Genomic DNA, 72,089 nt, shown 5'->3' on the forward strand with positions numbered 1-72,089 from the left:
AGACAAAAATATAAGATATATAAGCTATATCATTACAAACATATGGGTCATTGAACATACCCTTAACAATATCATGTGCAGAACTGTTAATTAGATTTATTTTAATATATTTATGGTCTTTTTTAGGCCAAACAAAGTAACTAACTTTTGTTTCTTGTGTGTGTAAGGTCGCTGCCCGACACAACAGAGGAACAACGACATCCACGCAAGAGTTATAGATCTTATTCACCCTTTCAGTGAACCTTGAGATGCACTTAGGGGTTGTTTCCAGCAGCCGTATATCAAAGCTAACAACATGGAGATCCTCTTCACAGCCTGGCATGACTTTCACTCCCAGTACTGCCTCCCAGTGGAAGAAAGGGGGTTGGTTTAACTGCCTGAAAGGCCATATAAGTCCACCTAAATGCTGCATTAGATGAGCGATGTGTACATTTCATTACATTGACATTTAGGGCTGTAACTAATGGGTTTTTTTATTCACGCTTTATTTGACAATGTTTTCTATATTATTTAATTAATAGTTTAATCTAAAATGTTCATTACAAGCTTTCAGAGCCCGATATAATCTCTTCAAAGGTCTTGTTTTGTCCAAAAACAACAGTCCAAAACCCAAAGATATTCTATTTCTAATGATATAAAACAGAGAAAAGCAGCAAATCCTCAAATTGGTGCTGAGTGTCTGTTTGGAAATGTCTGTTGTTAATAGTATTGGGATTGCTGTCTGCTCCTTAGTGGGAATTTAGTATTGTTTTTATGTTGTTTGTTTTGGGGTGGTTGTTAATTTTTGTTTTGTTTCTTAGTTTTTCATTTGATGTTTTATTGTGTCTGCTTTTAACAAAGTGTTACTGATCTTTTATTGTAATCTGGACACATAAAATGTTTTGGCTTTAAAATGTTTGCTATATAACTATCAACATTGTCTGTGGTTAATTCTTAATCAACTCATTATTTTACCATTTTATATTAACCTCTAATGAGACTGACAAACAACAAGCGATTTAACATGCTTTAAAACAAAACAATGAGACCACAAACCGGCCAGTGGAAATGCATGTAGTGTTCTGGACAGAGAGTCCTCAGACTTATATGTCACTGCTGTCCGGTGAGTTCGCCAAGTGTTCAAGCCCTCCGCTATCTGAATGACAAGGTTCAGTAATCAAAGAATTTGTTGACCCTGCCTCCCCCTTCGCTCACCTCTCTGCTGCTGCTACACCTCCCGTCCCTTTGCTTCTCATTTGTCTGAATGTGTCAGAGACAAATGCGTGCACGTACAACTACGCCCACAGAAATGCAAAATAAATGTGAAACATTTTCTCTGTTGTTTTTTTTTGACAAACCAGATCTTTAAACCACCAGAAAATTCTTTCCACTACTTGATTGTCATGCAAACCCATTTTTTGACAATGCTGTCTTGCAGGGCAGCAGTATCACTTATACAAATGACATTCATTTGCAAGTATTTGCATAAAGTAATATAGTTAAGGAGAAATTTAAAGTAGCCTTCGTTATGTTTTCTGTGGTGTATCAGACCGTAGTTATTCCCTAAAATGTCTCTAATATTATCACCAGCTGTATAGTGGTTTGACTCTCTGATCTGTTACTCAACCATTTTTCCATATTTCATCATCTCAACGGTATCTGAAATGGCACACCCCCATCAGTGCTGTTTTCGGTCTGAGCAGTTAGGGAGGAGGTCTGGGTGGATTGTTGGGCGTACAAAGTGACCAAAACACTGACGTTTGCATCTCATCTCCAACCAAGAGTCAAGGCTGGTTTCTTTTTCCCGTAAAGGCAATCTTAAAGTAGGTTTAGTTGCCTAAACTTAACTCCAAATTGTGCTACAGTTTGCACTGTCGCCTCACAGCTAGAAAGTCTTTTTGTTTGCATGTTCTCCCTGTGTTCGCATGGGTTTCGTCTGAGTTCTCCATTTTTTCCTCCCACCACCAGGCTGTGAATGTGGGGCTGTGTCAGGAAGGGCATCCGGCGTAAAATCTATGCCAAATCAAATATGCAGATTTGCAGATCATAAAAATCAGAACTCAGATAATAAAATCAGATCTCAGATGACCCCAGGTGACCCCTAATGAGAGCAGCCATGTAGAGAGACTTTAAAGGACATAAAGGAGTTGTTTGGGAACGTATTGACGAGCTATTTTGTTGTTCTAAATTGGTTTCAATATTCAACACAATCATCATGTTCACCATTCATTTTGAATGACTTTAATCTATACGTTACATCATGTGTTTGATGTTTGCAAAAACTATTTGCAGATGTGTTTCAGATGCATCAACATCTGTACCTGGCGAATAGTTAGGCAACTAAAACAAGTTGTTTATGGTCAGAGAGCGATGGTGGTCATGGTTTAAAGGTCCCATATTGTAAAAAGTGAGATTTGTCATGTCTTTTATATTATAAAGCAGGTTTAAGTGTTTTATAAATAATGTTAAAATATAAAAATTGCTCAATATACGGAGAAATACACACAGTCCGTATTCAGAAATTGTGCGTTTGAAACAAGCCATTAGGATTTCTGTCCATTTGTGATGTCACAAATATACAATTTTTAGACCATTACACAGTTTTAAACATAAACATTCTTAATGTGTCCCAGTTTATTTCCTGTTGCAGTGTATATAAATAACATCAGCTGACAGGAAGTAAACATGTGCCCAAGCTGTTGCCTAGCAACGCAATTCCGTTGAAATGCACTAAAACGGAGCGTTTCAGACAGAGGGTGAATACAGGTATATTCAGGCAGACAGTATGAGGAAAATAAAGGTGTTTTTTTAACATTACAGCATGTAAACATGTTCTAGTAGAAACACAAAATGCAAGTATGAACCTGAAAATGAGCACGATATGGGACCTTTAATGATCAAAATGCAAATAGCTGATATTAACTGTAAAACTAGTACAAACTGCTCAGACTACAAACATTTAAGTCACTGCTGAAGACACAACTCTTCTCGTTGGCGTTTGATTGAGTTTGACATCTTGACTTCATCTTCTTTTGTGCTGCAATTCTTTCACTATTCACTATTATGTGCACATTATGTTTATTGTTTTATTGTTTTTTTTTGCTTTGTATTTATTTGTATTTTATGCCTGTTCCGCACTTTGGTCAGCCACGGTTGTTTTTAAATATCAGGATATCAGGATATTCTTCCTAGAATAAGATGTTTTGTAGTTTTTCAAATGGCCATTTTTCAGTGCTTTACATTCCTGAGGTTAGACAATGTGTTTGTTTGTTTTTTAAGTAATTGGAGTAAACGGACCGTTTAAGCGCTTTACTACCGTTTCAACCTTTTTAATGCAGATGACAAACTTTTAGAACAGGGTGTGACAAGGCGAGTTTGGGCGCCGAATTGAGAAGATGTAAAAGATGTGGCTGCTTATGTGGATGTCAGCTCCCTCCACAGGAATTTTTATCATGGGACACAGAAAGTCTCCACTGGATATAGAGACTCTAAAACTACCACTCTGACACACACACACATCACGGAGGGGGATCAGATAGTTGTTGCCCTGCGTGCCCTTTTGCCCCTGCCCTCTGCCTCCCCTACGCTGCAGCATCACCACCCTCCACCTATCCGTCTCTCACTATCAGCTGCTCCCTGCTGCCGTTGTTTTGAGAGGTCAGAGTTGTTTGTTTGCTCGGAGGCCCGTCATCTGATAGCGTGTGTGTCGGACTACGCCTGCCCCTCCCGCCTCATCTTAACCTGAGCCGTTATCAGCCGACTCCCCGGCAACTCCAACCTTGTCTTTTAAAAGGAACACTTCCCCTGGAAATTATAGACAGATAGACGTCGTCTTCTATCTGTCATGGTGGAAACCTCCGGACAGACAGGATGACGCACTCAGAGCAGATTCCACCAGGTTCAAATCCATCCCATGACCTCTGATTTACATCTTTCACTCATTAAGATAATTCATTTTCCGTTTTTTACCAATTTCCATTGACAAATACATCGATTATCTTTTAAAGAAGCAGATTTAAGATGATTTTCATGAGCATTTTACGTCCCCACACATCTAAAAGTTGTTGTGTTTCCTGCTGCAAGAGGACACACTGACACAGTTTATAGTGAGGACAGGTCTGAAAATCTTTCCTTCATAGAAAGCTAAGAGAAAAATGGAGAGAAAACACAAATGAGCTGCAGACTTTTAACGCCGAATTCACACCAGGCAGTGGCGAAGTGTGGCTCACCGCAATAATTACATTTTTCTGCGGCCCAGGAGGCTGCATGATTGGCTGAGGGTCCTCTTTGGCCCCAGTTTGCTGCAGAATCAAACGGCCGCTGCTCTCTGAGCTCGCAGAGCGCTGCAGATTTTCATAGACATTGCATGGCAGCTCGCCGCAGGCCGGATCTATTAGCAGAAATGGAATAAAATATTTATAACTATGTTTTCATTAGTGTATAATCCCCTGAAACTAAGAATCGTTGTGTTTTCATTAGCTTAGAATGAGCCCCTTCATATCTACATAGGGAGTCCTCTTCACAGAGTCCGCCATGTTGCTCTTCCATGTTTCTACAGTAGCCCAGAACGGACAAACCAAACACTGGCTCTAGAGAGAGCCTTTCGCATTTTTACGTTACCTGAAGGCCACCGTAGTTAACGTGAGCCGCAGAGTGCAAAACCGTGGTACCGCCAGCTGCTGTCTGACTTCTGTTGTATTGTTATGGTCAGGATGGCCTCTGAGCAAGGCAAACAGCGTTACCACGGTTTTGCACCCTGCAGCTCACGTTACCTCAGTCTTGGAAAGGGAGGAGTGAGCGGAGGGGTACTCAGTTGGTTGCAATCTGCAACCACACCACTAGATGCCGCCAAATCCTAACCACTGCACCTTTAACTTTTATAACTGATGATGGTGCTTTACATGAAAAGTCAGGGGACCACTGAAGGTGTTACAGTTCATCCTGAGGAGCATTTCTGTAGCAAATTTCATAGCAATCCATCCAGTAGTAGTAGTCCAAGACAGACTGACGGATTGAAAAACAATACCAGGTTAAACCACAAACCTCAAACTGTTCGTTCTGAGCGTAACAGAATCATAAAAAATCGAATTTCTAAAAACAGGTCTCATTTTGTAAAACAATTTTTGGAATAGAATAAGAAGAATATTATACTACAGCCTGTTAACAGCAGTAATCCACTTGTTCCAAGAATTGTAAAATATTAAAGACAAGGCTACACAAACTAAAATCATAAGCAGAGAGATTTAACAATAAAACCAGAAATGATGCTGGATGAAAAACAAAGTAAGAATAATTGATAATCAGACTTATTAGGCACTCAAAATGTTTTCTCAAAGTTTGACGGTGAATACTAAAAAACAATAAAAAATAACTTTCTTCAGTCGTGCTCATTTATTCAATACTTCCAAACAATAAAAAATTACGCTAATCCCATTTGGGCTTCCAGAAATCTCCCTAGTGCAGAGTCATCTGGCTGGAAGTTCAGCCGTCCATGTGACCACAAGAGAAAGATTTTTAAAAGAAAATAACCTGTGATAAAATTACTCCCCCAACACTGGATCAAACCCAGCGGGGAGGGGAGTGCCAACCACCTGATTAAGCAACATGGAGGAAATGAGAGAAGCAAAAGGGGTCCATTTTCTTCAGGAGTGGGAAGGAAAACCCCAGAAGAAAGAATGGGAGGGGATGAACGAGGAGGGGGTTGTAGGTGGGATAAGCTGTGTACATATGTGTGCGTTGGGGTGGGGGGGTGTTGGAGGGTGTGCGGGGTTAAAGTCACAGATTTTAAATCAGTTCTTTGGCCTTTAACGGGCGCAACAGAAGCCCAGTATGAGAGAGCAGAACAAAGAGGGCGGCAGTGGCCTCGACCAATTAACATTCCTGCAGCCTTTATGAGCCGCCTGGACCCGCCCCTTCACTCACACCTCGTAAAAGTCACAAACATCAATTCTTGCAAACCATAACTGTCATTATAATCCCATTAAAAACAACCCACTGAGCAATTTACAGTGAACACCAGGGCCAAGTGTGCCAGCTGAAGGGGGGAGGGATCGCCGCCGCTTGCGAACGCAAACTGGACTCAACTAATGGGAACGTTTATTGGGAGTAATTTGACAAAATATGACACGATAGTGACTCCTATATGTTCAGAAACTTCTTCTCCATCCTCTTTTAAATTGAATGGATCTTGGCAAACATCTAGCTGACCACTCAGTGCAGACATTTAAAGCTGTGTTGGACGTTTTTATGGCCACTAGAGGGCAGAATAATACCAAAACAAGCTGACAAATTCTTTACCACCACTTTTAAAGTTGTAAATCTGATTAATGCAAGTCTAATATTTACTCTCCTTTAGCTGTGGTCTGGTCTCCTCCACCAACTCCTGCTAAATGCTCCACTTTTTTCACCAGCTAGTCGCTAACTTTGCCTGTCAGGTGCTGGACAAATAGCGTGCAGAGAGTTTTCAGACATTTGGAGCTGGAAGCGGTTACTTATGGAAGTCGGGTTTTTTTATGACATGCAATTTTTTATTTTACAATCAGTCTCTAAAACAGATCAAACTGACTCAAACTCCCCATCCCAAGCCCTGAGGTATTTTTTTAAACCAAAACAATCTGCTAAAAAGCTCAGTGGGGCTTCGGAGTTGTAAGATAATTCTCTGTGATTTCAGCATACTCCTAATATTAGCATTCAGCTCAAAGCACAGGTGAGTCTATTGGCTGGATCACACTACACAACTTTAGCGCTGATATTCCACTCAGCTCCTCAAAAAAAGCCCCAGATCAGAGTCGGTGTTGGAGCGGCGCTTGCAATCCTGTGCTCGAGTCTCTCTGATGCGTCGCAGGCACATCCCCGATATCTAGCATGTTGAATATCTGTTAGGGTTACCTGTTACCTGTTAGGGAGCTGCAGCCAATGAGAGAGCGAGGCACGGGTTGAGGGGAAACCTGGCGAAGGGGAACTTTACTCTATGGGTTGTATTTGCAACACGGGTGCAAAGTTGTTGTTGCACTTAGAGGAAACTGGCTTAACACGTGTGGAAGGTGGAAACAGGCTATTTAGTAAACACGTGTGCCAACGACAACATCAACAAGAATGACTACAGGGAAAGTTCCGCGGATTGCTTGACCAAAAATCCTGTCTCATGCATGGTATTACGTCATTTACCGTGTCACTTCTTGCATGTGTTTTCGTGACAAGACGTAGTTTGGAGGACAGACACCTCCCGGTGAAAGATCTTATAATGTGTGACCCCCGTGTGCACCGGTAGGTTGTGTAGTGTGAAAACCACAACGACTTTAAGACTACTGATTACAACACAGCAAGTTATGTGTATAGTGTAAACAGTACTGACGACTTTGGAAGTCTTGTAGTGTGAAATTGGCTTAAATAGCAAAAAGGCATGCCAACAGTGGCTGTGTAAATGGAGGCCCCTTTCTGCCAGAAGAAGAAAAACAATACAGGACATGTCATGATAAATAAAAAAATCATTTTTTTTGATGAAATCAATTTTTTTTTTTACTTTTTATTGTAAATTCTCTAAATAAATTATGATTTTCTCATAACTTTGACTTGGCATTACTATTTTTTATTTTCATCAAGCATAAAATGTAATCTACTTTCTATTTTCTTTTTGTTTTCCTGGAGGAAATGAGTGGACAAAATAACAGAAACACCTATAGTGTCAATTATATTTAACAACCCTGCAGCGGTGAATATATCTTTGCAAAGTTAAAATCATATCCTGTTTATTTTTGGTTGAGAATTGATTGAGACATGATTCAACTCGTTCCTCAGCGCTTCTTGTGATTTACAGGAGGTGGACAAAATAACAGAAGCATCAAAAGGATATAAATGTTGAAGTAATTAACTAGCTAACAGCTTGGTGCATAATTTCCAAATAATTTCCTAGGATATATGTAATTAAGACAAATATTTATTCATTTTTCTTTTTTGTTTTGGGAAATTTTACTCCCTATATATGTTTAATTGCTTGCCTGTAGACAATTCTTTTATTTTCTGCATTGACTAAACAACTCTAGGTTACACTAGCAATTAACCGGAATAAATTGATTGGGCTTGTACCAATTAAACGTCTCTATTGTCCCTATAACTAGTGACAATATGCATAATTTTTTTCCAGGAAACTGTGTCACGACTAAATCATAATACAAAGGAAGTTGTTGAGTGCCACTTAGCGCTATGTGTCAGCTTTAAAAGAGGTAATAGAGTGTCCTCATTTTCATAAGTGAGGTTTCAAAGCAGCATTAGGCAACACTTTACAGAGGCAGAAAGACGACAGACTGAGCTACTGGAGCATCAGCCTCAAACACAGACATGTTCTGTGAAGTGCAGGAAAGCTTCATTAACTGTAAGGTGTTTTTGTTATTTTGTCCTCCTCCTGGTTGACAGGGCCAATAAGGTGAGACATGACTTAGGATGCTGCACATCAATGGTCTGATGCACCGTGACCCCGCATGACCTCCATAAAACGAATCGGCTCATTGTGAAGTGTGTGGCTCCCTCTAGCAGATTTATGAGGTTTTACATTAGTATTTAAAGTGAACTAAAGTTACTTAAAGTGAAAAGTGGCTTTCTGTATGTTTTCTCTTCAGTATGCCCTTAGTGTGTTATACATTTGTTAATTATTTATATATATATTATACTTTATTTTTGTATACCTTCTCCTAACAATGTGCTGTATGAATTTAGAAAAAGAAATAACAGCATACTATATTCATTTAATTTATTTCATTAACAATAAATCAATAATTAATAACAGTCAACTTTATGACATTAGAAGACATGAAGTAAAAACAAAAATAAAATATTGAAAAAGTAAATATGCATATATATATATACTATATATATATATAGTATATATATATATACTGTAAATAAAGCAAAAATAAAACTATCAATTGCTGTATCTTGTTTTTCTATGTAACAAATTAATTAATTTTAAATTGCTAAATGTCCGTTCGATAATTGCAATATGTCAGATATTAATAATAATTATTATTATTACAAATTGCTGAACTAAATATAGTTAAAAATGTACAAGAAGTATTACATTTTAAACTATTAAACAGACTTTTATAATGAACCCCAGAGAAGAACAGTTTCCTATATGTCAATGGACAGTTAATAATTTATTAAGATCAGATATAAGAGTTTTAGTCTCGGGTGGAAAAATAATAATACAAGGGAAAAGACAACAAAAACAACTACTAATTTCCTGTAGAAAGATGCTGGGGCGTTGTGAGGTTAACCATCTGAGCTAACCTCAATAGGGCTTCAGTCTACAGTGTGGTTCTAGCATGTTGTGGTTTACTTGAAATATGTGACAGCCCTAGTTGTTGTTGTGATGACGAGTGAGGAGAGAGGTCATGTGTTCTTGGCACTGACTAGAACGATTGGGATGTTTCTTCTTTTCATCTCTCTGGACATCTGACACCAGGTGCAGGACCTACAGAAGGTCGCGCATAAGCAGTCATGGCAGATGGTGTCCTGGAAGGCAAAACACAGCGATGTCAGGTCAAACAGGTGAATAAAACTTCCCTAAATAAATTTTAGCGAGGAAAAACTGTCATCATTTTGGTAACATAACTCATACAGACGTGGACAAAATTGTTGGTACCCTTCCGTTAAAGAAACAAAAACCCACAATGGTCACTGAAATAACCTGAAACTGACAAAAGTAATAATAAATAAAAATTTACTGAAAATTAACTAATGAAAATCAGACATTGCTTTTGAATTGTGGTTCAACAGAATCATTTGAAAAAATAATCAAACCCTTCTGCCAGCTGACAACAGCAACAACAACAACAACAACAACAACAACAACAACAACAGAGCATTGTGGCCTTACTTTGATGCCATAGCGCTGCCGCATGGCGACCCTCATGGACAAGGTGATGGGAGGGATGAGGCCGAAGATGTCCAACAGGGGGAGACAGAGACACTGGCCGTATTCCTTGGTGGTTACACAGGCGAAGCAGGGACAGCACCAGAAACCGAGACAACCTTAACCAGGAAAAACATACACAGGAAAAACAACAAATAAACACACTGATTCCGATAAAAGACACACCTACAAACACACAATGTTTTAAGATACAAATGAAGATATGAGGAAGTGAATTAATCACCTGTTCTTTCTCGGCATCATGTACTTTCCATACATAATGAGCCAAGATTTCAGGTTCAATCTCTCTTACATCAGATTAGTTGGTATAATTATGATGTATTTTCATGTCACATGGATTTGAGTCTGTATCATTTAAAGGTCCCATATTATAAAAAGTGAGATTTTCATGTCTGTTATATTATAAAGCAGGTTTAAGTTATATATAAATACTGTTAAACTATCAAAACGCACAATATACGGAGAAATACACACAGCCCGTATTCAGAAATTGTGCGTTTGAAACAAGCCGTTTTGATTTCTGTCCATTTGTGATGTCACAAATATACAATATTTACACCATTACACGGTTTTAAACGTAAACATTCTTAATGTGTCCCAGTTTATTTCCTGTTGCAGTGTATGTAAATAACATCAGCTGACAGGAAGTAAACATGGACCCAAACTGTTGCCTAGCAACGCAATTCCATTGCAATTCCGTTTAAATAAGCTAAAACGGAGCATTTCAGACAGACGGTAAATACAGGTATATTCAGGTAGACAGCATGAGGAAATTAATGTTTTTTTTTAACATTACAGCATGTAAGCATGTTCTAGTAGAAACACAAAATACAAGTATGAACCTGAAAATGAGCACGATATGGGACCTTTAAGAGTTATTTTGGTGTTCAAATCAACAAATAAGATGGTTTTGTTGTGAGTTACAGATTGATTCAGTAAAGAAATCCACTAAATGACTTAGTACTGTAATCCCCTGTGTTTTTATGTAGCTGGTAATAAGTTTATTTATTAGAAATCTTCAGAGAAACAATGAACAAAGACTTGCCCTGACAGTGAGCAAACAATGTCCTTTTGTCACGGAGGCAGAGCACAAGACTGTGCACGAGAGATAAAAATCAACTCTGAGCTGATCACAGTAGAGTACACGACAGATAAGTGATATCAGATTCAAAAGGGCATCATTACATAAACATATTTATCAGTTTATCATCCAGCATCTGCACTGGTGTGAATATGAATCAGTCGCTGAAGCACAGACACTCACACTCATGTACGTCCTCATGCCAGTCACATATCCCAGATCCCCACTGGTCTGATTCTCGGGTATCCATCACAGGCTGAGGCTGCTGGACAACCATCTTGGAAGACATGATGACGTCTATAAGGGAGGAACCAGGATGTAGAGGTTCACGTTACAAATTGGAGTTGGCGTCAACACTGAAAAACAAAAATAAATCACAAAATATTTACGTTACGTTACACAATTTTACGGTTTTATAGAGTTTGTTCTGTGAGATGTTGTGGTTTTTGAAGAAGAGGGGTTTGATGATTACTCATTCATTATAAAAATGAGGAGGACACCGATCATGTGGTGCTCTGATGGACTTGTTTGAAACACGTCAACATAAGAAATTAAATTAAATGTTTCAATATCCATACAATCATGCAGACGTTTAACACTCAACAGGTGATGGACGCAATTTATGACCTATTTTCTTTTATAAACAAACTCTATTTTGGTGTTTTTTTAATGCACTCAGGCCTTATTTACATGCAAAGTACATATCCTATCTGATTGAAAAAGTGTCCATATTAATTATGAATTGTGATGTGAAAATATAGATCACACTCTGCATTTTCTCCTCTACTGTAACTTGTGTCACTTTTCTTTTAACCATGAGCACATTGTTTCCCTAACTTCAACCAAGTGGTTAGTAATGTCACCATGGCGACGAAGGTTCCCTAACCATGACAAAGTAGTATTTTTAACCCAACCCATGATTGTTCCATAACTCTAACCGAGTCATTCCTGTGCCTAAACCGAGCCAAAACCTCAACCATGACGTTGTCAGATCAGATAAGAGTTGTACTTTTGGTTTCGGGAGGCCTTACGAGTGACGTGTTGTTCTGGAGGGGAATTACAAACAATGTACTTTGTCATAATTTGACTTGCTGGAAATCACAATTAACTAATGAGAGTTGTCCAAAACAAAATGTATATGTCAACCATGTTTTGTAGAGATAATCAGAAGCCAAAGACGAAACAAGTACGACAATCTGGATCGATTATCTTCCCTATACTGATTCACAGATTTTGGCATGCATTCACTGAGAACTCAGAAAGTGCTCGAGGGCTTCCTCCTGACTATTTGACCTTTTCTGCACACATTCCCCAAGTCTTCTTCAGCTATGCTGAAGGGATTTCTTTGTGATTTCTCAACATTTATGAAGCGCCACTCCAATTTTAGATCCTAAAACCCTCAGTCATTTGAGTTGTCAGGTTAATCAGTCATCAAATTAATGGAATATACATACTTTTGTATTCTACTTTCAAAATTAAAAATATATATTTTCAGCCAAGAATGCATAAATGGCAAAATAACTATTGAAATGTTCCCTTCAACATGAGGTCGAGACACGTCTTAGGTACTTAAACAGCACATATTATACTGACCTATGGGGATACATATAATAATAAAAAAAAATTCTATTAATAGTTCATGACAAATTGCTGTAAAGCAAAAATTACAAAGTGCTTTACAAAAAAAAGCATAAAATCACTACAAGAGAGAAAAACATAAATGACACAAATACAAAATATAGATAATAAAAGCAAACATGTGACAAGTATTTATGTATTTTAATGGAGGTGTACTCCTAAAGAGCCCAGTTAATGTCTCACCTGTGTGTTTGTGTAGTAAGAGAGCTCCGAGTCCGAGACGTCTTGTCACAGCGGATGTCTGCACTGAGAAGCTGTCAGTTCAGAAATACCTGCAGACAACAGAACACCTGAGAGAGAACAAACTGGACAGACCGGTCCGCCCAGCGCTCCTTGAACATCACATTACTATTATTCATTCTAACAGGCAGAGGATCAGAACGAGGGCAAGGTCAGGACATGAGCACATCAAAACACACGTCATGTTATTGTTTTTCCTGAAACACAAAGTTCTGGATGTGAACTTCCTGTTGCTTTATTTAAATGAATGTCTCATATGGGCGTTTTCTAATTTGCCAACACCTCTCTGGTTCAGGTTTGGTTAACTTTAGACAACTATAATTACTTCTGGAGTCAAAATCACACACGCCTGAGTACGCCCAACCACCCAACCTGACCTCACTGACGTCCTTAAGAGATTATAGTTTAAAAACATCATAAGGAAGGAATAGTCAGCTTCTTGGTGACCTTCGGTTGATAAAAACATCGGGTTGGGGAGCGGCTACATTTCTCTTTCTCTTTGGATAATTGTACAGGTGAAAGGGAAGCACCAGGTGGTTTTTGGAACCAAAAGGTTACCTGTTTGTCCTCCTTCTTTAGAACATCAGGGCAGGATCCGAGACTAATTAAACCTCTCCCATCCTTTAACAATTACCGTTAAGAAACCTTTTAATGAGGCACAATAGCAACTGCAAGCCACTAACCACAGTAAAGGCCTTGGATGTACAAAACCCTCGATGATGATGATACCGGCTAGTCAACTAAACAAAGCTACATATAAGAGGACAAAAATAACAACGTAGGGTTGTTGCCTCAGTACTTCAGGGATTAAAAAAAGCAAAGAGGGGAGATTTGAAATGACATCAACGCTCATAAACAATAATTTATCACCATAGAGACACCGAGCTGTCCAACCCTGCATTCCTGTTCAGCTAACAAAGAGAGCTGAATGCCACAGTGATTACCTGCTCTCTGCGTCGTCATCATCTCAAACACATGTGACACATTTAGTCACAGTTAATCATTTAAGTAAAACATGGGAACACTGAATATAATGTCATTCAATGGAGCAGTGTGAAGTTCAGGTACAACACTGAAGCTATAGCAGACACAGGATCAGTGTCTCAGTCGTTCTTCAGCCTCGTTGATACGTCAGGAAGAAGCATCTATTCATATTCATCATATTCATACAGGTGAGGTGCAGGTGTACCTCCTCCACCACAAACACCTCCTCCTTGTGTGTTGTAGCTTTATTATTGTTCACTTTACAAAAATCTAATGTTACAGCTTTTTTGTGAATTATATATATGCTATAGTAAAGGCAAATTATTTGTTTTTATTTTTAAACTAAAACATCTACTTTTATTTATTTTTATTTAAAAATAGAATTATTTTTTTTTACCTTAAGAGAGTCAGGTGTATAATTGATTTTCATATTGATTTTAGAATTTTATCGATCACTACTAAAGCATTAAATGGCCTTGCTCTAAAGTATATCAATGATTTATTGAACCCTTATGTGCATGGGCGTTATCATCATTAGCATCTTTTAAATCCCTTCTTATAACTTTCTTTTATGGGGAAGCGTTTATGAATATTTAATTTGTGTTGTTTCTATTTTTTATTATTATTATTATTATTAACATTATTATTATTATTATTATTATTATTATTATTAACATTATTATTATTATTATTATTATTATTATTATTATTATTATTATCATTTGTATTAATGTTATTGTTGTTATTATTATTAATAACATATTATCATTATCATTTTCATTACTGTTATTGTTGTTATTATTGTTATTATTATTATTATTATTATTGTTATTATTATCATCATTTGTATTAATATTATTGTTATTATTATTATTAATAACGTATTATTATTATAATTTGTATTACTGTTATTGTTGTTCTTATTGTTATTCTTCTTATTATTATTAACATTATTATTATTATTAACATTATTATTATTATTTTCATCATTTGTATTAATATTATTGTTATTATTATTATTAATAACATATTATTATTATCATTTTTATTACTGTTATTGTTGTTCTTATTGTTATTATTATTATTATTATTATAATTATTATTATTATCAGGAGCTCATTTGTGTTTTGTCTCCATTTCACTTTTCACTTTCTGTTATCGGAAGATTTTCAGAGCTACAGTCACCACTAGATGACCTTGTTCACTGTAAACTGCAACCCGATATCATGCCAAAGCGTTTGTCATCAGCTTCTTGCAGCAGGATATATAACTTTTGATTGTGTGGGTAAATAAAATCGTGGTGCAAACTGGTTTATCCTCAAAGACTCTGCGTATTCATCTGTTAAAATCCAAACATGATGTGACCTATAGATACAGTTATTTCTGTAGTACAGAAATACTTAAAAGCATTTTTTTTTTTTTTTTTTAGATTGAAATTTTAATTGGTTTGAATATTGTAAATATTGTGTCTGTTCTTTCTTTTTTAACAGATATCGCAGCATGTTCAAAAATAAGTCTCAATTATAATTTTTCTACCATTCATGTAAGTAAAAGCTCATCTTCAACAGTTGCTCTAATTTATTTGTGTCCTTAAAAGCATGAATGAAGAAAGAGTTATCAGAAACATTAGAAACTCTTTGCTTTTCACTGAGCATTTCACAACCTTTTGACAGACTCAGAGTTCAGCAGAGGCTACTGGAGCAGTTATCTATGAACTTCAGGTTGCCCGTATCAGCACAAAATAAGTAGCTGTCAAAAGTTAACATCACAGGAAATGTTAGAGCAGCCGAAATGTGATCTGGATATGCTCCAGTCATTTCCTAATACCACCGTCATTGTAGATTTTATCAAATGTTACTTAAACTGGAGTAAATATTGTATTTGTTGAGCACTATTTTCTGCGGTGGATTAGTTCTAACTCGAGTGATTTGTTGTATTCAGCAGCTTTCCCATTACCTTTGACCCAGATTGATGGGTCCCATGAGCCAGCACAAACTGAGTGAACTGTCCGCCTGTACGATGACACAGCTCTCACATGCTCCCTCTGTACACCGTTATCCAGAGAGTTCTATGATTGGACGGGAAGCATGGTCAACATGTGAACAGCAGCTTTTAGTGGACGTAAACTGACGGTGCCAGGGTGCCCCAAATGATTACATTACAGCCCGTTTAGCCGCTGGAAGCTACAGCGTTCTCTCTCATTACTGGACCAGTTTCAAAAATTGTTGTCACCATTAGTCATAAGATGTAACAGACTATCATAATGTTCTAACAGAGGACAGTTTTTATATTAATTTATAATATATCAGAGAGAATGAGATAAGTAGTGAGACAGAGAGAAGAAAAAAATGTACTCCCTTCTCTGAATGTAATCAGATAACCCTCAGTCACACTAAAAGGCCTCAGCATTAGGATGAGTGTGTTTCTCTGAGTGTTTGTCTGAGTGTGTATTAATAAACTCGGTGTATGCACAGGTGTGACTGCATGCGAGGTTATCATAGTAAAAGTGTTCCACCAGCCAGTAGCAGCTTGTATTTTCTCACCTGCACAGAGATCATACTGAATCATCTGAGGCCTTGAATCAAACTATCAAACACTTGTTGTTTTTCCCATTCGTTCAGCCGGCTGGAGTTTGGAGACTATATAAGACGGGCCAACTCTACCACTGTTTACCACTCATTCACCGTTTGTGAAGACGTGTAACTGGACAATGAGGGTTGTTGTTGGTTTGCTGCTGTTGCTGCTCGGTCTGTGTGGGTCAGGGGCTCAGGGGGATGGTGGAGGCCTCGGCCAGGTGGGTGAGATCAGAGAGTTTCAGGAGACGGCTCCAAGAGATGCAGTTGAGGAATCGACCGAGCAGAACACAAAGCAAACCGCATCTGACATCTGGGCGGAGGTGAGGGCGCTGAGAGACATGGTGGTGGAGCTCAAGGTGGAGCTGAGGAACATGGAGGGCATAGTGAAGGATAGCGAGAGCCTGGTGAATGAACTGAAAACTGAGCTGATCGTCACCAAGGTGTACGTGGAGATGCTGCAGAGAGAGAATTCAGGTACAGACTGGCTTACTTTTCCTGTTGAGTGTTGATAATGTTGTCCTTTAACAGTCTGAAGTGTGTCAGTGCACTGACGCACTAAATGTGAGCTCCAGAATGAATGTTTAAAAACCTATGCGCTATGGATAAGATTATCTACCTATATTTAATGAAAAATACAAGAGTTAATTGTGTTATTTAAACAGTTTTAAAAATGAATTTAACCATTCACAAACAAAAATCTAACTTCTTCTGTTTTCCAGTCCAAGAAACTAGACTGACGGCCGTCGAGGGCAAAACAAGTGACCTAGAAAAAGAGAATGCAGGTATTTCACTGACAGACCTGATGGTTTAATAAGTATCATGGTTTGTTATTTTTATGCTATTATTTTAATGTGTTAAAGAGGACCTATTATGCTTTTGTGCTTTTTCCCTTTCCTTCAGTGTGTTATATATAGTTTTCTTGTGCGTGTAAAAGGTCTGCAAAGTTACAAAGCCCAAAGTCCACACCAAAGGGAGCTACTCTCCCCCACAGAAACACTGCTCCTGAACTGCCTGAAATGCCTTGATTGAAGTCCCGCCTTTTCTACCGTAACGTGGTGATGTCACCAAGTAACACATTTTGCATAGCTGCTAATTTTGCCCCCCCTCAAACAAAGCTCGTTAGAGCGGAGCTGGAGCAGAGTCCGAAGAGTATGGTTCGGTTGACGGATCACAACAGTGGGCCAGCTGACCTGCTGCATCGTTATGTAGTAATTTCAGCATCATTTTGATCTGTTTATTTTGTGTCTATACCGCTGTAGCGGTGTGTGGCTTGCTAGATATAGTAAATACAGTTTGGTGAAATTCACCGAGCACCACAGGATGATTTTAGGTAAACCAGACACGACGGCGTTTGGTGTTCCGACGTATCTGGGACTTCCTCAACATATACAAAGCAGCAATAGTGGTTATTTCAGCCATGGTTGATGAAACGTTGTTGTTATCTACATGGAGGTAAGCCCTCTCTGATGTGTCCAGCGCAAATTCACTTTGCGTTTAGTGTGAACGCAGCTTATGGTATGAGGAATCGTTGGGCAGTGAGAGTTAATTATGGTTTAATATTGTCATGGACATTTAGTTTCTAGTACTTGAGTATTGGGTCAACAGATTAGATGAGGGTCAAGATTGTGCCTGTTAACAGTTCTGCTCTGTAATTCACTGTCACTGTATTAACTCCAGACCTGCAGACCAGACTGAGCAGCAGTGAGAGTGAGCTTCTCCTTAGCAAGTCCAGGATTGACCAGCTGGAGAGAGAAGCTGCAGGTGATGATGTGTGTCAGTGCACTGATGCACTTATTGTGAGCTCCTGAAAAAAATCTATATTTTATGGATAAGATAATTTATCTACATTTAATTAAAAACACAACAGAGCTCATTGTGTTATTTAAGCAGTTTTAGAAATTCCTTTAACCATTCACAAACAAAAATCAAACTTCTTCTGTTTTTCAGTCCAAGAAACTAGACTGACGGCCACCGAGAGCAAAACAAGTGACCTAGAAAAAGAGAATACAGGTATTTCACGGACAAACATGAAGGTTTAATAAGTGTTAGGGTTTGTTATTTTCTATTGCTATTATTTTCTATAACTAAAAATGCTATTATTTGAACCTATGTTAAAGTTTTCATATATCACATCGTTGAATTCAATTTTAGTTTCTGCTTTTCTAAAAAGGAAAAAGAGCTTAAAAAGTGTTGAAAATATTTCCGTATTTGGTCATAAACCAAGGTGTTGGACAAAATTTTGACCCGATGATGGCGCTAGATGAAAAGTTAGATAATAAAAATTCATCTTGAGGGGGACATGAATGTGTATACCAAATTACAGGGCAATCCATCCAATAGTTGTTGAGAATTTTGTACAAAACCACAAATGTCAACCTCATGGTCAGTAAGGATTCATCCTCTGGAGACCATGAATGTCTTAACATAATTTCATATTAATCCATCAGATAGTTGTTGAGATATTTCAGTCTGGACCAAAGTGGTGGACCGACCGACAGACGGACAGCCCTAAATGTTAAATGCAAACATTGACACACAATGAACAGTAAAGTAACTCTGGTACAACTTTTACCCACTTACAAGTAACAAGGTGCATGAAGAAGAGATAAACTCCAGCAACACTCAAAGTATTAGAACAACTTCATTGTCAGACTGACATGTTTTGGCTAACAGATCTGTCAGATGAGAAAAGACTCATTTGTAACAGTAATATTGGTTGTTTTGAACAGCACTGACATTGACTATTTAGTCATTTAGGCATGAAGACTCGTTGGACAGTGAGAGATAAATATGGTGTAGTCTCTAGTACATGAGTATTGGGTCAACAGATTAGATGAGGGTCAAGATTGTGCCTGTTAACAGTTCTGCTCTGTAATTCATTGTCACTGTATTAACTCCAGACCTGCAGACCAGACTGAGCAGCAGTGAGAGTGAACTTCTCCTTAGCAAGTCCAGGATTGACCAGCTGGAGAGAGAAGCTGCAGGTGATAATGTGTGTCAGTGCACTGATGCACTTATTGTGAGCTCCTGAAAAAAAATCTTTTCAAAAGAATCTATATTTGATGGATAAGATAATTTATCTACATTTAATTAAAAACACAACAGAGCTCATTGTGTTATTTAAGCAGTTTTAGAAATTCCTTTAACCATTCACAAACAAAAATCGAACTTCTTCTGTTTTTCAGTCCAAGAAACTAGACTGACGGCCACCGAGAGCAAAACAAGTGACCTAGAAAAAGAGAATACAGGTATTTCACGGACAAACAAGAAGGTTTAATGAGTTTTATGGTTTGTTATTTTTATGCTATTATTTTAATGTGTTAAAGAGGACCTATTATGCTTTTGTGCTTTTTCCCTTTCCTTCAGTGTGTTATATATAGTTTTCTTGTGCGTGTAAAAGGTCTGCAAAGTTACAAAGCACAAAGTCCACACCAAACGGAGCTACTCTCCCCCACAGAAACACTGCTCCTGAACTGCCTGAAATGCCTTGATTGAAGTCCCGCCTTTTCTACCGTAACGTGGTGATGTCACCAAGTAACACATTTTGCATAGCTGCTAATTTTGCCCCCCCTCAAACAAAGCTAGTTAGAGCGGAGCTGGAGCAGAGTCCGAAGAGTCTGGTTCGGTTGACGGATCACAACAGCGGGCCAGCTGACCTGCTGCATCGTTATGTAGTAATTTCAGCATCATTTTGATCTGTTTATTTTGTGTCTATACCGCTGTAGCGGTGTGTGGCTTGCTAGATATAGTAAATACAGTTTGGTGAAATTCACCGAGCACCACAGGATGATTTTAGGAAAACCAGACATGAAGGCGTTTGGTGTTCCGACGTATCTGGGACTTCCACAACATATACATGCAGCAATAGTGGTTATTTCAGCCATGGTTGATGAAACGTTGTTGTTATCTACATGGAGGTAAGCCCTCTCTGATGTGTCCAGCGCAAATTCACTTTGCGTTTAGTGTGAACGCAGTTTATGGTATGAGGAATCGTTGGGCAGTGAGAGTCAATTATGGTTTAATATTGTCATGGACATTTAGTTTCTAGTACTTGAGTATTGGGTCAACAGATTAGATGAGGGTCAAGATTGTGCCTGTTAACAGTTCTGCTCTGTAATTCACTGTCACTGTATTAACTCCAGACCTGCAGACCAGACTGAGCAGCAGTGAGAGTGAACTTCTTCTTAGCAAGTCCAGGATTGACCAGCTGGAGAGAGAAAATGCAGGTGATGATGTGTGTCAGTGCACTGATGCACTTATTGTGAGCTCCTGAAAAAAAATCTTTTTAAAAAATCTATATTTTATGGATAAGATAATTTATCTACATTTAATTAAAAACACAACAGAGCTCATTGTGTTATTGAAGCAGTTTTAGAAATTCCTTTAACCCAAACAAAAATCGAACTTCTTCTGTTTTTCAGTCCAAGAAGCTAGACTGACGGCCACCGAGAGCAAAACAAGTGACCTAGAAAAAGATAATACAGGTATTTCACGGACAAACAAGAAGGTTTAATGAGTTTTATGGTTTGTTATTTTCTATTGCTATTATTTTCTATAACTAAAAATGCTATTATTTGAACCTATGTTAAAGTTTTCATATATCACATCGTTGAATTAAATTTTAGTTTCTGCTTTTCTAAAAAGGAAAAAGAGCTTAAAAAGTGTTGAAAATATTTCCGTATTTGGTCATAAACCAAGGGGTCAAGATTGTACCTGTTAACAGTTCTGCTCTGTAATTCACTGTCACTGTATTAACTCCAGACCTGCAGACCAGACTGAGCAGCAGTGAGAGTGAACTTCTCCTTAGCAAGTCCAGGATTGACCAGCTGGAGAGAGACAATGCAGGTGATGATTATATCTTCATATTCACAACGCATGCGCGCACGCAGGCACGCAGGCACGCAGGCACGCAGGCACGCAGGCACGCAGGCACGCAGGCACGCAGGCACGCAGGCACGCAGGCGCCAGGTCAAGTTTAATGATACATTGACTTTTTTTGTGTTAACAGAGAAACCAAAGGTGGCCTTTTATACAGCTCTGACTGATGCAGGACATGTTGGACCATACAACACAGACATCACACTGAAATACAGCAAGGTCTTCACCAACATTGGCAATGCTTATAATCCAGCTACAGGTAAATATACTGCAGGTCACATGAACACATGTGGTCATGTAAATCTACATAAATCAGTTGTTACTGTTTTTCATTTTCTCCTCTTACTCTGTAGGTTTCTTCACAGCACCAGTCAAAGGCGTCTACTATCTCCAGTTCACTCTGTTTGGTCTCCGCATAGGTCATATGGCTGTAACTGTGTACAAGAACAACCAGAAGATCATGTTTAATGTGGAGCGTAATGACGGGAATTATGAGTATTTCACTAACTCTGTTGTCTTGGAGCTGTTAGCAGGAGATAAGATTCACCTGGATCTCCCATCAACCTATACTCTCTTTGATTCTACAGATAACCACTGCACCTTCAGTGGCTCCCTTCTCTTCCCACTGTAAGGATGTTGTTTATCGTTTACACTGCGATTTACTGCATCAAATAATGTGACTCTGAATCTGACTTCCCTCTTGTATCATCACGTGAAAACAACATTCAAATAAATCAAAGTCTCATTGGAGTTCTGTGTCTTATCATTGAGTGTAGGTCTTCATTTAGAAACTTTACATGAACTGCACTGATGTTCACCTACTGCAACTGTTTAGATTCAAATCTGGATCAAACTGTGCTGTAAAGCCTGAGTGAGGTTTTATTGATACACTACATGAGCCACATTAAACAAATAAATACAATGTAAGCAAATTAAATGACATTTGTTATTAAGTTAATTAACATTTATAGTCATAATTGTAGTTTACAAGGTTGATTGTTCTATTTTACTTTGTGTACTGTTCCTTTAAACACCTGAAACAGAGAGAGGAGTCACGAATGAATGAAAAAGAGAAGGAAAATAAAGTAAAGAAGCAAGTTTTATGAGTTTTCTTTCCATTTTTTGGAGGATTTTGTGTTCACCTTCTGTCCACGTTGCTGGACTCTGCTTCTTTTGTTTGAGAGTTGAACGAGGATTTGGCCAGGTTTTTTAGTTGAGAGGATCGTTTGGTGTTTGCACACCTGAAGCTGGAGAATTAAGATGAAGATCCACCTGAAGGAGAAATAGAGTTGGATGTGCGTCTGCTTCTGCAAGGTCAACCTCCACTTCAGAGATAAGGACACTGATTCATACTCCTGGATCGTGGTAGGACTAACCTTCAGTGGAGTTCATTTGGACTTATAAAGGACTTAACAAAAGGACTGATTACACAAGAAGTTGTGAAGATTTGCTTTATTGATCATACAAATTGATCAGTGGAATATTTTGGTTTCGTGTCTTGATTCTGTGTTAAACTGTTTTTTTATTTTCATTTATTGTGTGCCGAATTTGTGATACAAAGAGGTTGTGTTACAGTAATTTATTCACTTAATGGTTAAGTAAAGAGAAATAGAGCTAAGCTCATGAAAAGGGCTAACTGAGATAAAAAAAAAGAGAACTTAGTACTGAGTCAATTTAAAGAAAAACAAGAAACTAAATTACAACTTAAAGGCGCGTAAATTCAAAAAAATCTCCTGAATTTAAATAGGTTTAAATCAAACCAGAATGAAATACAAAAAGGGAGAAATACATGTTTTCTGAGATTTGGGGTTTTATTTTCAAAGGTTTCCAGGGATTTAAATGCACAATTCCTGTGTGGTGTGTGAAATGTGTGATTTTGGTACCAATTAATGTGCATGTGTACTACTAACTTTTCTATATAAATAAACCCGGCAGTTCAAACTTACTTCTTGGTCTGTGGTCTGTTATTCTTGAGTGCTAGTTATAAACTGCTCCTCAGAACCTAGAACTGGTCGTAGCTATCTGTAAATACCTGCAGTGCTACACATATCTTGAGGTCAGAGGTCAAGGGACCCCTTTGAAAATGGCCATGCCAGTTTTTCCTCGCCAAAATTTAGTGTAAGTATAGAGCGTTATTTAGCCTACTTCACGACAAGCTAGTATGACATGGTTGGTACCAATGCATTCCTTAGGTTTTCTAGTTTAATATAATGCCATTATCTTCACTTAAGCATCAAAACTGAGCCTGCATTACTATGACGTTAACTTTGACAGCCCTGCTATTATTTACTTATCATTACTGTCTCTTCTCTCTTTACTCTTCTTTGAGAGAACTCAAAAAGACACATGTAGATAATTTAGGTCAACTTTTATAACCATTCTAATCAGTACCCAACTCAATGTACAAAGTGATTGTTGTTTGAAATAAGTCAAGTTACCCCATTTTCTTCTGTCTATGATACATTGCATAAATGGTTACATTTACGTTACCAACATTTTGTCTTTCATTTACCAGCCAACATCCCAGCGTGGGTTAATGTGGCTCATGTAGTGTATCAATGAAACCTCACTCAGGCTTTACAGCACAGTTGGATCCAGATTTGAATCTAAACAGTTGCAGTAGGTGAACATCAGTGCAGTTCATGTAAAGTTTCTAATTGAAGACCTAAACTCAATGATAACACACAGAACTCCAATGAGACTTTGATTTATTTGAATGTTGTTTTCACGTGATGATACAAGAGGGAAGTCAGATTCAGAGTCACATTATTTGATGCAGTAAATCGCAGTGTAAACGATAAAACGACATCCTTACTGTCAAGTTACTGTTTAATGTGTGCGCCGTCCTAACTTGAAACAGACCGAAACATCCACTGCAAGACTCCAACTGGAATTCATTCAACGAAACAGCTTTTTCTTTTTCTCTCCTTTATTTTAGGTTGAGTTAGGTTCATTTCACTTTAGTGATTTCCCATTTGCCATTTGCGTTAGGTGAAAAACCTTTCAAATAGAAAAAATACAGAAAAGAAAATATTCACATTATTTCCAAATAAGTATAAATAAGAACAAAGAGAGACTATGCAAAATTCATTTCTCCTTCTTTAAGTTAATACACACACTCCCATTAAATGTCTCATATCAAATACAAATAAGCCTTCCCTAAAGGTAATATATATATCCCCACACACACACATATACATATACATATACATACATATGTGCATTATATTATTTTATTTAATTACTATTTTTAATTATTTAATTAAGCACAAAGTATCTTATATTTCCTAATTACTTTTGAGTTCATATCAAATCACGTAGCAATCCTAAACTACATTTCCCATAAGCCCCCATAATTCACCGTGCCTCTCACCGCATCATCCACCGGACACTCAAACAAACAAAGTCAACCACCGGCACAAACAGACGGACTAAACCACCAGCAACAGCGATCTCCGCCAGGAAAACAGTCTCTCAAAGTGATTCAGTATCCTTACCGGCTCCCCTTACACTCTGTAGATGTTCCTTTCGCACATAGTTCCACTGCAGATTGCAGCGCTGGTTTGAATGAAAGCCCTGCTTGGTTAGCGCTCCGCCATTTCTTCAGGACCCCCTCTCTGTGACACCGAGGAGTGCTGCCTTTACAAAACTCCGGGCGTAAACCGATCAACCACTTCCCTCTCTCTGCTTCACTCCCTGAGCTCCTTAATCCACAAACCACTCTCTATTTATCTCCTCTCTACCTCTCCATTTATATTGCTCTCCCAATCTCTATCCACTAATCGCTATTTATCAATATTTATAAATCCCAATTTTCTGAAACTTCAGTTTGACCCGACACCTCCCACTCGGTCTTCCCATGGAAACACTGGGAAGGTCGCCAGCTTTAAAGGCAAACTTGGTCTTCATACGGTGGTCTTGAAACCTTTAAGATGTGTTGACTTGACTCTCCATCTGTTCCTCAGCAGGTAATAAGACAACCAGCCGCCTAACGTCCCTGTGAAGGATGGTCGCTTGCAATTTCCTCTTCTGCTCATCAGAGGTTGGATGGTTTGTCTTTGCTTTCAAAACTTTTGTCACAGGAACATGGTAGCTTGGGAAGATCCTGACGTTGACGTCCCTTACGATGCCTTTGCTGTCTGGATTAGTGCCGACGACTCTGCCAAGCTTGAATTGACCCCTGAGCGCATTTTGGTCGCTTAGCCAGACAATGTCCCCAACAGTGACGTTTCTTTGCGCAGTGTGCCACTTGCTCCTTACAAACAAGTTGGGACCTGCGAGTTGACTCCAATGCCTCCAGAACTTCGTCACCTCTGACTGCATTGCTCGGAGTCTTTTATAAGGGTAGCTGGAAAAGTCGAATGTTTTGATATCCCCACTTTGAGACGCTCGACCAAGTAGGAGCGTATTTGGTGTGATATATTGAATACAGTCCTCTCGGCTCTGTACCCTGGCGTCAATTGGGCGGTCATTTGCCAGGCTGGCTGCTATGTGAAGAGTTGTCTCAAACTCACTGTAGCTGAGCACAGACTCCTTTCCAAGGCTCTGAAGTGCTCTCTTTACAATCTGTACAGCAGCTTCTGCAGCCCCATTCCTGTGTGGAGAATCAGCCGGATGGATTTTCCACATCCACTCTGTTCCATCTTCTGCTGCTGTGTCCTCCAGGGCTGATTTGTTCAGGCCATCCAAGAATCTGTACAGCTCCTCCAAGACTGGCTTCGCTCCAATGAAATTGGTGCCTGGATCCGACCAAATCTTTCTTGGATGCCCCCTGATTGCTGTGAACCTTTGATAGGCCATCAGGAACCCTTCAGTCGATAGGGTGTTTACCACTTCTGTGTGGATGGCTCTGCTAGCCATACAGCAAAAGACAACCCCCCAGACTTTTAGTGTCACTCTTTTCTTGACGTCATCTTTTACTTGGTAGGGGCCGAAAAGGTCTATGGTTGTGAATTCAAAAGGTGCAGCCGGTTCAGTTCTTTCTGGCGGTAAGTCACCCATCACTTGCTGACATTTCCTTGCCTTTGCCTTCCTGCAGAGCATGCAACCATCGACAACTTTTTGGGCAATCCTCCTGCCTCTTATGACCCATGCCCTCCTTCTCATCTTGAGTAAGGTTCCAGCCACTCCGTCATGACTCATATTGTGGGCCTCCCGAGCTAACAGCGTTGATACCCAGGCGTTATAGGGCAAGATGGGGACACCAACTTGATCTTCTTTGAAGAGTTGTACTCGGCCGCCGCAAACCAAAAGCCCAGACTCTTTGTCTTTGTATACTACCAGTCTGTCTGTGGTAGTGCTTGGGAAGGTTGCGCCATCTTGTGCTGCAAGAAAAATGTCTCTTAGGGCATCCTCTCTTTCTCTTAAGGAGATGACTCCTGATAAAGACACTGCCTCCCACTTTGGACTGTTCATGGCTTAACTTCTTTGTCCGATGAACTTTCTTGCTGCTCTCCAGATCCAAGCAATTGTTTTGACCAGTCGGGTTAGATCACTGAACCGCTTGATGTCCACAAGGCTTTGGATTGCTGCAGACTCCGCAGGTGGTCTCTTTTGCTTGGTTTGCACCTGGTTCTGATCTGGTTTTGATTCTTGTTTCTCTGATTTGGTTCTTGTCAGCGCAGCAACGAAAGCCTTCTTTTGCAACCTGTTGATGCTTTCTCTGGCATTGGCTGCTAGTTCTTTAGCTGATTTGATTGGCCAATCATCCAGTGGCAAACTCAGAAACTTTGGCCCGTTTCGCCATTCTGAGTCTTCATCCAGGTCTTGAGGTCTACCTCCTCTGGTGATTATATCAGCAATGTTCTGTGGGCCAGGAATCCACCACCAGTCTTGAATCTTTGTGCTGTTCTGAATCTCTCCGATCCGATTTGCAAAGAATGTTTGATATCCATAGCTTTCCCGCTGTACAGCACCAAGGACTGTTTGGCTATCAATGAAATGGTACCACCTCCCAGCTTGGATTTGGCTGTGCAACTCAAAATACTTTTTCAGCCGTGAGGCAAACACTGCTCCGCACATCTCTGCTTTGACAGCATCACCTCTGCAGTCCAAGGGAGTTAATTTGGCCTTTGACTCCACCAGCCTGACTATTGAGCCCTGGTCTGAGTTCCATCTTAGGTACATCACTGCCCCATAGGCATGCTCACTTCCATCAGAGAATGTGATTGCCCAGGGTTCCTCGATGAAGCATGGGGGAGTGAGTGCTCTGGTGAACGTGACTTTGCCAAGTTGGATGTACTCTTCAAAGAGCTGAATTGCATCCTCCCTTAGGCCATCCGAGAGGGCTATGTCCCATGTGTCTTTGACCGGACAGCTTTTGCTTTTTGCCTCTTGAAATGCCCTGCGTACCAGTATAGCACCCTTCTGCTTAGCAGGAGTTACTAGCCCAACTGGGTCATACAGCCCTGACACTTGGCTGAGCAGTTCTCTTCGTGTCAGGGGGTTTGGCGTCTGGTCTCTTACTTGCCCATGCATAAGGTCTTGGCCAAGTCTCATCTTTCTCTTTCTCCTTGAGAAATTGATTGCAACCATGACATGGAGTTTGTCTTCCTCTACCATGTAGCCTAGGCCGAGCGCTTTACTTTCATCATCATGGATTTGGTTTGGGAGGACCATGGACTTTGCTTTGGTCTTTTTCAGCTTGTCGTTGCTCTCCTTCCTCCCACTTTGCCCAGAAAAGACCCAAGGCTTGAGATCGAAACCTCCAGCTTTTAGGATCCGCTCCACATTTTCTGTGACGATCTTCAGCTGGTCAAGGTTGTTGTGAGATGTGAGAATGTCATCAACATAGCTGTCTTGCAGGAGTACTCGCCGCTCCTCCTCTAGGTGGGTGAAAGGAGGGAGGTTAGCAGTTTCGCGCATTGCTAGCTGTGCAATGCACCCTGCTGGTTTATCTCCAATGTTTACCCTTGTGATTGCATACTCTTCCAGGTTCTCATCCTCAGAATCTCGCCAGAGGAACCTATGCAAGTGCACTTCCCGGTCCTCCAGCCATACTGAATTGTACATCTTCTTTATGTCCCCCAGAGCAGCATATACTCCACCCCTGAACCTGAGAAGGACAGCACGAATCTGGTTGAGGACATCTGGACCTTTCAATAGCAGGTCATTCAAGCTCACGCCTCTGAACTTTTGGCTGCTGTTCCATACGAGTCTCACTGGGGTTGTGACCGAGTGCGGGTTAGGAGCGATAAGGTGACTCACGTACCATACTGGTCCATTCCAGTTGAGGATTGTATCCTTTGACAATTTCACTGCAGCTCTTCGTTCCACCATGTCATGCACTTGAGCGGCATATGCAACTTTCCACTCAGGTTCTTTGGCCAGCTGCTTCTCCGTTCTGAGAAATGTAGCCTCAACTGTCCTTTTATTGTTTGGCAGGGAGGCTGGATCTTCTATCCAAGGATATCTGGCGTGCCAATGTGGTTCCTTGCTGTGGCGGTCCTCTGTGACATAGGTGAGGCCTTCTTTTACTACTTCGAGCTCCCTCTCCTCAGCTAGAGTCATTTCTTTGCCTCCAGGCTGGCAGTTTCCACACCGACAACCGCCGCATTTTGGCTCACATGCTGCGCCAATACTATCCCACTTCCACCATTCTAGGAAGTTACGGTTGGTGGTTAGAGTGCTTGACTCCTGGAGCTTGGCGGCAACCTGTTGGTTTGGTGGATGCTGCTCCGCGACCCTGCCGGTGAACTCTTCGTATTTTACAGCTGCTGCTCTCATTGATCTTGCAAAATGTGTCTTGGACATGTGGGCTGAAACAGTGAGCTCCTCGAAAAGGTCAGGATGGGTCCCACCGACTGTCTTTCCCAGTGGTCCGTCCCACAGCACAAGGTCTCCAATTGCTCTGATTCTCTGAGGCGCTAGCTGACCTTCTCTGTGGCTTATGAGCAAATTTATTTCTCTGGGTCTCACAAGTACATCAAGCGGTATCTCTGGAAAGAACTTGTGCAGTTGCTCTGGTGTCACATTCTTGTGGACATTTGCAATGCTGTCTAGTCCATAACAAACCATTTGATGTGATTTGAGGGTGCCTTTGGGAGTCTTTACTCTGACCCTCAGAAGGTACCGCTTTGTCTCTACACGAACCTTCATCCCTCCAACTCCATGGACGACGAGAGTGATTTCTTCACTTCTGAGGTTCAGTCTGCCTGCAGCCTTATGGGTTATATAATTGGTGTCTGAAGCCAAGTCAATTAATGTCCCGATTTTCTGTCCAGCATTGGCTGTGACCTCAAGGAGCATCATAATCACTGGCAGCTCCTGTAATCCACTTTCCACAAGAAGGCTCGGTTGCTCTTTTCCAGTACTGAAGGCTCTTGATGCAGTGTTTGAAAACACATCCCGACATTGTTTTACTAATTCCAGTGGGAGTTTGCTGAAGAACTCTTCTTGCTCCTCCGTATATTTCTTCCTGCCTTTCTCTTCCTCTGAACCAAATCTGCTCTTTCTCTGCCATCCGTTGCTTTTCTTTGTCTCAGCATTTGGGCACAGATAGAAATGATGCTCAGGAGTCTGCTCATCTTTGCAGTCTTGACTTTTACACAGAAAGGAGGGTTTGCAGTATGAACCATTACCATGAACTTCAAGACACCTTCTGCATGCTCCCAACTTTCTCACTGCAGCTTTCTTCTCTGCAAGCTTTAGCCCTCGAAACTGTTTGCAAAAGTAGAGCTTTTTATTGTGCTTTCCATCACCACAGACCACACAACCTGTGTGGTCATCAGTTGACTTGGTAGTCTTGGTTCTGGCATATCTTGGCTCAGTCCTGGTTTCTCTTCTACTTGGCTCCTCATCCCTCAATTGCTCGAGCTGCTCATATATGCTCTCTTGCTCTTTGAGAAATGCCAAAAGACTGTCAAACCGATTCTCTGGTGCCACAGCATTCCTCCTGTCGGCGACATACACAAGCCATTCTTTCTTTAGATTTTCTGGAAGTTTAGTTTCAATTGACTTTGTCACCAGCGGATTTTTTATAGCACCTGTGTCTCCAAGGTCAGTCAAATCTTGAAGCGCCTTCTCCACAGCTTGAATCAACTCCACTATTTTCCGGGGCTGATGACTCCTGACTGCTGGCATTCTTTGTAACTCCTCCACTATTTCAATAGCAATAGCGATTTGATTGCCGTAGCGGTTTTCTAGGACACGAAAGATGTCGTTTGCAGTGTTGTAAGTGGTGAGGCGAAGGTCTCTTGTGATTTTGTCATCCAAACTGTCCAGTAATTGAATTTTTTTCACCTCCCTTGAACCAGTCGGCTCCCCCTGCCTCTGGAGTGCTTCCCAGTCCTTTTTCCACCTGTGGAAATCCCGTTTGTTTCCAGTAAACTTAGGAAGGGCCGTCGGTCTCAGTTTAATGGTTGGTACATGATAATTTGAGGTCACGGCTGTCTGTCTCCTGTCAGCATCCTCTTTTATCCTTGCCCTTATGAAGTCGGCCTTCCTGGAAACCAACTTCGGGAGGAGGAGTTCCAGCTCCCTTAAGTGACCCTGCAGGTCCTTTTGACTCCCTGGTGGGATCCATCTTTTCCAGCGACCATGCACCTCCTTTGCTTTCTTTACCAGTCCTTCCAGGTGGTTCAGCATGAAGTCATACGCCTCCTCGTTGCCATCGGGCCGTACAGCGGTGGCGTGATCACACTCTATCTGTGCTGCCTGGAGTGCGGTTGAGAATTCAATATTCCCGAAGTTGACCCAAAGAGCCTCCTGAATCAGACCTTTGACCTTTCTTAGTTTGAAGTCACACTCATTTGCAGTCCTTGTCAGGTCGACTTTTTTCTGTTCAGTTACCACAGCTTCCTCATCTGTGTCCAGCTCTGCCTCCATGTCTGCAATGAAACCAGCCTCCATGTCGTCATTTGCTTGCATGACTTCCTCGGCTTTTATTGTGAGTTTATTGAAACTGTCTCTGAGCTCATCTTCAGACATGTCCTCATAGGTCCTGGTAATGCTGTTGACCAGACGAGTAAATAATCTTTTTGCTGTAGTTCTCGCCTCTTTAAGTTGCTCCACTGATTTCTCAACAGTTTGCTCGGCCATTTTTCTTTCAATCCGTAGGTTTTTCCGTTTACAGATGCTTCTGTGTTGTGCTATTTCCACTTGATTGTCCTCTTTTCCCAAGATTCCAGGTTATTTCTCCTGCTGTTCCAGCTCAAAGCTTCCTGAATTCCTTTCCTGGGTCTCCAGACTCAAGGGCGGTTTTTCACTGTCAAGTTACTGTTTAATGTGTGCGCCGTCCTAACTTGAAACAGACCGAAACATCCACTGCAAGACTCCAACTGGAATTCATTCAACGAAACAGCTTTTTCTTTTTCTCTCCTTTATTTTAGGTTGAGTTAGGTTCATTTCACTTTAGTGATTTCCCATTTGCCATTTGCGTTAGGTGAAAAACCTTTCAAATAGAAAAAATACAGAAAAGAAAATATTCACATTATTTCCAAATAAGTATAAATAAGAACAAAGAGAGACTATGCAAAATTCATTTCTCCTTCTTTAAGTTAATACACACACTCCCATTAAATGTCTCATATCAAATACAAATAAGCCTTCCCTAAAGGTAATATATATATCCCCACACACACACATATACATATACATATACATACATATGTGCATTATATTATTTTATTTAATTACTATTTTTAATTATTTAATTAAGCACAAAGTATCTTATATTTCCTAATTACTTTTGAGTTCATATCAAATCACGTAGCAATCCTAAACTACATTTCCCATAAGCCCCCATAATTCACCGTGCCTCTCACCGCATCATCCACCGGACACTCAAACAAACAAAGTCAACCACCGGCACAAACAGACGGACTAAACCACCAGCAACAGCGATCTCCGCCAGGAAAACAGTCTCTCAAAGTGATTCAGTATCCTTACCGGCTCCCCTTACACTCTGTAGATGTTCCTTTCGCACATAGTTCCACTGCAGATTGCAGCGCTGGTTTGAATGAAAGCCCTGCTTGGTTAGCGCTCCGCCATTTCTTCAGGACCCCCTTTCTGTGACACCGAGGAGTGCTGCCTTTACAAAACTCCGGGCGTAAACCGATCAACCACTTCCCTCTCTCTGCTTCACTCCCTGAGCTCCTTAATCCACAAACCACTCTCTATTTATCTCCTCTCTACCTCTCCATTTATATTGCTCTCCCAATCTCTATCCACTAATCGCTATTTATCAATATTTATAAATCCCAATTTTCTGAAACTTCAGTTTGACCCGACACTTACAGTGGGAAGAGAAGGGAGCCACTGAAGGTGCAGTGGTTATCTGTAGAATCATAGAGAGTATATGTTGATGGGAGATCCAGGTGAATCTTATCTCCTGCTAACAGCTCCAAGACAACAGAGTTAGTGAAATACTCAGAACTCCCGTCATTACTCTCCACATTAAACATGATCTTCTGGTTGTTCTTGTACACATATACACCTATATAACCTATGCGGAGACCAAACAGAGTGAACTGGAGATAGTAGACGCCTTTGACTGGTGCTGTGAAGAAACCTACAGAGTAAGAGGAGAAAATGAAAAACAGTAACAACTGATTTATGTAGATTTACATGACCACATGTGTTCATGTGACCTGCAGTATATTTACCTGTAGCTGGATTATAAGCATTGCCAATGTTGGTGAAGACCTTGCTGTATTTCAGTGTGATGGCTGTGTTGTATGGTCCAACATGTCCTGCATCAGTCAGAGCTGTATAAAAGGCCACCTTTGGTTTCTCTGTTAACACAAAAAAAGTCAATGTATCATTAAATTGCCTGCGTGCCTGCGTGCCTGCGTGCCTGCGTGCCTGCGTGCCTGCGTGCCTGCGTGCCTGCGTGCCTGCGTGCCTGCGTGCCTGCGTGCCTGCATGCGTTGTGAATATGAAGATATAATCATCACCTGCATTTTCTCTCTCCAGCTGGTCAATCCTGGACTTGCTAAGGAGAAGTTCACTCTCACTGCTGCTCAGTCTGGTCTGCAGGTCTGGAGTTAATACAGTGACAGTGAATTACAGAGCAGAACTGTTAACAGGCACAATCTTGACCCTCATCTAATCTGTTGACCCAATACTCATGTACTAGAGACTAAACCATATTTATCTCTCACTGTCCAACGAGTCTTCATGCCTAAATGACTAAATAGCCAATGTCAGTGCTGTTCAAAACAACCAATATTACTGTTACAAATGAGTCTTTTCTCATCCGACACCTGTGTTGTTAAGGTTTGGTTAAGTTTAGTCAACTAAAACTTTTTGGTTCATTTTCGGGGAAGTTTGTAGAAATTGAGGCGAGAGATCTGTTAGCCAAAACGTGTCAGTCTGACAATGAAGTTGTTCTAATACTTTGAGTGTTGCTGGAGTTTTTCTCTTCTTCATGCACCTTGTTACTTGTAAGTGGGTAAAAGTTGTACCAAAGTTACTTTACTGTTCATCGTGTGTCAATGTTTGCATTTAGCATTTAGGGCTGTCCGTCTGTCGGTCGGTCCACCACTTTGGTCCAGACTGAAATATCTCAACAACTATCTGATGGATTAATATGAAATTATGTTAAGACATTCATGGTCTCCAGAGGATGAATCCTTACTGACCATGAGGTTGACATTTGTGGTTTTGGTACACACATTCATGTCCCCCTCAGGAGGAATTTTTATTATCTAACTTTTCATCGAGCGCCATCATCAGGTCAAAATTTTGTCCAACACCTTGGTTTATGACCAAATATGGAAATATTTTCAACACTTTTGAAGCTCTTTTTCCTTTTTAAAAAAGCAGAAACTAAACTTTAATTCAACGATGTGATATATGAAAACTTTAACATAGGTTCAGATAATAGCATTTTTAGTTATAGAAAATAATAGCAATAGAAAATAACAAACCATAAAACTCATTAAACCTTCTTGTTTGTCCATGAAATACCTGTATTCTCTTTTTCTAGGTCACTTGTTTTGCTCTCGGTGGCCGTCAGTCTAGCTTCTTGGACTGAAAAACAGAAGAAGTTCGATTTTTGTTTGTGAATGGTTAAAGGAATTTCTAAAACTGCTTAAATAACACAATGAGCTCTGTTGTGTTTTTAATTAAATGTAGATAAATTATCTTATCCATAAAATATAGATTTTTTTAAAAATATTTTTTTTCAGGAGCTCACAATAAGTGCATCAGTGCACTGATACACATCATCACCTGCATTTTCTCTCTCCAGCTGGTCAATCCTGGACTTGCTAAGGAGAAGTTCACTCTCACTGCTGCTCAGTCTGGTCTGCAGGTCTGGAGTTAATACAGTGACAATGAATTACAGAGCAGAACTGTTAACAGGCACAATCTTGACCCTCATCTAATCTGTTGACCCAATACTCATGTACTAGAAACTAAACCATATTTATCTCTCACTGTCCAACGAGTCCTCATGCCTAAATGACTAAATAGCCAATGTCAGTGCTGTTCAAAACAACCAATATTACTGTTACAAATGAGTCTTTTCTCATCCGACACCTGTGTTGTTAAGGTTTGGTTAAGTTTAGTCAACTAAAACTTTTTGGTTCATTTTCGGGGAAGTTTGTAGAAATTGAGGCGAGAGATCTGTTAGCCAAAACATGTCAGTCTGACAATGAAGTTGTTCTAATACTTTGAGTGTTGCTGGAGTTTATCTCTTCTTCATGCGCCTTGTTACTTGTAAGTGGGTAAAAGTTGTACCAGAGTTACTTTACTGTTCATCGTGTGTCAATGTTTGCATTTAGCATTTAGGGCTGTCCGTCTGTCGGTCGGTCCACCACTTTGGTCCAGACTGAAATATCTCAACAACTATCTGATGGATTAATATGAAATTATGTTAAGACATTCATGGTCTCCAGAGGATGAATCCTTACTGACCATGAGGTTGACATTTGTGGTTTTGTACAAAATTCTCAACAACTATTGGATGGATTGCCCTGTAATTTGGTACACACATTCATGTCCCCCTCAGGATGAATTTTTATTATCTAACTTTTCATCTAGCGCCATCATCGGGTCAACATTTTGTCCAACACCTTGGTTTATGAACAAATACGGAAATATTTTCAACACTTTTTAAGCTCTTTTTCCTTTTTAAAAAAGCAGAAACTAAACTTTAATTCAACGATGTGATATATATGAAAACTTTAACATAGGTTCAAATAATAGCATTTTTAGTTATAGAAAATAATAGCAATAGAAAATAACAAACCATAAAACTCATTAAACCTTCTTGTTTGTCCGTGAAATACCTGTATTCTCTTTTTCTAGGTCACTTGTTTTGCTCTCGGTGGCCGTCAGTCTAGCTTCTTGGACTGAAAAACAGAAGAAGTTCGATTTTTGTTTGTGAATGGTTAAAGGAATTTCTAAAACTGCTTAAATAACACAATGAGCTCTGTTGTGTTTTTAATTAAATGTAGATAAATTATCTTATCCATAAAATATAGATTTTTTTAAAAATATTTTTTTTCAGGAGCTCACAATAAGTGCATCAGTGCACTGACACACATCATCACCTGCATTTTCTCTCTCCAGCTGGTCAATCCTGGACTTGCTAAGGAGAAGTTCACTCTCACTGCTGCTCAGTCTGGTCTGCAGGTCTGGAGTTAATACAGTGACAATGAATTATAGAGCAGAACTGTTAACAGGCACAATCTTGACCCTCATCTAATCTGTTGACCCAATACTCATGTACTAGAAACTAAACCATATTTATCTCTCACTGTCCAACGAGTCCTCATGCCTAAATGACTAAATAGCCAATGTCAGTGCTGTTCAAAACAACCAACATTACTGTTACAAATGAGTCTTTTCTCATCCGACACCTGTGTTGTTAAGGTTTGGTTAAGTTTAGTCAACTAAAACTTTTTGGTTCATTTTCGGGGAAGTTTGTAGAAATTGAGGCGAGAGATCTGTTAGCCAAAACATGTCAGTCTGACAATGAAGTTGTTCTAATACTTTGAGTGTTGCTGGAGTTTATCTCTTCTTCATGCGCCTTGTTACTTGTAAGTGGGTAAAAGTTGTACCAGAGTTACTTTACTGTTCATCGTGTGTCAATGTTTGCATTTAGCATTTAGGGCTGTCCGTCTGTCGGTCGGTCCACCACTTTGGTCCAGACTGAAATATCTCAACAACTATCTGATGGATTAATATGAAATTATGTTAAGACATTCATGGTCTCCAGAGGATGAATCCTTACTGACCATGAGGTTGACATTTGTGGTTTTGTACAAAATTCTCAACAACTATTGGATGGATTGCCCTGTAATTTGGTACACACATTCATGTCCCCCTCAGGATGAATTTTTATTATCTAACTTTTCATCTAGCGCCATCATCGGGTCAACATTTTGTCCAACACCTTGGTTTATGAACAAATACGGAAATATTTTCAACACTTTTTAAGCTCTTTTTCCTTTTTAAAAAAGCAGAAACTAAACTTTAATTCAACGATGTGATATATATGAAAACTTTAACATAGGTTCAAATAATAGCATTTTTAGTTATAGAAAATAATAGCAATAGAAAATAACAAACCATAAAACTCATTAAACCTTCTTGTTTGTCCGTGAAATACCTGTATTCTCTTTTTCTAGGTCACTTGTTTTGCTCTCGGTGGCCGTCAGTCTAGCTTCTTGGACTGAAAAACAGAAGAAGTTCGATTTTTGTTTGTGAATGGTTAAAGGAATTTCTAAAACTGCTTAAATAACACAATGAGCTCTGTTGTGTTTATAATTAAATGTAGATAAATTATCTTATCCATAAAATATTGATTTTTTAAAAAAGTTTTTTTTCAGGAGCTCACAATAAGTGCATCAGTGCACTGATACACATCATCACCTGCAGCTTCTCTCTCCAGCTGGTCAATCCTGGACTTGCTAAGGAGAAGCTCACTCTCACTGCTGCTCAGTCTGGTCTGCAGGTCTGGAGTTAATACAGTGACAGTGAATTACAGAGCAGAACTGTTAACAGGCACAATCTTGACCCTCATCTAGTCTGTTGACCCAATACTCATGTACTAGAGACTAAACCATATTTATCTCTCACTGTCCAACGATTCCTCATACCATAAGCTGCGTTCACACTAAATGCAAAGTGAATTTTTGCCTCGCTTTACTCGCGCGAGTTTGACCGCCGGGATCATTTGTGTTCATTCACATCATTCGCGCTGGACACATCGGAGAGGGCTTACCTCCATGTAGATAACAACAACGTTTCATCAACCATGGCTGAAATAACCACTATTGCTGCTTTGTATATGTTGAGGAAGTCCCAGATACGTCGGAACACCAAACGCCTTCATGTCTGGTTTTCCTAAAATCATCCGGTGGTGCTCGGTGAATTTCACCAAACTGTATTTACTGTATCTAGCAAGCCACACACCACTACAGCGGTATAGACACAAAATAAACAGATCAAAATGATGCCGAAATTACTACATAACGATGCAGCAGGTCAGCTGGCCCACTGTTGTGATCCGTCAACCGAACCATACTCTTCGGACTCTGCTCCAGCTCCGCTCTAACTAGCTTTGTTTGAGGGGGGGCAAAATTGGCAGCTATGCAAAATGTGTTACTTGGTGACATCACCACGTTACGGTAGAAAAGGCGGGACTTCAATCAAGGCATTTCAGGCAGTTCAGGAGCAGTGTTTCTGTGGGGGAGAGTAGCTCCCTTTGGTGTGGACTTTGTGCTTTGTAACTTTGCAGACCTTTTACACGCACAAGAAAACTATAACACACTAAAGGAAAGGGAAAAAGCACAAAAGCATAATAGGTCCTCTTTAACACATTAAAATAATAGCATAAAAATAACAAACCATGATACTTATTAAACCATCAGGTCTGTCAGTGAAATACCTGCATTCTCTTTTTCTAGGTCTCTTGTTTTGCTCTCGACGGCCGTCAGTCTAGTTTCTTGGACTGGAAAACAGAAGAAGTTAGATTTTTGTTTGTGAATGGTTAAATTCATTTTTAAAACTGTTTAAATAAAACAATTAACTCTTGTATTTTTCATTAAATATAGGTAGATAATCTTATCCATAGCGCATAGGTTTTTAAACATTCATTCTGGAGCTCACATTAAGTGCATCAGTGCACTGACACACTTCAGACTGTTAAAGGACAACATTATCAACACTCAACAGGAAAAGTAAGCCAGTCTGTACCTGAATTATCTCTCTGCAGCATCTCCACGTACACCTCGAGCTTCACCACCATGTCTCTCAGCACCCTCACCTCCGCCCAGATGTAAGATGTGGTGTGCTTTGTGGTCTGCTCGGTCGATTCCTCAACTGCATCTCTTGGAGCCGTCTCCTGAAACTCTCTGATCTCACCCACCTGGCCGAGGCCTCCACCATCCCCCTGAGCCCCTGACCCACACAGACCGAGCAGCAACAGCAGCAAACCAACAACAACCCTCATTGTCCAGTTACACGTCTTCACAAACGGTGAATGAGTGGTAAACAGTGGTAGAGTTGGCCCGTCTTATATAGTCTCCAAACTCCAGCCGGCTGAACGAATGGGAAAAACAACAAGTGTTTTTGTTTGATAGTTTGATTCAAGGCCTCAGATGATTCAGTATGATCTCTGTGCAGGTGAGAAAATACAAGCTGCTACTGGCTGGTGGAACACTTTTATCATGATACCCTCGCATGCAGTCACACCTGTGCATACACCGAGTTTATTAATACACACTCAGACAAACACTCAGAGAAACACACTCATCCTAATGCTGAGGCCTTTTAGTGTGACTGAGGGTTATCTGATTAAATTCAGAGAAGGGAGTAAAACTTTTTTCTTCTCTCTGTCTCACTACTTATCTCATTCTCTCTGATATATTATAAATTAATGTAAAAACAGACCTCTGTTAGAACATTATGATAGTCTGTTACATCTTATGATTGTTTATATACTTGTTTATTTTTCAACCGGGACCCTGTTTTACCATGTTTTTGTGTTTAAGCGACTAATGGTGACAACAATTTTTGAAACTGGTCCAGTAATGAGAGAGAACGCTGTAGCTCTCAGCGGCTAAACGGGCTGTAATGTAATCATTTGGGGCACCCTGTCATGTTCTGGCTGTGCCAGCTCTTATTATTTACTTTTGTGATTTTGGATTTGGTTTATTTGTATATATTTCCGGTGTTTCCTGTTTTATTTTGGTAGTTCACTCCTCCTGTGTCTTGTCTGGTTTTACTTCCCTCCTTTGTTTGTTTTCCCGCCTTTTGTTGATTGTCTGCCCCGCCCTGATTTGTTTCACCTGTGTGTATCATGTCCGGTATTTAAGCCTGTGTGTTCCCCTCTGTCCTGGTCGGTTCGTCTTGTCTCCCCAGTCCCGTCTACCTTGTCCTCCGTGTTCATTGTTTCCTCCAGCTCTGGTCTTAGTGTTCCTCCTGCCCGTGTTCTTGTATTCTCTGGTTAGTAGTTTTGTTTTGTTTCTCTGTTTGGTTTTTTGGTATGTTTTCTTTGTACTTTGTTCCCCTCCTTGTTTTTGGGGTTTTCTGGATTTTATCAGCTTAATTAAAGCTCGCTTTTGTTTAAAAGATCTTCCTGTCCTGCTTGTACTCTGCGTTTGGGTCATCCTCTGTAACTCACCTCATGACAGAACGAACCGACCTTAAATAATGACCCCAGCAGAGAGCTTTTATGCCCATTTGGGCATCCGGATTCGGTCCGAGCATCAGCCTCAGCCCCGGCCTGTTGGCTTCCTGAGCTTCCGGCCCATGCCCCAGCAGTCAGCTAGCTTTAGGCTAGCATCAGCCCCGGATCGGTTCTTGGGAACCCGCCTTGCCCTGGGAGGTCCACTAAGTTTACAGTCTGCTGCTCGCCATGCTGATATACAGGACACTAGCTTGGACCTGCTAGGGGTTGGAGCCCCTAGAAGGAAGCGTGGGTTTCGGAGGCGGCGTTCTCCTAAGCTGCTCAGTGTTCCATCCAAAACCAAGCCTACTCCTGTGTCGGAGGTCCGGCCGACCTCTGCTCCAAGTTTCCTGTCGGAGGTCAGGTCGACCCCTGCTTCAAGCGTCCTGTCGGAGGTCAGGTCGACCTCTGCTCCACGCGTCCTGTCGGAGGTCCGGTCGACCCCTGCTCCAAGTTTCCTGTCGGAGGTCAGGCCGACCCCTGCTCCAAGCGTCCTGTCGGAGGTCCGGTCGACCTCTGCTCCAAGCGTCCTGTCGGAGGTCCGGCCGACTCCTGCTCCACGCGTCCTGTCGGAGGTCCGGCAGACCTCTGCTCCAAGCGTCCTGTCGGAGGTCCGGCCGACTCCTGCTCCACGTGTCCTGTCGACGGTCCGGCCGACTCCTGCTCCACGTGTCCTGTCGGCGGTCCGGTCGACTCCTGTTCCACGTGTCCTGTCGGCGGTCCGGTCGACTCCTGTTCCACGTGTCCTGTCGGCGGTCCGGTCGACTCCTGTTCCACGTGTCCTGTCGCCGGTCCGGTCGACTCCTGTTCCACGTGTCCTGTCGGCGGTCCGGTCGACTCCTGTTCCACGTGTCCTGTCGGCGGTCCGGTCGACTCCTGTTCCACGTGTCCTGTCGGCGGTCCGGTCGACTCCTGTTCCACGGGTCCTGTCGGCGGTCCGGTCGACTCCTGTTCAACGTGTCCTGTCGGCGGTCCGGTCGACTCCTGTTCCACGTGTCCTGTCGGCGGTCCGGTCGACTCCTGTTCCACGTGTCCTGTCGGCGGTCCGGTCGACTCCTGTTCCACGTGTCCTGTCGGCGGTCCGGTCGACTCCTGTTCAACGTGTCCTGTCGGCGGTCCGGTCGACTCCTGTTCCACGTGTCCTGTCGGCGGTCCGGTCGACTCCTGTTCCACGTGTCCTGTCGGCGGTCCGGTCGACTCCTGTTCCACGTGTCCTGTCGGCGGTCCGGTCGACTCCGGTTCCACGTGTCCTGTCGGCGGTCCGGTCGACTCCTGTTCCACGTGTCCTGTCGGCGGTCCGGTCGACTCCTGTTCCACGTGTCCTGTCGGCGGTCCGGTCGACTCCTGTTCCACGTGTCCTGTCGGCGGTCCGGTCGACTTCTGTTCCATGTGTCCTGTCGGCGGTCCGGTCGACCTCCGCTCTACGTCTTCTGTCGGCGATCCGGTCGACTCCAGTTCCAAGTGTCCTGTCGGGGATCCGGCTGACCTCCGCTCCACGTCTCCTGTCGGGGGTCAGGTCGACCTCCGCTCCACGTCTCCTGTCGGGGGTCAGGTCGACCTCCGCTCCACGTCTCCTGTCGGGGGTCAGGTCGACCTCCGCTCCACGTCTCCTGTCGGGGGTCAGGTCGACCTCCGCTCCACGTCTCCTGTCGGGGGTCAGGTCGACCTCCGTTCCACGTCTCCTGTCGGGGGTCGGGTCGACCTCCGTTTCGGTTGGGCCGCAACCGCCACCTGCTGCTCCGGTTGGGCCGCAACCGCCACCTGCTGTTCCGGTTGGGTCGCAACCTCCACCTGCTGTTCCGGTTGGGTCGCAACCGCCACCTGCTTTACCGGTTGGGCCGCAATCGCCATCTGCTGTTCCGGTTGGGTCGCAACCGCCACCTGCTGTTCCGGTTGGGCCGCAACCTCCACTTGCTTTTCCGGTTGGGTCGCAACCTCCACCTGCTGTTCCGGTTGGGCCGCAACCGTCACCTGCTGTTCCGGTTGGGTCGCAACCTCCACCTGCTGTTCCGGTTGGGTCGCAACCGCCACCTGCTGTTCCGGTTGGGCCGCAACCGCCATCTGCTGTTCCGGTTGGGTCGCAACCGCCACTTGCTGTTCCGGTTGGGCCGCAACCGCCACCTGCTGTTCCGGTTGGGCCGCAACCTCCACCTGCTGTTCCGGTTGGGTCGCAACCTCCACCTGCTGTTCCGGTTGGGCCGCAACCTCCACCTGCTGTTCCGGTTGGGTCGCAACCGTCACCTGCTGTTCCGGTTGGGTCGCAACCGTCACCTGCTGTTCCGGTTGGGTCGCAACCGTCACCTGCTGTTCCGGTTGGGTCGCAACCTCCACCTGCTGTTCCGGTTGGGTCGCAACCGCCACCTGCTTTACCGGTTGGGCCGCAACCGCCATCTGCTGTTCCGGTTGGGTCGCACCCGCCACCTGTTGTTCCGGTTGGGCCGCAACCTTCACCTGTTTTTCCGGTTGGGTCGCAACCTCCACCTGCTGTTCCGGTTGGGCCGCAACCTCCACCTGCTGTTCCGGTTGGGCCGCAACCGTCACCTGCTGTTCCGGTTGGGCCGCAACCTCCACCGTCTGATTCGCCGGTTGGTCCGCAACCACCACCGGCTGATTCGCCGGTTGGTCCGCAACCGCCACCTGCTGTTCCGTCTGGTTCGCCGGTTGGGTCGCAACCGTCACCTCCTGTTTCGCCTGGGTTTCAGCCCAAAAGCCTTGTTCCTGTGACTGCTGGGCCGCGGTTCCGGGACCCCGGGTTCCCCGGTTCTGGCTCTGCCTTGCCCCCGGGCCGTCCGCCCGAGTTTCCCGGCTCTGGCTCTGCCTTGCCCCCGGGTCATTTGCCGGAGTTTCTCGGTTCGGACTCTGCCCTGCCTCCGGGCCGTCCGCCCGAGTTCCCAGACTCTGTCCCGGTTCTGTCCCCGGGCCGTCCGCCCGAGTTCCCAGACTCTGTCCCGGTTCTGTCCCCGGGCCGTCCGCCCGAGTTCTCAGGCTCTGTCCCGGTTTTGCCCTCAGGCCGTCCGCCTGAGAGGGTCGGTGCCCAGGGTTCCTGGAGTCCCTCCTCCGGACCCCCCTCCGCCCACCCGGTTCTGGTTGTGGAACGTCTGGGATCCGTCCCTTGAGGGGGGGGCTATGTCATGTTCTGGCTGTGCCAGCTCTTATTATTTACTTTTGTGATTTTGGATTTGGTTTATTTGTATATATTTCCGGTGTTTCCTGTTTTATTTTGGTAGTTCACTCCTCCTGTGTCTTGTCTGGTTTTACTTCCCTCCTTTGTTTGTTTTCCCGCCTTTTGTTGATTGTCTGCCCCGCCCTGATTTGTTTCACCTGTGTGTATCATGTCCGGTATTTAAGCCTGTGTGTTCCCCTCTGTCCTGGTCGGTTCGTCTTGTCTCCCCAGTCCCGTCTACCTTGTCCTCCGTGTTCATTGTTTCCTCCAGCTCTGGTCTTAGTGTTCCTCCTGCCCGTGTTCTTGTATTCTCTGGTTAGTAGTTTTGTTTTGTTTCTGTTTGGTTTTTTGGTATGTTTTCTTTGTACTTTGTTCCCCTCCTTGTTTTTGGGGTTTTCTGGATTTTATCAGCTTAATTAAAGCTCGCTTTTGTTTAAAAGATCTTCCTGTCCTGCTTGTACTCTGCGTTTGGGTCATCCTCTGTAACTCACCTCATGACACACCCTGGCACCGCAATAGAAAATAACAAACCATAAAACTCATTAAACCTTCTTGTTTGTCCGTGAAATACCTGTATTCTCTTTTTCTAGGTCACTTGTTTTGCTCTCGGTGGCCGTCAGTCTAGTTTCTTGGACTGGAAAACAGAAGAAGTTAGTTCGATTTTTGTTTGTGAATGGTTAAATTAAATTTCTAAATCTGTTTAAATAACACAATTAAGTCTTGTATGTTTCATTAAATATAGGTAGATAACCCTATCCATAGCACATAGGTTTTTAAACATTCATTCTGGAGCGTACATTTAGTGCATCAGTGCACTGACACACTTCAGACTGTTAAAGGTCAAAGGTCAAAGGTGAACTTTGAGGACAAAATTATCAACACTCAGGGGTGCAAACAATGTAACATAACACATTAAAAACATCATCAAAACACAAAAGTCACTGATGTAACTTCAAAATAACGAAACAACACTTTGGCACGATCACCGGTCTCCTGGATGAAAGTCCTGTGTTTGTTGGACCCATCCACCTCCCATCCCGCCCACCATAAGCAGTCTGTCTCACTTTCTATTCTACGTCACTAGCTGCGAGCGTAGCATATTTACACAAATGCGTTTACTTTGCAGTCAATACAGACTACATGCTGCAGGTGAAATGATTTGTGAATTACTGTGTCATTCATAGGCCATTTAGTGCAACCATTTAGCTGTACCATGACAGAGGGAAGTTGGAGTTAGATACTAAAGAAAGTGGCCCAGTCGCATGGGAGACTATCATGATTATCTTTTGTACCTAAGGGAAACTTTTAATTATAGAAAATTGGTGAATGTGACGAGAGAATCTCTTCGTACAAAGGTTCCCACGTGAAGTCCAACGTGTATATTGAACCACACATACAGGCACTGACTTCCTGAACTCTGCTCCTCTGTTGCAATGACTGGCTGTTGAAAATGCGGCCACTCAGACAGACACACACCTTAAACCTCGGTGTCCAACGGTCCTCCTGCTTTGTCCACAGCAGATAAACCTACTGAACTCCGGACGCCAGAGAGCAAACGTCTGATCAGAGCAAACAGACAGCAGAACAGCAGTCCTGCAGAATGAGGTTACAGTTCATCCACAGTCAACATAATCTGGACCATTTATAACGAAATCCCCCAAATGTTTTTTTTTCTCAGAGGTGGCCGAGTTAAGCAACAAGCCAAATGGGGGCAGAGAAAACAGTTATGTTTTAAGATTAATTTTAATGAAATGATGCATACAGCAGCGACAGCAACCCTGTCTCCTGAATATTCTGCATATTAACTACTATTTTGCAACAAATGTGTTTTGAAAGAAAAGTAATATCTAAATAATAAAGTTATTTCATTTTGTTTTCCCACAATATCCACTCCTGCCAACCTGAGCATTATTTTAAATTGCATTTTCATGTTTCTGTTGCAACTCAAATGAAAAGGTCTTAACTGAATATTAAAAATATCAATGCTGCAGGACATATTTACAATTTCAGTATGTTGGCTTAAACTTGCATTTATTGTTTTTTGGCCACTTGGTGGAAGTGCAGCATGTAAACACTGACATATAAAGTTCTAATGGTGAAAGAGTTAGCAAACAGTTTTACATATTGAGTAGACACAGAGCAACATTATTATTCATTTAGATTTATGTTTCTGGCCACCCAGCTCGTTCTCATTCCCAGGGCGTCAAATACCAACGCTTTGTCACACCCCTCGGCGTGTGATAACGCTGCACAACGCACCCTTTAGCACCCGTATGATGCCAAAACCTAAAGTGACGCAAAGGGGATGTTGGGAGTTGGGATGAGAACGTGTTGCATGCAGCCGGGCCACCTGATGAATGCAAGTCCAATATTCACTCTCCTTTTAGCTCTGTTTAGGTCTCCACCAACTCCTGAGAAAAATATCTGGCTCATTAGCTGCTAGATGCTTCAGTATGTTCACCAGTTACTCACTAACTTTGTCTTTCAGTGGTTTGGTGCTGGGCAGCTAGCGTTCAGTGGGTTTATCAGAGCTTTTTCTGCCTAAAACAGCTGCCGGCTGTGGCTTAGAAAGACGTTCTCAGGCTGGAGAAGAAGCTGTAAAGGTACTATGGATGAAAGCAATGACTATTCACATGTGAACAGTTAGATCTCCAAAACAACTGATCAAACGCCATCTGCGATTAATACATTGTGATACCGGAAAAAGCTAGTAAATTGACTTTGAGGTGGGATTGCTTTTTTTTTGTTTTGGTGTTTTAAAATGCAAAATGCATAAAAACAAACTACTATTTCATATTTATAGTTGTGTAAAATACAGTTTTTCTTTACCGATTTCTACCAAAAAGTCAACTATATTTAGAATTGTACTTTGCACAAAGGTCATGGGGACTTATAGAGAGAGAGAGAGAGAGAGAGGGAGAGAGAGAAGAGAAAAGAGAGAGGAGGTTGGAGAGAGAGAGAGCAGTCAGTCAGTCCTGAGAGAAGAGAGGAGAAGAGAAGAGAAGAGAAGAGAAGAGAAGAGAAGAGAAGAAATGAGGATCTCACACTAAAATCTGGTATTACCTGAATCTACAGTTATGTTATAGAAACAGTTACATATACAGATACACTGGAGCTGTTTGCATGATTGCTACATGCTTTTGATAAATGTTTATATATGTATGCATGTAGATAAGATAGAGATGAGGAGATGAGGAAACACCTCTGAAGCTGTTAGGGTGTGTGAGCACATGCAGAAGCTTGGTTGGACATTTGCACTGGTGATTATTACCACATCGTTGATTTCGGTTTTGTGCATATCATTTGCTTGGCTGAGCGTGTTTGTTGTAATGCAGCTGCCTATGGTTTTATTTATGGGGGTTGATGAGAGCAGTGAGATTCAACAAACTGCTTCCAAAACCAAACCAAAGACTATACTACTACGACGGATTAAAGCTAAACTGAGAGGATTCATGAAATGAATCATTTAGCATCCTGTTTTTATTTCCTTTTAAAGCTGAAGTAGGCGAGATTGGAAAAAATATGATTAAATATAGGTTATTTTTATAACTTTACGGTCGCTATATCGTGACAGTAGTACATGAAACAGGTAACCTGAAAACAATCATGTCCCTCTGTGTCCTCCGGTGCTCCTAACAGCATCTGCAAGATTTCACATAGGAAAAAAAGCAGTAAGAGCTGATCTGAGGTCCGCTGTCCAGCAGCTGTCTATGAGATCAAGCTGTCAATCACTCGCGAACTCCGACCAAACGATCAAACTATTTTTTAAAGACTGAAAACAGAGCCATGAGGAGGAGCAGAAGTCTAGTTTTCTCTCAGAACACTTGAATTACAATATGCTGGAAGGTTATTATGGAATTGTTGCCCAATGATGTCAAAAATATACTGACTACTGCCACTTTAAGTAGCTTAAAGGTTGGAAAAATCTTCTACACTGATGTATTCTGTATTACCTTGTTTCAGCTCTTTGTCGAAGCATATATAATGTTTACAACTTTTTTTTATGGCTGCACCATTCCATCAAATTTAAATATTCTGATGTCTTATGCATCATTTTCCCAAATTGCAGGCCGATGGACAGGGTTAATTTGAAAACATTGGGATCTCAACTACAATTAAAATCATATATATTTTCTTCTTCCAGCACATCTGCAGCCCCGAGCCAGCCGGCACATCCTGCACCTCCTCAGCCTGGACTCTGTGGCTGTAGTCAGGATCTCCACACCCAGAGAAGGACACGTTTTACTCTTGTCCACACTTCTGTACAACAGCTTCAGCACCCACAGGTTAGTTTAGCTCATTTGCACATTGAAACATGCTGAATGCAGAAAAAATTATATTCTTTCTAGGAATTGGTGCTTTGAAATTTACTTGCTATTGCTTTGCATTGGCCTCGCTTTCATAGGACCTCTGCCTCCTCCTAGTGGAGAATCATCAGCAACTGCAGTGTCCAGCAGCTTTTTTGCAGTGTTGCTCTGCATTTGCTGGCTGCTGGATTTAAGATTCAGCTATACATGGGTTAGGGTTAGCACCTGGGTGGGTTTATGTTTTTTTTTACCAGAACAAGAGAGGCAGCGATATCAATGTTTTCTTTGTGCTTCGTTTGCTTGCTTGCTTTTTGGATAAATAGATCATCAAAAACACATATATTTTGCATGGACAATGGACCTTTTTGCCTGCATAAACCACATGGTGCGTCAGTGGCCCTTTGATTTAAGTTTGATTTTTGATTTATCCGACAAATGGCCACTACACAAAGTATGAAATCATTCAACGATACCTGAGAGATTTTGTGACCCTTTGACGGCACTCCGACCCCCATGTTGGGAACAATTCATCTAATCTCATTTAATATCAAATCATCTAATCTAATGCTTTAATCTGATTTACAGGTGCTTTACTACCTCTAACCAGGTGTTCCTGAGACTCTGGACATCAGGGGGATGGACGTCAGCAGTAAGTCAGAGACTGTGCCTCCTGGCCTGGGTAGGACGTCGGTCATGTCTGGGCGTTTACTCTCAGACCCTCTGGAGAAGCTGCACAGCCAGACGGACTCTGTCCTCACAGCAGCTCGGCTCGCCCGCAGAGGATGGACGGAGGAGGGGAACAAAACAGGGTGGCAATTTTCCTATTTCGACCTCTCAGCACGTCAACCCTCTGACTCCAGGTCAGATGGGAATCAGGGTCCGAAACATGCTGAGATTTGCCTGATGGACTCCAGGAGCAGGCGGGTTCCCATCGTGAACAGCAGGAAGACGGCAGAGGACAGAGAGACGGGCTCTGAATCAAAGGCAGAAGAAACAAAACAGACTGAAGGTGCATGCTCAGCTAACAGACTGCTCGAAAGACAGACGGGTCTCTACAGTCAGGCAAGCATCCGTGTCAGGGTGTCTGGCTGTCGCACCACATGCAGACAGTCCAGAAGGTTTAAGGCCCCGATACTGCCAGTCATTGCTGAGATGTAGGCACATTTTGTTCCAGAAAGGACAATAAATTAAAGGCAAAGGTGCATGTAAAACACTTCTTCTTGGTGATAAAGAGTATAATCTATGTAGACTTTAATCGAACTGTGTTTTAAATGGAGGACTTTGATGGCGTGAATACTGTGACGGCACTTGTTGTTTTACATTAAAATGCAAATATGTACAACTGTGGGTTTGTGTTCTATTCTTCTAAAAACATAACATGGGTGTCAGCAACCTGCGGCACCAGAGCCACATACGGCTCTTTAGCTGCTCTCCAGTGGCTCCCGGTGGATTTTTAAAAATGGAAATGAATAACTGTTATGAAGGTTATGACTTTATTCTCGTAATATTACGACTTTTTTTCTCGTAAACTTCTGACTTTATTCTCATAATATTACGACTTTTTTCTCGTAAACTTCTGACTTTATTCTCATAATATTACAACTTTTTTTCTCGTAAAGTTATGACTTTATTCACGTAATATTACGACTTTTTTTCTCTTAAACGTATGCCTTTATTCTCATAATATTACGACTTTTTTTTCTTAAACTTATGACTTTATTCTCAGAATATTAAAAAATGTTTCTCTTAAACTTATGACTTTATTCTCATAATATAACGACTTTTTTTTCTTAAACTTATGACTTTATTCTCATAATATAACGACTATTTTTCTGGTAAATTTATTACTTTATTCTCATAATATAACGCTTTTTTTCTGGTAAATTTATGACTTTATTCTCATAATATAACGACTATTTTTCTGGTAAATTTATGACTTTATTCTCATAATCTCAGATTTATTTATTTTTCTCAATGTGGCCCTAATACTATAATTATAATTAATCAATTATGTATTTAATTGAATTATTAATTTAATTTATTATTATTTATTTTTTTGCTCAGATGTTTTTTTTTGCATCAGGAAGTGTTCTATTGGTCAAAACTTGACAACAATGAGGCTGATTGGTTGAAAGTGAAATAACTGGCTGCTATTGGTTGAAAACGGTCCAAGTCCCGCCTCCTCACTATTTTAGAGTGATGTATGGAGTGATGAAGGAAACGGAGGGTGATGAGAGAGCTGAGAGTTACAGAGTGATATTATTGTTACTTTAACTTGATAAACTACTGAACAGAGAGAAGTTAAACTATATTACAGTCAGTAAAGAGCTCCGTCAATTAGTGAAGAGACCTTGAAAACATCTGAGAGCCTCGTTTTATTCTGTTCTGTTCTCGGTGAGTTACAAACATTAAAGTCGTGAACTAGCAGAGAGAGACACGTGGTGCTTCTGACACGGAGTTCTGTTGTAAAGTTCTGGTTTGTATTTCTTTGATGATAGAAGTAGACACTTGACAAAAATGTAGAATGTTAAAAATCGATTTGGAGATTAATGCACACCAACACAACCAATATAAAAGTTCATTGAATAAGAGAGCAATAAAAGATGGGTATTTAAGATAATAAAAGATAAATAGAATACAAGGAAATAAAAATAACAATAAAAATAAATAAATAACAATTATGAAACTACACAAAATAAGCAGATTGTATTAAAATAATGAAATTTTAATAAAATAGAAAAAAAGCGATAATGAGCAACAATAAAATGTTGATTAAACAAAATATAGCAAAATAACACTATAATGATGGTGATAAATAAAATAAGTATAAACAATAAAGTCATGGTATAGTATTTCTAAAAAAAAAATTGAAAAAACGTAGTATAGTATGTCGGAAAATTTCATGAAAAAAAGTCATAGTATAGTATGTCAAAAGATTTTATGGAAAAAAAGATTTATAAAAAGTCTTTGTGTTGAAGTCGAAAAATTTCATCAAAAAAAGGTCATATTATGGTGTGTCGAAAATTTTTATGAAAAAGTCATAGTATAGTATGTAGAGAAATTTTGTGAAAAAAAATCATAGTATAGTATGTCGAAAAATTATGAATAAAAGTCATGGTATAGTATATCGAAAAATTTTATGAAAAAAAGTAATGTCGAAAAATTTTATGAAAAAAAGCCATAGTATAGTATGTCGAAAAGATTTCATGAAAAAAGGTTCATAGTATAGTATGTCGAAAAATTTTATTAAAAAAAAGTCATAGTATAGTATATCGAAAAATTTTATGAAAAAAGTAATGTCGAACAATTTTATGAAGAAAAGTAGTCGAAAACTTTCATGAAAAACGGTCATATATAGTATGTTGAAAAATGTTATGAAAAAAGTAATGTCGAAATATTTTATGAAAAAAAGTAATGTCGAAATATTTTATGAAAAAAAGTAATGTTGAAAAATTTCATGAAAAAAAGTAATGTTGAATAATTTTATGAAAAAGTCATATAGTTTGTCGAAAAATGTTATGAAAAAAAGTAATGTCGAAAACTTTCATGAAAAAAAGTCAAAGTATAGTTTGTCGAAAAATTTCATGAAAAAAAGTTATAGTATGGTATGTCGAAAAATTTTATGAAAAAAAGTAATGTCGAAATATTTTATGAAAAGTCAAAGTATAGTATGTCGAAATATTTTATGAAAAAAAGTAATGTTGAAAAATTTCATGAAAAAAAGTAATGTTGAATAATTTTATGAAAAAAAGTCATAGTTTGTCGAAAAATTTTATGAAAAAAAGTAATGTCGAAAACTTTCATGAAAAAAAGTCAAAGTATAGTTTGTCGAAATTTTTTTTGAAAAAAAGTAATGTCGAAATATTTAATGAAAAAAAGTAATGTCGAAAACTTTCATGAAAAAAAGTCAAAGTATAGTTTGTCGAAATTTTTTTTGAAAAAAAGTAATGTCGAAATATTTAATGAAAAAAAGTAATGTCGAAAACTTTCATGAAAAAAAGTCTTAGTATAGTATGTCGAGAAATTTTGTGAAAAAAAGTCATATGTCGAAAAATTTAATGAAAAACGGTCATATATAGTATGTCGAAAAATTTTATGAAAAAAAGTAATGTCGAAATATTTAATGAAAAAAAGTAATGTCGAAATATTTTATGAAAAGTCAAAGTATAGTATGTTGAAAAATTTCATGAAAAAAAGTAATGTTGAAAAATTTTATGAAAAAAGTCAAAGTATAGTTTGTCGAAAAATTTTATGAAAAAAAGTCTTAGTATAATATGTCGAGAAATTTTGTGAAAAAAAGTCATATGTCGAAAAATATAATGAAAAACGGTCATATATAGTATGTCGAAAAATTTTATGAAAAAAAGTAGTCGAAATATTTTATGAAAAAAAGTAGTCGAAATATTTTATGAAAAAAAGTAATGTCGAAATATTTTATGAAAAAAGTCAAAGTATAGTATGTCGAAAAATTTTATGAAAAAAAGTAATGTTGAAAACTTTTATGAAAAAAAGTCAAAGTATAGTTTGTCGAAAACTTTCATGAAAAAAAGTCAAAGTATAGTTTGTCGAGAAATTTTGTGAAAAAAAGTCATGTCGAAAAATTTCATGAAAAACGGTCATATATAGTATGTTGAAAAATGTTATGAAAAAAAGTAATGTCGAAATATTTTATGAAAAAAAGTCAAAGTATAGTATGTCGAAATATTTTATGAAAAAAAGTAATGTTGAAAAATTTCATGAAAAAAAGTCAGTATGGTATGTCGAAAAATTTTATGAAAAAAAGTAATGTTGAAAAACTATGAAAAAAAGTCAAAGTATAGTTTGTCAAAAAATTTCATGAAAAGAATATTCATAGTTTAGTATGTTGAAAAATTTCCTGAAAAAAAGTCAGTATAGTATGTCGACATTTTTTTGGAAAAAAAGGTCATAGTATAGTATATTGAAAAATGTTATGAAAAATAAGTCATAATATATATGTCAAAAAATTTCATGAAAAAAAAGATATAGTATAGTATGTTGAAAAATGTTAGCAGAAAAGGTCATAGTATAGTATGTTCAAAAATTTTATGAAAAAAAGTCATCATATAGTATGTCGGAAAATTTCATGGAAAAAGTCATAGTGTAGTATGTTCAAAAATTTCATGAAAAAAGTCATAGTATAGTATGTAGAATTTTTTATGAAAAAAAGGCATAGTATAGTATGTTGAAAAATTTCATGAAAAAAAGTCATAGTATAGTATATTGAAAAATGTCATGAAAAAAAGTCATAGTATAGTATGTCGAAATATTTCATGAAAAAAATATTCATAGTTTAGTATGTTGAAAAGTTTCCTTAAAAAAAGTCAGTATAGTATGTGGAAATTTTTTTTTGAAAAAAAGGTCATAGTATAGCATGTCGGAATATTTCATGAAAAAAAAGCATAGTATAGTATGTTGATAAATCAATGAAAAAAAACGTCATAGTATAGTATGTCGAAAAATTTCATAAAAAAACGTCATAGTATGTCGAAAAATTTCATAAAAAAAGTCATAGTATAGTATGTCGAAAAATGTCATAAAAAAACGTCATAGTATAGTATGTCGAAAAATTTCATGCGGAAAAAAAGTCATAGTATAGTATGTTGATAAATTAATGAAAAAAAACGTCATAGTATAGTATGTTGATAAATTTCATGCGGAAAAAAAGTCATAGTATAATATGTCGAAAAATTTCATGCGGAAAGAAAGTCATAGTATATATGTAGAAATTTTTTAGGAAAAAAAGGCATAGTATAGTATGTTGAAAAATTTCATGAAAAAACGTCATAGTATAGTATGTCGAAAAATTTCATGCGGAAAAAAAGTCATAGTATAGTATGTCGAAAAATTTCATGCGGAAAAAAAGTCATAGTATATATGTAGAAATTTTTTATGAAAAAAAGGCATAGTATAGTATGTTGAAAAATTTCATGAAAAAAAAGTAACAGTATAGTATGTCGAAATATTTCATGAAAAAAAGGCATAGTATAGTATATCGAAAAATGTTATGAAAAATAAGTCATGCTATATATAGTATGTTCAAAAATTTCATAAAAAAATGTCATAGTATAGTATGTCGAAAAATTTCATGCGGAAAAAAAGTCATAGTATAGTATGTTGATAAATTAATGAAAAAAAACGTCATAGTATAGTATGTCGAAAAATTTCATAAAAAAGGTCATAGTATAGTATGTCGAAAAATTTCATAAAAAAACGTCATAGTATAGTATGTAGAAAAATGTCATAAAAAAAAGTCATAGTATAGTATGTCGAAAAATTTCATGCGGAAAAAAAGTCATACTATAGTATGTTGATAAATTAATGAAAAAAAACGTCATAGTATAGTATGTTGATAAATTAATGAAAAAAACATCATAGTATAGTATGTTGATAAATTAATGAAAAAAAACGTCATAGTATAGTATGTTGATAAATTAATGAAAAAAACATCATAGTATAGTATGTTGATAAATTAATGAAAAAAACATCATAGTATAGTATGTTGATAAATTAATGAAAAAAACATAGTGTAGTATGTTGATAAATTAAATAAAAAAACGTCATAGTATAGTATGTTGATAAATTAATGAAAAAAACATAGTGTAGTATGTTGATAAATTAAATAAAAAAACGTCATAGTATAGTATGTCGAAAAATTTCATGCGGAAAAAAAGTCATAGTATAGTATGTTGATAAATTAATGAAAAAAAACGTCATAGTATAGTATGTTGATAAATTAATGAAAAAAAACGTCATAGTATAGTATGTTGATAAATTAATGAAAAAAAACGTCATAGTATAGTATGTTGATAAATTAATGAAAAAAACATCATAGTATAGTATGTTGATAAATTAATGAAAAAAAACGTCATAGTATAGTATGTCGAAAAATTTCATAAAAAAACGTCATAGTATAGTATGTAGAAAAATGTCATAAAAAAAAGTCATAGTATAGTATGTCGAAAAATTTCATGCGGAAAAAAAGTCATACTATAGTATGTTGATAAATTAATGAAAAAAAACGTCATAGTATAGTATGTTGATAAATTAATGAAAAAAACATCATAGTATAGTATGTTGATAAATTAATGAAAAAAAACGTCATAGTATAGTATGTTGATAAATTAATGAAAAAAACATCATAGTATAGTATGTTGATAAATTAATGAAAAAAACATCATAGTATAGTATGTTGATAAATTAATGAAAAAAACATAGTGTAGTATGTTGATAAATTAAATAAAAAAACGTCATAGTATAGTATGTTGATAAATTAATGAAAAAAACATAGTGTAGTATGTTGATAAATTAAATAAAAAAACGTCATAGTATAGTATGTCGAAAAATTTCATGCGGAAAAAAAGTCATAGTATAGTATGTTGATAAATTAATGAAAAAAAACGTCATAGTATAGTATGTCGAAAAATTTTATAAAAAAACGTCATAGTATAGTATGTCGAAAAATTTCATGCGGAAAAAAAGTCATAGTATAGTATGTTGATAAATTAATGAAAAAAAACGTCATAGTATAGTATGTTGATAAATTAATGAAAAAAAACGTCATAGTATAGTATGTTGAAAAATTTCATAAAAAAACGTCATAGTATGTCGAAAAATTTCATAAAAAAACGTCATAGTATGTCGAAAAATGTCATAAAAAAAAGTCATAGTATAGTATGTCGAAAAATTTCATGCGGAAAAAAAGTCATAGTATAGTATGTTGATAAATTAATGAAAAAAAATGTCATAGTATAGTATGTCGAAAAATTTTATAAAAAAACGTCATAGTATAGTATGTCGAAAAATTTCATAAAAAAACGTCATAGTATAGTATGTCGAAAAATTTCATGCGGAAAAAAAGTCATAGTATAGTATGTTGATAAATTAATGAAAAAAAACGTCATAGTATAGTATGTTGATAAATTAATGAAAAAAACATCATAGTATAGTATGTTGATAAATTAATGAAAAAAAACGTCATAGTATAGTATGTCGAAAAATTTCATAAAAAAACGTCATAGTATAGTATGTTGAAAAATTTCATGCGGAAAAAAAGTCATAGTATAGTATGTCGAAAAATTTCATGCGGAAAAAAAGTCATAGTATAATATGTCGAAAAATTTCATGCGGAAAAAAAGTCATAGTATATATGTAGAAATTTTTTATGAAAAAAAGGCATAGTATAGTATGTTGAAAAATTTCATGAAAAAAAGTCATAGTATAGTATGTCGAAAAATTTCTTGAAAAAAAAGTAACAGTATAGTATGTCGAAATATTTCATGAAAAAAAGGCATAGTATAGTATATCGAAAAATGTTATGAAAAATAAGTCATGCTATAGTATGTTCAAAAATTTCATAAAAAAATTTCATAGTATAGTATGTCGAAAAATTTCATGCGGAAAAAAAGTCATAGTATAGTATGTCGAAAAATTTCATAAAAAAACGTCATAGTATAGTATGTCGAAAAATTTCATGCGGAAAAAAAGTCATAGTATAGTATGTTGATAAATTAATGAAAAAAAACGTCATAGTATAGTATGTTGATAAATTAATGAAAAAAACATCATAGTATAGTATGTTGATAAATTAATGAAAAAAAACGTCATAGTATAGTATGTCGAAAAATTTCATAAAAAAACGTCATAGTATAGTATGTTGAAAAATTTCATGCGGAAAAAAAGTCATAGTATAGTATGTCGAAAAATTTCATGCGGAAAAAAAGTCATAGTATAATATGTCGAAAAATTTCATGCGGAAAAAAAGTCATAGTATATATGTAGAAATTTTTTATGAAAAAAAGGCATAGTATAGTATGTTGAAAAATTTCATGAAAAAAAGTCATAGTATAGTATGTCGAAAAATTTCTTGAAAAAAAAGTAACAGTATAGTATGTCGAAATATTTCATGAAAAAAAGGCATAGTATAGTATATCGAAAAATGTTATGAAAAATAAGTCATGCTGTAGTATGTTCAAAAATTTCATAAAAAAATTTCATAGTATAGTATGTCGAAAAATTTCATGCGGAAAAAAAGTCATAGTATAGTATGTCGAAAAATTTCATGCGGAAAAAAAGTCATAGTATAGTATGTTGATAAATTAATGAAAAAAAACGTCATAGTATAGTATGTTGATAAATTAATGAAAAAAACATAGTATAGTATGTTGATAAATTAATGAAAAAAAACGTCATAGTATAATATGTCGAAAAATTTCATAAAAAAAAGTCATAGTATAGTATGTCGAAAAATTTCATGCGGAAAAAAAGTCATAGTATAGTATGTTGATAAATTAATGAAAAAAAACGTCATAGTATAGTATGTTGATAAATTAATGAAAAAAACATCATAGTATAGTATGTTGATAAATTAATGAAAAAAAACGTCATAGTATAGTATGTTGATAAATTAATGAAAAAAACATAGTATAGTATGTTGATAAATTAATGAAAAAAAACGTCATAGTATAATATGTCGAAAAATTTCATAAAAAAACGTCATAGTATAGTATGTTGAAAAATTTCATGCGGAAAAAAAGTCATAGTATAGTATGTCGAAAAATGTCATAAAAAAACGTCATAGTATAGTATGTCGAAAAATTTCATGCGGAAAAAAAGTCATACTATAGTATGTTGATAAATTAATGAAAAAAAACATCATAGTATAGTATGTTGATAAATTAATGAAAAAAAACGTCATAGTATAGTATGTCGAAAAATTTCATAAAAAAACGTCATAGTATATAGTATGTCGAAAAATTTCATGCGGAAAAAAAGTCATAGTATAGTATGTTGATAAATTAATGAAAAAAAACGTCATAGTATAGTATGTCGAAAAATTTCATAAAAAAACGTCATAGTATAGTATGTCGAAAAATTTCATAAAAAAACGTCATAGTATAGTATGTCGAAAAATTTCATGCGGAAAAAAAGTCATAGTATAGTATGTCGAAAAATTTCATGCGGAAAAAAAGTCATAGTATAGTATGTTGATAAATTAATGAAAAAAAACGTCATAGTATAGTATGTTGATAAATTAATGAAAAAAAACGTCATAGTATAGTATGTCGAAAAATTTCTTGAAAAAAAAGTAACAGTATAGTATGTCGAAATATTTCATGAAAAAAAGGCATAGTATAGTATATCGAAAAATGTTATGAAAAATAAGTCATGCTATAGTATGTTCAAAAATTTCATAAAAAAATTTCATAGTATAGTATGTCGAAAAATTTCATGCGGAAAAAAAGTCATAGTATAGTATGTTGATAAATTAATGAAAAAAAACGTCATAGTATAGTATGTTGATAAATTAATGAAAAAAACATCATAGTATAGTATGTTGATAAATTAATGAAAAAAAACGTCATAGTATAGTATGTCGAAAAATTTCATAAAAAAACGTCATAGTATATAGTATGTCGAAAAATGTCATAAAAAAAAGTCATAGTATAGTATGTTGATAAATTAATGAAAAAAAACGTCATAGTATAGTATGTTGATAAATTAATGAAAAAAACATAGTATAGTATGTTGATAAATTAATGAAAAAAAACGTCATAGTATAATATGTCGAAAAATGTCATAAAAAAACGTCATAGTATAGTATGTCGAAAAATTTCATGCGGAAAAAAAGTCATACTATAGTATGTTGATAAATTAATGAAAAAAAACGTCATAGTATAGTATGTTGATAAATTAATGAAAAAAAACGTCATAGTATAGTATGTCGAAAAATTTCATAAAAAAACGTCATAGTATATAGTATGTCGAAAAATTTCATGCGGAAAAAAAGTCATAGTATAGTATGTTGATAAATTAATGAAAAAAAACGTCATAGTATAGTATGTTGATAAATTAATGAAAAAAACATCATAGTATAGTATGTTGATAAATTAATGAAAAAAAACGTCATAGTATAGTATGTCGAAAAATTTCTTGAAAAAAAAGTAACAGTATAGTATGTCGAAATATTTCATGAAAAAAAGGCATAGTATAGTATATCGAAAAATGTTATGAAAAATAAGTCATGCTATAGTATGTTCAAAAATTTCATAAAAAAATTTCATAGTATAGTATGTCGAAAAATTTCATGCGGAAAAAAAGTCATAGTATAGTATGTCGAAAAATTTCATGCGGAAAAAAAGTCATAGTATAGTATGTTGATAAATTAATGAAAAAAACATCATAGTATAGTATGTTGATAAATTAATGAATAAAAACGTCATAGTATAGTATGTTGATAAATTAATGAAAAAAAACGTCATAGTATGTTGATAAATTAATGAAAAAAAACGTCATAGAGTATGTCGAAAAATTTCATAAAAAAACGTCATAGTATAGTATGTCGAAAAATTTCATGCGGAAAAAAAGTCATAGTATAGTATGTTGATAAATTAATGAAAAAAAACGTCATAGTATAGTATGTTGATAAATTAATAAAAAAAAACGTCATAGTATAGTATGTCGAAAAATTTCATAAAAAAACGTCATAGTATATAGTATGTCGAAAAATGTCATAAAAAAACGTCATAGTATAGTATGTCGAAAAATTTCATGCGGAAAAAAAGTCATAGTATAGTATGTTGATAAATTAATGAAAAAAAACGTCATAGTATAGTATGTTGATAAATTAATGAAAAAAACATAGTATAGTATGTTGATAAATTAATGAAAAAAAACGTCATAGTATAATATGTCGAAAAATTTCATAAAAAAACGTCATAGTATAGTATGTTGAAAAATTTCATGCGGAAAAAAAGTCATAGTATAGTATGTCGAAAAATGTCATAAAAAAACGTCATAGTATATAGTATGTCGAAAAATGTCATAAAAAAAAGTCATAGTATAGTATGTTGATAAATTAATGAAAAAAAACGTCATAGTATAGTATGTTGATAAATTAATGAAAAAAACATAGTATAGTATGTTGATAAATTAATGAAAAAAAACGTCATAGTATAATATGTCGAAAAATGTCATAAAAAAACGTCATAGTATAGTATGTCGAAAAATTTCATGCGGAAAAAAAGTCATACTATAGTATGTTGATAAATTAATGAAAAAAAACGTCATAGTATAGTATGTTGATAAATTAATGAAAAAAAACGTCATAGTATAGTATGTCGAAAAATTTCATAAAAAAACGTCATAGTATATAGTATGTCGAAAAATTTCATGCGGAAAAAAAGTCATAGTATAGTATGTTGATAAATTAATGAAAAAAAACGTCATAGTATAGTATGTTGATAAATTAATGAAAAAAACATCATAGTATAGTATGTTGATAAATTAATGAAAAAAAACGTCATAGTATAGTATGTCGAAAAATTTCTTGAAAAAAAAGTAACAGTATAGTATGTCGAAATATTTCATGAAAAAAAGGCATAGTATAGTATATCGAAAAATGTTATGAAAAATAAGTCATGCTATAGTATGTTCAAAAATTTCATAAAAAAATTTCATAGTATAGTATGTCGAAAAATTTCATGCGGAAAAAAAGTCATAGTATAGTATGTTGATAAATTAATGAAAAAAACATCATAGTATAGTATGTTGATAAATTAATGAATAAAAACGTCATAGTATAGTATGTTGATAAATTAATGAAAAAAAACGTCATAGTATGTTGATAAATTAATGAAAAAAAACGTCATAGAGTATGTCGAAAAATTTCATAAAAAAACGTCATAGTATAGTATGTCGAAAAATTTCATGCGGAAAAAAAGTCATAGTATAGTATGTTGATAAATTAATGAAAAAAAACGTCATAGTATAGTATGTTGATAAATTAATGAAAAAAACATAGTATAGTATGTTGATAAATTAATGAAAAAAAACGTCATAGTATAATATGTCGAAAAATTTCATAAAAAAACGTCATAGTATAGTATGTCGAAAAATTTCATGCGGAAAAAAAGTCATAGTATAGTATGTTGATAAATTAATGAAAAAAAACGTCATAGTATAGTATGTTGATAAATTAATGAAAAAAACATCATAGTATAGTATGTTGATAAATTAATGAAAAAAAACGTCATAGTATAGTATGTCGAAAAATTTCATGCGGAAAAAAAGTCATAGTATAATATGTCGAAAAATTTCATGCGGAAAAAAAGTCATAGTATATATGTAGAAATTTTTTATGAAAAAAAGGCATAGTATAGTATGTTGAAAAATTTCATGAAAAAAAGTCATAGTATAGTATGTCGAAAAATTTCTTGAAAAAAAAGTAACAGTATAGTATGTCGAAATATTTCATGAAAAAAAGGCATAGTATAGTATATCGAAAAATGTTATGAAAAATAAGTCATGCTGTAGTATGTTCAAAAATTTCATAAAAAAATTTCATAGTATAGTATGTCGAAAAATTTCATGCGGAAAAAAAGTCATAGTATAGTATGTCGAAAAATTTCATGCGGAAAAAAAGTCATAGTATAGTATGTTGATAAATTAATGAAAAAAAACGTCATAGTATAGTATGTTGATAAATTAATGAAAAAAACATAGTATAGTATGTTGATAAATTAATGAAAAAAAACGTCATAGTATAATATGTCGAAAAATTTCATAAAAAAAAGTCATAGTATAGTATGTCGAAAAATTTCATGCGGAAAAAAAGTCATAGTATAGTATGTTGATAAATTAATGAAAAAAAACGTCATAGTATAGTATGTTGATAAATTAATGAAAAAAACATCATAGTATAGTATGTTGATAAATTAATGAAAAAAAACGTCATAGTATAGTATGTTGATAAATTAATGAAAAAAACATAGTATAGTATGTTGATAAATTAATGAAAAAAAACGTCATAGTATAATATGTCGAAAAATTTCATAAAAAAACGTCATAGTATAGTATGTTGAAAAATTTCATGCGGAAAAAAAGTCATAGTATAGTATGTCGAAAAATGTCATAAAAAAACGTCATAGTATAGTATGTCGAAAAATTTCATGCGGAAAAAAAGTCATACTATAGTATGTTGATAAATTAATGAAAAAAAACGTCATAGTATAGTATGTTGATAAATTAATGAAAAAAAACGTCATAGTATAGTATGTCGAAAAATTTCATAAAAAAACGTCATAGTATAGTATGTCGAAAAATTTCATAAAAAAACGTCATAGTATAGTATGTCGAAAAATTTCATGCGGAAAAAAAGTCATAGTATAGTATGTCGAAAAATTTCATGCGGAAAAAAAGTCATAGTATAGTATGTTGATAAATTAATGAAAAAAAACGTCATAGTATAGTATGTTGATAAATTAATGAAAAAAACATCATAGTATAGTATGTTGATAAATTAATGAAAAAAAACGTCATAGTATAGTATGTCGAAAAATTTCTTGAAAAAAAAGTAACAGTATAGTATGTCGAAATATTTCATGAAAAAAAGGCATAGTATAGTATATCGAAAAATGTTATGAAAAATAAGTCATGCTATAGTATGTTCAAAAATTTCATAAAAAAATTTCATAGTATAGTATGTCGAAAAATTTCATGCGGAAAAAAAGTCATAGTATAGTATGTTGATAAATTAATGAAAAAAACATCATAGTATAGTATGTTGATAAATTAATGAAAAAAAACGTCATAGTATATAGTATGTCGAAAAATGTCATAAAAAAAAGTCATAGTATAGTATGTTGATAAATTAATGAAAAAAAACGTCATAGTATAGTATGTTGATAAATTAATGAAAAAAAACGTCATAGTATAGTATGTCGAAAAATTTCATAAAAAAACGTCATAGTATATAGTATGTCGAAAAATTTCATGCGGAAAAAAAGTCATAGTATAGTATGTTGATAAATTAATGAAAAAAACATCATAGTATAGTATGTTGATAAATTAATGAAAAAAAACGTCATAGTATAGTATGTCGAAAAATTTCTTGAAAAAAAAGTAACAGTATAGTATGTCGAAATATTTCATGAAAAAAAGGCATAGTATAGTATATCGAAAAATGTTATGAAAAATAAGTCATGCTATAGTATGTTCAAAAATTTCATAAAAAAATTTCATAGTATAGTATGTCGAAAAATTTCATGCGGAAAAAAAGTCATAGTATAGTATGTCGAAAAATTTCATGCGGAAAAAAAGTCATAGTATAGTATGTTGATAAATTAATGAAAAAAACATCATAGTATAGTATGTTGATAAATTAATGAAAAAAAACGTCATAGTATAGTATGTCGAAAAATTTCATAAAAAAACGTCATAGTATATAGTATGTCGAAAAATGTCATAAAAAAACGTCATAGTATAGTATGTCGAAAAATTTCATGCGGAAAAAAAGTCATAGTATAGTATGTTGATAAATTAATGAAAAAAAACGTCATAGTATAGTATGTTGATAAATTAATGAAAAAAACATCATAGTATAGTATGTTGATAAATTAATGAAAAAAAACGTCATAGTATAGTATGTTGATAAATTAATGAAAAAAACATAGTATAGTATGTTGATAAATTAATGAAAAAAAACGTCATAGTATAATATGTCGAAAAATTTCATAAAAAAACGTCATAGTATAGTATGTTGAAAAATTTCATGCGGAAAAAAAGTCATAGTATAGTATGTCGAAAAATGTCATAAAAAAACGTCATAGTATAGTATGTCGAAAAATTTCATGCGGAAAAAAAGTCATACTATAGTATGTTGATAAATTAATGAAAAAAAACGTCATAGTATAGTATGTTGATAAATTAATGAAAAAAAACGTCATAGTATAGTATGTCGAAAAATTTCATAAAAAAACGTCATAGTATATAGTATGTCGAAAAATTTCATGCGGAAAAAAAGTCATAGTATAGTATGTTGATAAATTAATGAAAAAAAACGTCATAGTATAGTATGTTGATAAATTAATGAAAAAAACATCATAGTATAGTATGTTGATAAATTAATGAAAAAAAACGTCATAGTATAGTATGTCGAAAAATTTCTTGAAAAAAAAGTAACAGTATAGTATGTCGAAATATTTCATGAAAAAAAGGCATAGTATAGTATATCGAAAAATGTTATGAAAAATAAGTCATGCTATAGTATGTTCAAAAATTTCATAAAAAAATTTCATAGTATAGTATGTCGAAAAATTTCATGCGGAAAAAAAGTCATAGTATAGTATGTCGAAAAATTTCATGCGGAAAAAAAGTCATAGTATAGTATGTTGATAAATTAATGAAAAAAACATCATAGTATAGTATGTTGATAAATTAATGAATAAAAACGTCATAGTATAGTATGTTGATAAATTAATGAAAAAAAACGTCATAGTATAGTATGTCGAAAAATTTCATAAAAAAACGTCATAGTATAGTATGTCGAAAAATTTCATGCGGAAAAAAAGTCATAGTATAGTATGTCGAAAAATTTCATGCGGAAAAAAAGTCATAGTATAGTATGTTGATAAATTAATGAAAAAAAACGTCATAGGATGTTGATAAATTAATGAAAAAAAACGTCATAGAGTATGTCGAAAAATTTCATAAAAAAACGTCATAGTATAGTATGTCGAAAAATTTCATGCGGAAAAAAAGTCATAGTATAGTATGTTGATAAATTAATGAAAAAAAACGTCATAGTATAGTATGTTGATAAATTATTGAAAAAAAACGTCATAGTATAGTATGTCGAAAAATTTCATAAAAAAACGTCATAGTATAGTATGTCGAAAAATTTCATGCGGAAAAAAAGTCATAGTATAGTATGTTGATAAATTAATGAAAAAAAATGTCATAGTATAGTATGTCGAAAAATTTTATAAAAAAAAGTCATAGTATAGTATGTTGATAAATTAATGAAAAAAAACGTCATAGTATAGTATGTTGATAAATTAATGAAAAAAACATAGTATAGTATGTTGATAAATTAATGAAAAAAAACGTCATAGTATAATATGTCGAAAAATGTCATAAAAAAACGTCATAGTATATGTCGAAAAATTTCATGCGGAAAAAAAGTCATACTATAGTATGTTGATAAATTAATGAAAAAAAACGTCATAGTATAGTATGTTGATAAATTAATGAAAAAAAACGTCATAGTATAGTATGTCGAAAAATTTCATAAAAAAACGTCATAGTATATAGTATGTCGAAAAATTTCATGCGGAAAAAAAGTCATAGTATAGTATGTTGATAAATTAATGAAAAAAAACGTCATAGTATAGTATGTCGAAAAATTTCATAAAAAAACGTCATAGTATAGTATGTCGAAAAATTTCATGCGGAAAAAAAGTCATAGTATAGTATGTCGAAAAATTTCATGCGGAAAAAAAGTCATAGTATAGTATGTTGATAAATTAATGAAAAAAAACGTCATAGTATGTTGATAAATTAATGAAAAAAAACGTCATAGAGTATGTCGAAAAATTTCATAAAAAAACGTCATAGTATAGTATGTCGAAAAATTTCATGCGGAAAAAAAGTCATAGTATAGTATGTTGATAAATTAATGAAAAAAAACGTCATATGTTGATAAATTAATGAAAAAAAACGTCATAGTATAGTATGTCGAAAAATTTCATGCGGAAAAAAAGTCATAGTATAGTATGTTGATAAATTAATGAAAAAAAACGTCATAGTATAGTATGTCGAAAAATTTCATAAAAAAACGTCATAGTATAGTATGTCGAAAAATTTCATGCGGAAAAAAAGTCATAGTATAGTATGTCGAAAAATTTCATGCGGAAAAAAAGTCATAGTATAGTATGTTGATAAATTAATGAAAAAAAACGTCATAGTATAGTATGTTGATAAATTAATGAAAAAAACATAGTATAGTATGTTGATAAATTAATGAAAAAAAACGTCATAGTATAATATGTCGAAAAATTTCATAAAAAAACGTCATAGTATAGTATGTCGAAAAATGTCATAAAAAAACGTCATAGTATAGTATGTCGAAAAATTTCATGCGGAAAAAAAGTCATACTATAGTATGTTGATAAATTAATGAAAAAAAACGTCATAGTATAGTATGTCGAAAAATTTCATAAAAAAACGTCATAGTATATAGTATGTCGAAAAATGTCATAAAAAAACGTCATAGTATAGTATGTCGAAAAATTTCATGCGGAAAAAAAGTCATACTATAGTATGTTGATAAATTAATAAAAAAAAACGTCATAGTATAGTATGTCGAAAAATTTCATAAAAAAACGTCATAGTATATAGTATGTCGAAAAATGTCATAAAAAAACGTCATAGTATAGTATGTCGAAAAATTTCATGCGGAAAAAAAGTCATAGTATAGTATGTTGATAAATTAATGAAAAAAAACGTCATAGTATAGTATGTTGATAAATTAATGAAAAAAACATAGTATAGTATGTTGATAAATTAATGAAAAAAAACGTCATAGTATAATATGTCGAAAAATGTCATAAAAAAACGTCATAGTATAGTATGTCGAAAAATTTCATGCGGAAAAAAAGTCATACTATAGTATGTTGATAAATTAATGAAAAAAAACGTCATAGTATAGTATGTTGATAAATTAATGAAAAAAAACGTCATAGTATAGTATGTCGAAAAATTTCATAAAAAAACGTCATAGTATATAGTATGTCGAAAAATTTCATGCGGAAAAAAAGTCATAGTATAGTATGTTGATAAATTAATGAAAAAAAACGTCATAGTATAGTATGTTGATAAATTAATGAAAAAAACATCATAGTATAGTATGTTGATAAATTAATGAAAAAAAACGTCATAGTATAGTATGTCGAAAAATTTCTTGAAAAAAAAGTAACAGTATAGTATGTCGAAATATTTCATGAAAAAAAGGCATAGTATAGTATATCGAAAAATGTTATGAAAAATAAGTCATGCTATAGTATGTTCAAAAATTTCATAAAAAAATTTCATAGTATAGTATGTCGAAAAATTTCATGCGGAAAAAAAGTCATAGTATAGTATGTCGAAAAATTTCATGCGGAAAAAAAGTCATAGTATAGTATGTTGATAAATTAATGAAAAAAACATCATAGTATAGTATGTTGATAAATTAATGAATAAAAACGTCATAGTATAGTATGTTGATAAATTAATGAAAAAAAACGTCATAGTATGTTGATAAATTAATGAAAAAAAACGTCATAGAGTATGTCGAAAAATTTCATAAAAAAACGTCATAGTATAGTATGTCGAAAAATTTCATGCGGAAAAAAAGTCATAGTATAGTATGTTGATAAATTAATGAAAAAAAACGTCATAGTATAGTATGTTGATAAATTAATAAAAAAAAACGTCATAGTATAGTATGTCGAAAAATTTCATAAAAAAACGTCATAGTATATAGTATGTCGAAAAATGTCATAAAAAAACGTCATAGTATAGTATGTCGAAAAATTTCATGCGGAAAAAAAGTCATAGTATAGTATGTTGATAAATTAATGAAAAAAAACGTCATAGTATAGTATGTTGATAAATTAATGAAAAAAACATAGTATAGTATGTTGATAAATTAATGAAAAAAAACGTCATAGTATAATATGTCGAAAAATTTCATAAAAAAACGTCATAGTATAGTATGTTGAAAAATTTCATGCGGAAAAAAAGTCATAGTATAGTATGTCGAAAAATGTCATAAAAAAACGTCATAGTATATAGTATGTCGAAAAATGTCATAAAAAAAAGTCATAGTATAGTATGTTGATAAATTAATGAAAAAAAACGTCATAGTATAGTATGTTGATAAATTAATGAAAAAAACATAGTATAGTATGTTGATAAATTAATGAAAAAAAACGTCATAGTATAATATGTCGAAAAATGTCATAAAAAAACGTCATAGTATAGTATGTCGAAAAATTTCATGCGGAAAAAAAGTCATACTATAGTATGTTGATAAATTAATGAAAAAAAACGTCATAGTATAGTATGTTGATAAATTAATGAAAAAAAACGTCATAGTATAGTATGTCGAAAAATTTCATAAAAAAACGTCATAGTATATAGTATGTCGAAAAATTTCATGCGGAAAAAAAGTCATAGTATAGTATGTTGATAAATTAATGAAAAAAAACGTCATAGTATAGTATGTTGATAAATTAATGAAAAAAACATCATAGTATAGTATGTTGATAAATTAATGAAAAAAAACGTCATAGTATAGTATGTCGAAAAATTTCTTGAAAAAAAAGTAACAGTATAGTATGTCGAAATATTTCATGAAAAAAAGGCATAGTATAGTATATCGAAAAATGTTATGAAAAATAAGTCATGCTATAGTATGTTCAAAAATTTCATAAAAAAATTTCATAGTATAGTATGTCGAAAAATTTCATGCGGAAAAAAAGTCATAGTATAGTATGTCGAAAAATTTCATGCGGAAAAAAAGTCATAGTATAGTATGTTGATAAATTAATGAAAAAAACATCATAGTATAGTATGTTGATAAATTAATGAATAAAAACGTCATAGTATAGTATGTTGATAAATTAATGAAAAAAAACGTCATAGTATGTTGATAAATTAATGAAAAAAAACGTCATAGAGTATGTCGAAAAATTTCATAAAAAAACGTCATAGTATAGTATGTCGAAAAATTTCATGCGGAAAAAAAGTCATAGTATAGTATGTTGATAAATTAATGAAAAAAAACGTCATAGTATAGTATGTTGATAAATTAATAAAAAAAAACGTCATAGTATAGTATGTCGAAAAATTTCATAAAAAAACGTCATAGTATATAGTATGTCGAAAAATGTCATAAAAAAACGTCATAGTATAGTATGTCGAAAAATTTCATGCGGAAAAAAAGTCATAGTATAGTATGTTGATAAATTAATGAAAAAAACATAGTATAGTATGTTGATAAATTAATGAAAAAAAACGTCATAGTATAGTATGTCGAAAAATTTCTTGAAAAAAAAGTAACAGTATAGTATGTCGAAATATTTCATGAAAAAAAGGCATAGTATAGTATATCGAAAAATGTTATGAAAAATAAGTCATGCTATAGTATGTTCAAAAATTTCATAAAAAAATTTCATAGTATAGTATGTCGAAAAATTTCATGCGGAAAAAAAGTCATAGTATAGTATGTCGAAAAATTTCATGCGGAAAAAAAGTCATAGTATAGTATGTTGATAAATTAATGAAAAAAACATCATAGTATAGTATGTTGATAAATTAATGAATAAAAACGTCATAGTATAGTATGTTGATAAATTAATGAAAAAAAACGTCATAGTATGTTGATAAATTAATGAAAAAAAACGTCATAGAGTATGTCGAAAAATTTCATAAAAAAACGTCATAGTATAGTATGTCGAAAAATTTCATGCGGAAAAAAAGTCATAGTATAGTATGTTGATAAATTAATGAAAAAAAACGTCATAGTATAGTATGTTGATAAATTAATGAAAAAAACATAGTATAGTATGTTGATAAATTAATGAAAAAAAACGTCATAGTATAATATGTCGAAAAATTTCATAAAAAAACGTCATAGTATAGTATGTTGAAAAATTTCATGCGGAAAAAAAGTCATAGTATAGTATGTCGAAAAATGTCATAAAAAAACGTCATAGTATAGTATGTCGAAAAATTTCATGCGGAAAAAAAGTCATACTATAGTATGTTGATAAATTAATGAAAAAAAACGTCATAGTATAGTATGTTGATAAATTAATGAAAAAAAACGTCATAGTATAGTATGTCGAAAAATTTCATAAAAAAACGTCATAGTATAGTATGTCGAAAAATGTCATAAAAAAAAGTCATAGTATAGTATGTCGAAAAATTTCATGCGGAAAAAAAGTCATAGTATAGTATGTTGATAAATTAATGAAAAAAAACGTCATAGTATAGTATGTTGATAAATTAATGAAAAAAACATCATAGTATAGTATGTTGATAAATTAATGAAAAAAAACGTCATAGTATGTCGAAAAATTTCATGCGGAAAAAAAGTCATAGTATAATATGTCGAAAAATTTCATGCGGAAAAAAAGTCATAGTATATATGTAGAAATTTTTTATGAAAAAAAGTCATAGTATAGTATGTTGATAAATTAATGAAAAAAAATGTCATAGTATAGTATGTCGAAAAATTTCATAAAAAAACGTCATAGTATAGTCTGTCGAAAAATTTCATGCGGAAAAAAAGTCATAGTATAGTATGTTGATAAATTAATGAAAAAAAACGTCATAGTATAGTATGTTGATAAATTAATGAAAAAAAACGTCATAGTATAGTATGTTGAAAAATTTCATGCGGAAAAAAAGTCATAGTATAGTATGTCGAAAAATTTCATGCGGAAAAAAAGTCATAGTATAATATGTCGAAAAATTTCATGCGGAAAAAAAGTCATAGTATATATGTAGAAATTTTTTATGAAAAAAAGGCATAGTATAGTATGTTGAAAAATTTCATGAAAAAAAGTCATAGTATAGTATGTCGAAAAATTTCTTGAAAAAAAAGTAACAGTATAGTATGTCGAAATATTTCATGAAAAAAAGGCATAGTATAGTATATCGAAAAATGTTATGAAAAATAAGTCATGCTGTAGTATGTTCAAAAATTTCATAAAAAAATTTCATAGTATAGTATGTCGAAAAATTTCATGCGGAAAAAAAGTCATAGTATAGTATGTCGAAAAATTTCATGCGGAAAAAAAGTCATAGTATAGTATGTTGATAAATTAATGAAAAAAAACGTCATAGTATAGTATGTTGATAAATTAATGAAAAAAACATAGTATAGTATGTTGATAAATTAATGAAAAAAAACGTCATAGTATAATATGTCGAAAAATTTCATAAAAAAAAGTCATAGTATAGTATGTCGAAAAATTTCATGCGGAAAAAAAGTCATAGTATAGTATGTTGATAAATTAATGAAAAAAAACGTCATAGTATAGTATGTTGATAAATTAATGAAAAAAACATCATAGTATAGTATGTTGATAAATTAATGAAAAAAAACGTCATAGTATAGTATGTTGATAAATTAATGAAAAAAACATAGTATAGTATGTTGATAAATTAATGAAAAAAAACGTCATAGTATAATATGTCGAAAAATTTCATAAAAAAACGTCATAGTATAGTATGTTGAAAAATTTCATGCGGAAAAAAAGTCATAGTATAGTATGTCGAAAAATGTCATAAAAAAACGTCATAGTATAGTATGTCGAAAAATTTCATGCGGAAAAAAAGTCATACTATAGTATGTTGATAAATTAATGAAAAAAAACGTCATAGTATAGTATGTTGATAAATTAATGAAAAAAAACGTCATAGTATAGTATGTCGAAAAATTTCATAAAAAAACGTCATAGTATATAGTATGTCGAAAAATTTCATGCGGAAAAAAAGTCATAGTATAGTATGTTGATAAATTAATGAAAAAAAACGTCATAGTATAGTATGTCGAAAAATTTCATAAAAAAACGTCATAGTATAGTATGTCGAAAAATTTCATAAAAAAACGTCATAGTATAGTATGTCGAAAAATTTCATGCGGAAAAAAAGTCATAGTATAGTATGTCGAAAAATTTCATGCGGAAAAAAAGTCATAGTATAGTATGTTGATAAATTAATGAAAAAAAACGTCATAGTATAGTATGTTGATAAATTAATGAAAAAAACATCATAGTATAGTATGTTGATAAATTAATGAAAAAAAACGTCATAGTATAGTATGTCGAAAAATTTCTTGAAAAAAAAGTAACAGTATAGTATGTCGAAATATTTCATGAAAAAAAGGCATAGTATAGTATATCGAAAAATGTTATGAAAAATAAGTCATGCTATAGTATGTTCAAAAATTTCATAAAAAAATTTCATAGTATAGTATGTCGAAAAATTTCATGCGGAAAAAAAGTCATAGTATAGTATGTTGATAAATTAATGAAAAAAACATCATAGTATAGTATGTTGATAAATTAATGAAAAAAAACGTCATAGTATATAGTATGTCGAAAAATGTCATAAAAAAAAGTCATAGTATAGTATGTTGATAAATTAATGAAAAAAAACGTCATAGTATAGTATGTTGATAAATTAATGAAAAAAACATAGTATAGTATGTTGATAAATTAATGAAAAAAAACGTCATAGTATAGTATGTTGATAAATTAATGAAAAAAACATAGTATAGTATGTTGATAAATTAATGAAAAAAAACGTCATAGTATAATATGTCGAAAAATGTCATAAAAAAACGTCATAGTATAGTATGTCGAAAAATTTCATGCGGAAAAAAAGTCATACTATAGTATGTTGATAAATTAATGAAAAAAAACGTCATAGTATAGTATGTTGATAAATTAATAAAAAAAACGTCATAGTATAGTATGTCGAAAAATTTCATAAAAAAACGTCATAGTATATAGTATGTCGAAAAATTTCATGCGGAAAAAAAGTCATAGTATAGTATGTTGATAAATTAATGAAAAAAACATCATAGTATAGTATGTTGATAAATTAATGAAAAAAAACGTCATAGTATAGTATGTCGAAAAATTTCTTGAAAAAAAAGTAACAGTATAGTATGTCGAAATATTTCATGAAAAAAAGGCATAGTATAGTATATCGAAAAATGTTATGAAAAATAAGTCATGCTATAGTATGTTCAAAAATTTCATAAAAAAATTTCATAGTATAGTATGTCGAAAAATTTCATGCGGAAAAAAAGTCATAGTATAGTATGTCGAAAAA

The 72,089-nt window shown here is 35.7% G+C and overlaps 3 protein-coding genes and 1 long non-coding RNA gene across 9 annotated transcripts; 2 read left to right on the forward strand and 2 right to left on the reverse strand.

Annotated features, from left to right (window-relative positions):
- Positions 1-8,710: 8,710 nt before the first annotated feature.
- LOC141752613 (cornifelin homolog B-like) lies at positions 8,711-15,958 on the reverse strand. 2 transcript variants are annotated; one of them, XM_074610658.1, is made up of 5 exons: positions 15,810-15,958; positions 12,813-12,901; positions 11,175-11,347; positions 9,854-10,008; positions 8,711-9,489 (listed from the first exon to the last, which is right to left on the reverse strand). In XM_074610658.1, exons 3-5 carry the CDS (start codon positions 11,278-11,280, stop codon positions 9,367-9,369), a joined length of 384 nt encoding a protein of 127 aa, XP_074466759.1. In that variant the 5' UTR covers positions 11,281-11,347; positions 12,813-12,901; positions 15,810-15,958; the 3' UTR covers positions 8,711-9,366. The 2 variants fall into 2 exon arrangements, with proteins under 2 accessions (XP_074466759.1, XP_074466760.1); XM_074610659.1 differs by having other exon boundaries at positions 9,122-9,489; positions 11,175-11,288.
- Positions 15,959-16,481: 523 nt separating this feature from the next.
- LOC141753246 (uncharacterized) lies at positions 16,482-22,057 on the forward strand. Of its 5 annotated transcripts, XM_074611716.1 has the most exons (11): positions 16,482-16,903; positions 17,149-17,211; positions 18,107-18,190; positions 18,377-18,439; positions 19,330-19,413; positions 19,615-19,677; positions 20,572-20,655; positions 20,851-20,913; positions 21,191-21,274; positions 21,438-21,566; positions 21,661-22,057. In XM_074611716.1, exons 1-11 carry the CDS (start codon positions 16,564-16,566, stop codon positions 21,936-21,938), a joined length of 1,335 nt encoding a protein of 444 aa, XP_074467817.1. In that variant the 5' UTR covers positions 16,482-16,563; the 3' UTR covers positions 21,939-22,057. The 5 variants fall into 5 exon arrangements, with proteins under 5 accessions (XP_074467817.1, XP_074467822.1, XP_074467820.1 ...); XM_074611721.1 differs by lacking the exons at positions 20,851-20,913; positions 21,191-21,274; XM_074611719.1 differs by lacking the exons at positions 20,572-20,655; positions 20,851-20,913 and having other exon boundaries at positions 16,483-16,903.
- Positions 22,058-32,538: 10,481 nt separating this feature from the next.
- Positions 32,539-39,021, reverse strand: LOC141752559 (uncharacterized). Its single transcript, XM_074610586.1, has 11 exons — positions 38,456-39,021; positions 38,148-38,210; positions 37,130-37,213; positions 36,867-36,929; positions 35,806-35,889; positions 35,542-35,604; positions 34,481-34,564; positions 34,217-34,279; positions 33,202-33,285; positions 32,911-33,039; positions 32,539-32,816 (listed from the first exon to the last, which is right to left on the reverse strand). The coding sequence occupies exons 1-11, from the start codon at positions 38,709-38,711 to the stop codon at positions 32,539-32,541; spliced, it is 1,251 nt and encodes a 416-aa protein (XP_074466687.1). The 5' UTR covers positions 38,712-39,021.
- A 6,963-nt stretch (positions 39,022-45,984) lies between these two features.
- On the forward strand, positions 45,985-48,741 carry LOC141753073 (uncharacterized). The gene is made up of 3 exons (XR_012590385.1): positions 45,985-46,148; positions 47,237-47,378; positions 47,985-48,741. It is a non-coding gene; the product is annotated as an uncharacterized LOC141753073 (long non-coding RNA).
- The last annotated feature ends 23,348 nt before the right edge of the window (positions 48,742-72,089 follow it).

This window comes from Sebastes fasciatus, chromosome 16, assembly GCF_043250625.1.
Source record: "Sebastes fasciatus isolate fSebFas1 chromosome 16, fSebFas1.pri, whole genome shotgun sequence".
Lineage (NCBI taxonomy): Eukaryota > Metazoa > Chordata > Actinopteri > Perciformes > Sebastidae > Sebastes > Sebastes fasciatus.

What these genes read in the sequence shown, in the direction of transcription:
- LOC141752613 (XM_074610658.1), bottom strand. Translation starts at nt 11,280, where the DNA reads ATGTCTTCCAAGATGGTTGTCCAGCAGCCTCAGCCTGTGATGGATACC. An exon ending in GCATGAGGACGTACATGAGT is followed by an intron (nt 10,009 to 11,174) that starts GTGAGTGTCTGT and finishes TTCCTGGTTAAG; the next exon opens with GTTGTCTCGGTTTCTGGTGC. An exon ending in GGCAGCGCTATGGCATCAAA is followed by an intron (nt 9,490 to 9,853) that starts GTAAGGCCACAA and finishes TTTGCCTTCCAG; the next exon opens with GACACCATCTGCCATGACTG.
- LOC141753246 (XM_074611716.1), top strand. Translation starts at nt 16,564, where the DNA reads ATGAGGGTTGTTGTTGGTTTGCTGCTGTTGCTGCTCGGTCTGTGTGGG. An exon ending in GCTGGAGAGAGAAAATGCAG is followed by an intron (nt 20,656 to 20,850) that starts GTGATGATGTGT and finishes TCTGTTTTTCAG; the next exon opens with TCCAAGAAGCTAGACTGACG. An exon ending in TGCTTATAATCCAGCTACAG is followed by an intron (nt 21,567 to 21,660) that starts GTAAATATACTG and finishes CTTACTCTGTAG; the next exon opens with GTTTCTTCACAGCACCAGTC.
- LOC141752559 (XM_074610586.1), bottom strand. Translation starts at nt 38,711, where the DNA reads ATGAGGGTTGTTGTTGGTTTGCTGCTGTTGCTGCTCGGTCTGTGTGGG. An exon ending in GCTGCAGAGAGATAATTCAG is followed by an intron (nt 38,211 to 38,455) that starts GTACAGACTGGC and finishes TCTGTTTTCCAG; the next exon opens with TCCAAGAAACTAGACTGACG. An exon ending in GCTGGAGAGAGAAAATGCAG is followed by an intron (nt 34,280 to 34,480) that starts GTGATGATGTGT and finishes TCTGTTTTTCAG; the next exon opens with TCCAAGAAGCTAGACTGACG.